General features: G+C 44.5%; 1 protein-coding gene across 1 annotated transcript; it reads right to left on the reverse strand.

Moving 5' to 3' along the window:
• Positions 1-28,227: 28,227 nt before the first annotated feature.
• LOC123180109 (nuclear pore complex protein NUP107) lies at positions 28,228-38,262 on the reverse strand. The gene is made up of 25 exons (XM_044592072.1): positions 37,902-38,262; positions 36,854-37,170; positions 36,281-36,350; positions 35,913-36,028; positions 35,773-35,804; positions 35,545-35,670; positions 34,535-34,693; positions 34,048-34,140; positions 33,804-33,971; positions 33,527-33,625; positions 33,207-33,409; positions 33,069-33,126; positions 32,569-32,657; positions 32,348-32,479; positions 31,894-32,016; positions 31,404-31,502; positions 31,105-31,296; positions 30,689-30,860; positions 30,414-30,570; positions 30,037-30,239; positions 29,709-29,850; positions 29,452-29,612; positions 29,215-29,331; positions 29,026-29,126; positions 28,228-28,603 (listed from the first exon to the last, which is right to left on the reverse strand). The coding sequence occupies exons 1-24, from the start codon at positions 38,009-38,011 to the stop codon at positions 29,049-29,051; spliced, it is 3,216 nt and encodes a 1,071-aa protein (XP_044448007.1). The 5' UTR covers positions 38,012-38,262; the 3' UTR covers positions 28,228-28,603; positions 29,026-29,048.
• Positions 38,263-72,089: the final 33,827 nt, after the last annotated feature.

The raw sequence follows: 72,089 nt of genomic DNA on the forward strand, positions 1-72,089 counted from the left end.
AGTATTACCATATCAAGAATTCTTAAGAGGTGGTGAAATTCTCACCACATCCCTGACATAAAAGATGGTAATGCTCCAAGGTAAAGAAGAACAAATGCTGGATAGCAAGGAACTCAAGGTAGAACACAAAACACGAACAAGTTTGTGTTGAACGAAAGGCAATAAAGTGGTCGATGATAACACAAATCATCGAGGGCAAGGATGGTATTTCTTATCATGAATTCAATTATATCCTGGAGGGTCAAATGTTGATGATGATCACAACAAATTTTATCGAGAGGCTCAACGACGAAGCAATCGAACAGCGACTGCATCAAGCAAAAGGAGTGTTGTAGCGAAAGATTATTGGAAACACGGATATGTCTCCAACTCAGAATCAAGCTTGCTGTTCGAGGTGAAACGATATGACGAGGAAGAGCGACGTAAGCTTAGCTCATCGTCAAAAATTTTGCTCCGGGAAGGAGGATCAGGTAGCACAGTTAAAATCTAGCATGATAAGGATATAGCCAATCTGGCTAGGAATAACATGATCGTGTACAAACTCATAAGTAAAGAAGATTACTAAGAGTTGTCTAATCGCGATGCGGACTCAATTTAGTTATCGGTGTACTCGAGTGACTAACCACTCAGAACCCAGGAAAAATTGAAATTGGTGAGAATGTAGTACTTGATGAAGAACTCATAAGAAGATATGATGTTCCGTGATAACCTCGAGATACCAGGGGGTAATACTCGACGATAGATCAAAGTAGAGGTTGGACAGGGGTATTGCTCTATAGAAGACAAGTGCTTACACTTGCACGAGAAATGGTATTTAAAGGAGAACATGGTCGGAACCATGATTGCAAAAGGCCAGATCCCAAATATAAGATGAACTTATACCAAGGGAATAATTAATTTAAGAGAAGCTTTAATGATAAGATCTACATCGTGTCCATGGGCATGAACACAAAGTTCAAGGTCGACTCCCACTTCTTCAATGCATAACCTTTCATTCACTGCTCTAGATAAAGATGATTTTAGTGTCAAAACCTACCTGGTGAATTACCAGAGGAGTATGACCCGTGAAAACTTTCGGGTTCACACATATTAAGGAAGGCATAGGTTCAACCCGTCAGGGTATCGTGGAAACATATACCACAAGCTTCAATAGTAAATATCACCAGCTCGAAAGTAGAGCATGGTTGGCCAAATCATAGAACGGGATTTACCAATGGTATTATGTATCCCAAAAAGAACTTCTCGAGGTTTTTGTATACGAAGGACACTGTCAGATGATAATTCAACAAAGGACTTGATGGTTCATAACGGAGCTGATGTGAGCATCGGCACACAACCAGAGGAAGAATCAAGGCAAGGGCCTTAGATTATAGAAACAACTGACTAACTCAAAGCTCAAAGGCAAAGAATCATAATTTCCAAATCAAGGGCTCAGAGGCAAAAACTCTGATTAAGGATGGATAAGTTGAGTAGGCTTAGGGTACAATCGACGGCAATTGGATTGCTTGAGAACCAGCTCACGTTTAAAATGATGTCTGAGCCGGAAGGAAATTTCCAGGGAATAACTAATGATTGTGTGCATTTACACACATGTTGAATCAACACGATCAGAATGTCAATCACAAGGATTTTAATGGTTATTGTTGTCAAATTGAATTGTCCAAACTGCAAGCAGACAAGTATTTGCAGAAGGACTATCGGAAGATCGGGTAGTATTTCGAAGACTTTTGTGAAACACCTGAACAACTTTGGACGAACGGATATGCGGCAAGCGCGAGTAATTATCCGTAGGGGTACTCATGCGGCAAGGAACTACAGGACAGTAAGCATAAAGAATTCTCGGAATATCGAAGAGTATTTCAGGACATCTTGTAATAACAAGAGCAACTGGGGATGACAATATGAACGATAGGTGTAAGTAGTTATCCATAGGGATTTATCGACGGAAGTGAATTTCAAAAGTGATGGCACATAGTCTCGAGAGCACATCGTAGAGTATCTTCGGAATCTCCTGGTGCAGCCGGCGATCATCTGGCCTGAAGGGGCTCTCCGGGAGGAAGTAGTAACGAGATCCTAAAGTTAGATTTTAGTAAATTCATTAAACCCGAATAGGAGAGAGATCAGAGTCCCAGAGTATAGGTCAAGGAATAAAAAGATCCTAATACCACCCAATGGCGACGTGGGCCCGTAAGCCGCACAACCATGTTAGTAAAAGTTTTGGAATGTCTAGACTCGACTTCGACCAAGGAGTGTGGAAGGGGGATTCCTACAGGCAGTCGGCTCTGATACCAACCTGTGACGCCCCCGATTCAATCGTACACTAATCATGCACGCAAAAGTGTACGATCAAGATCAGGGACTCACGGGAAGATATCACAACACAACTCTGCAACATAAATAAGTCATACAAGCATCATAATACAAGCCAGGGGGCTCGAGGGCTTGAATACAAGTCCTCGATCATAGACGAGTCAGCGGAAGCAACAATATCTGAGTACAGACATAAGTTAAACAAGTTTGCCTTAAGAAGGCTAGCACAAACTGGGATACAGATCGAAAGAGGCGCAGGCCTCCTGCCTGGGATCCTCCTAACTACTCCTGGTCGTCATCAGCGGGCTGCACGTAGTAGTAGGCACCTCCGGTGTAGTAGGAGTCGTCGTCGACGGTGGCGTCTGGCTCCTGGGCTCCGGCATCTGGTTGCGACAACCAGGTAGAAGGAAAAGGGGGGAAAAGAGGGAGAAAGCAACCGTGAGTACTCATCCAAAGTACTCGCAAGCAAGGAGCTACACTACATATGCATGGGTATATGTGTAAAGGGCCATATTGGTGGACTGAACTGCAGAATGCCAGAATAAGAGGGGGATAGCTAATCCTGCCGAAGACTACGCTTCAGGCCACCTCCATCGTGCAGCATGTAGAAGAGAGTAGATGGTAAGTTCACCAAGTAGCATCGCATAGCATAATCCTACCCGGCGATCCCCTCCTCGTCGCCCTGTTAGAGAGCGATCACCGGATTATATCTGGCACTTGGAAGGGTGTGTTTTATTAAATATCCAGTTCTAGTTGTCATAAGGTCAAGGTACAACTCCGGGTCATCCTTTTACCGAGGGACACGGCTATTCGAATAGATAAACTTCCCTGCAGGGGTGCACCACATAACCCAACACGCTCGATCCCATTTGGCCGGACACACTTTCCTGGGTCATGCCCGGCCTCGGAAGATCAACACCCTACCTAGGCACAATAGAGAGGTCAGCACGCCGGTCCAAATCCTACGGCGCAGGGGTCTGGGCCCATCGCCCATTGCACACCTGCACGTTGCGAGGGCGGCCGGAAGCAGACCTAGCAACCTCCATTACAAAGGAAGTCACGTTACGCGGTCCAATCTGGCGCGCGCCGCCCAGTCGCTGACGTCACGAAGGCTTCGGCTGATACCACGACGTCGAGTGCCCATAATTGTTCCCGTGCAGTTGGTTAGTGCGTATAGACCAAATGGCCAGACTCAGATCAAATACCAAGATCTCGTTAAGCGTGTTATTTTTAAGTATCCGCGGACGCCGACCAGGGCCAGGCCCACCTCTCTCCTAGGTGGTCTCAACCTGCCCTGTCGCTCCGCCACAAAGTAATAGTCGGTGGCTGTCAGGAACCCAGGCCCACCTCTACCGGGATGGAGCCACCTGTCCTTTCAGCCCCCTCATCAGAATCACTTGCGGGTACTCAACGAGCTGACCCAACTTTAGTCACCACATGTGTCATGTATATAAAGTATATAGTATATACCCATGATCACCTCCCTAGTGATCACGACCTGATAGTATAGCATGGCAGACGGACAAGAGTGTAAGGCCACTGATGGAACTCTAGCATCCTATACTAAGCAGTAGGATAGCAGGTAAGGGTAACAACTGTAGCAACAATGACAGGCTATGCAGCAGAATAGGATTAACCGAAAGCAGTAACATGCTACACTCTTCTAATGCTTGTAGTATAGAGAAGAATAGGCGATATCTGGTGATCAAAGGGGGGGGCTTGCCTGGTTGCTCTGGCAAGAAGGAAGGGTCGTCAACACCGTAGTCGAACTGGGGGTCGCCGGCAGTCTCGGGGTCTACCAGAAAGAAGTAACGGAGGGGGAACACAATAAATAACAGAGCAATCAAGCATCATAAAGTGTAACATGGCATTACGAGGTGCTAGAGGTGACCTAACGTAGTAGTAGGTGCTACTGGCGAAGGGGGGGGACATCCGGGAAAGTATTCCCGGTGTTTGACGTTTTCGGACAGATGAATCGGAGGGGAAAAGTTGCGTGTTTGCTATGTTAGGGATGTGTGGCGGATGAACGGGCTGTGTATTCGGATTCGTCTCGTCGTTCTGAGCAACTTTCATGTACAAAGTTTCTCCATCCGAGTTACGGATTAAAAGATATGATTTTCTAAATTTTTAAATCATTTTTAGAATTTATTTAATTAATTTAATTTAACATTATCCAGAATACTGCATGCTGACGTCGTCATGACGTCAGCAGTCAACAGAGGTGTTGACTGGTCAAACTAACGTGTAGGTCCCGCATGTCATTGACTGATTAACTAACTAACAGATTATTTAGATTAGTTAGCTAATTAGATTATCTAACACTGGTTAATTAAGTTAACTTAATTAAGTTAATTAATTAATCCTTTTAATCCTTTTCTTTTTTTTCGTTTTGGGGCTGGGCCCGTTCGGTCAGTGGCCTAGGGCTCTTGCGGGCGTGCGGGCACCAGCGGTGCGGTTACGGGCGCACCCGTGCGGGGCCGAGCCCGACCGGGAAGGCGAGGCGAGGCCACCGGGGAGCGGCGGCGCTTGGCCGGTGTGGGCGACAGCCAGCGGGAGCGACGAGCAGCGGGGGTGGACCCGGGCGGCGCCGCATGGGGGGAAGCGGAACGGCGGACGGCGGCGGCCACTGCAGGGAGTGTGCGGTCACGGGGAGCAAGGGGGCCGGGCGGCGCGCCGGTGTGGAGGAGGGCGCGGTCACCGTGGCGCTGGTTGTGGCGAGCGCGAGCGAGGTGCCAGTGCGGCCTGGAGCGGGCGGGCACGGCGTCGGGCGCGGCGGACGGCGTTCGACAGGGGGAGAGGGGAAGAGGAGGCTGAGGGCCTCACCATACGGTGTAGGGACAATGGCAGCGGGGCTCGGGGAGGAGGTCGAGGACGATGGCGACGACGGAGAGGACGGTGACGACGGAGAGGACGGCGACGAGGTTTCCGGGCGGCGGCGGTGCTCCAGCGACGACGGGGTCCAGCGGCGTCGGAGGCGGTGACGGTGAGCGCCGGCGACAGGGTTGGGGCGCCGTGCCCGAACCAGTTCGGGCAGAGGGGGGTGTGAGGAGCGAGGGGAGTGGGGTTTTTCGCCCCGATCTAGATTGGATTGGGAGGGGGGAGAGGGAGTGGCGATGTGGGGGGGGGGAGTGGGAGCGATAGTGGCTAGGGTTTCGGGGCAGGGGGTTATGGAGTGAGGGGGCCGGCCTGGGCCTGGCCTGGCTAGAAGCTGGGTCGGTTGGCCAAGTGGGGGGGTTTTGTTTTATTTTTATGTTATTATTTTTTTGTATTTTCTTTTTCTTTTATTTATTTCACTTTTCTGTTTTTGTATTTATTTTAGTTAGTAAATCCTTTTACAAAAATATAACGCCCGCTCCTAAATTAGCATTTTAACATAGGCCACTTCCTTAACAAACTTGGTGATCCAATGAACCAGTTTAATATTTGTTTAGTATTTAAAAGCATTTAAATAATTGTTTTGCCGCTGTTTTATCCACTATAGTGCATTGAAACATTTTATTTAAATATGGGTTCTTCACTATAATTACCTATGCAATATTTGTCATAACCCGAACATTTTGGTTTTAACATTTGAAAACTTTTGTTCTTTGCCTTTAAATGCTATTTGAATTTGGAACGATTTTGAACTAACGCGAATTTAATAACAGTAACCATGGTCACGTGGCACCGTTAATGTGGGATTACTGTAGCCTAATTATACGGGCATCACACACCTCTCCCACTCGCCTTTCTCTGGGCCGGGACGAGCGGAGGAGCTGGGAACACTGGCCATGCTGGAATGGTTTCTCCTAAGCAGTCTCTGGGGATTTCTTCTGCGTAGCGCCGAATGGATCTAGGATCCAATCTCTTTAAATAGGCGCTCTTCCTTGCGTAGACGGGGTGTTATTCGCAAAAATACCCTGACTTTCCACATTCGCTCGACACATGGAGGACGAAGATTATTTAAACGTGCAGAAGCCAAGGAGGCGACATTGGATCAATGGCCGAATACATTACTTGGAGATCATCGAAGGAGGAACCTGCCTTGCAATGCCAAAGACAATATGTGTGCCGAACACCTCGCTATTGAAGACTGGTTCGGTGGCTACTGAGGGAGTCCTGGACTAAGGGGTCCTCGGGCGTCCGGCCTGTTATCCATGGGCCGGCTGATGGGCTGTGAAGACATGAAGGCCGAAGACTACACCCGTGTCCGGATTGGACTCTACTTGGCGTGGAAGGCAAGCTTGGCGACTAATTATGAAGATTCCTTCTTATGTAACCGACTCCATGTAAACCCTAGATACCCCCGGTGTCTATATAAACCGGAGGGGTTAGTCCGGAATGGATATACATACACATTACCATAGTCAGACAGGCTAGACTTCTAGGGTTTAGCCATTACGATCTCATGGTAGATCCACTCTTGTAACACTCATATTCATCAAGATCAATCAAGCAGGAAGTAGGGTATTACCTCCATAGAGAGGGCCCGAACCTGGGTAAACATCGTGTCCCCCGTCTCCTGTTACCATCGATCCTAGACGCACAGTTCGGGACCCCCTACCCGAGATCCGCCGGTTTTGACACTGACATCGCCCACAACTCACTTGTGTTCTACTCGTGCATCTAACATCTATGCATAGACCTGGCTCGGATGCCACTGTTGGGGAACGTAGTAATTTCAAAAAAATTCCTACGCACACGCAAGATCATGGTGATGCATAGCAACGAGAGGGGAGAGTGTCGTCCATGTACCCTCGTCGACCGTTAAGCGGAAGCGTTATGACAACGCGGTTGATGTAGTCGTGCGTCTTCACGATCGACCGATCCTCAGTACCGAACGTACGGCACCTCCGCATTCAGCACACGTTCAGCTCGGTGACGTCCCGCGAACTCACGATCCAGTAGAGCTCGAGGGAGAGTTTCGTCAGCACGATGGCGTGGTGACGATGTTGATGAAACTACCGACGCAGGGCTTCGCCTAAGCACCGCTATGATATGACCGAGGTGGATTATGGTGGAGGGGGCACCGCACACGGCTAAAAGATCAATGATCAATTGTTGTCTCTATGGGTGCCCCCCTGCCCCCGTATATAAAGGAGCTAGGGGGAGGTGGCCTGCCAAGGGGGGAGTCCTACTCCCACCGGGAGTAGGACTCCTCTTTTCCTAGTAGGAGTAGGAGAAGGGAAGGAAGGGAGAGGGGAAGAGAAGGAAAAAGGGGGGCGCCGCCCCCCCTTCCTTGTCCAATTCGGACTAGAGGGGGAGGGGGCGCGCGGCTGCCCTGGCCGCCCCTCCTCTTCTCCCACTACAACCCATGAGGCCCAATTAACTCCCCGGGGGGTTCCGGTAACCCCTCGGTACTCCGGTATATGCCCGAAACCTCCCGGAACCCTTCTAGTGTCCGAACATGGTCGTCCAATATATCGATTTTTACGTCTTGACCATTTAGAGACTCCTCGTCATGTCCATGATCACATCCGGGACTCCAAACTACCTTCGGTACATCAAAACATAAAAACTCATAATACCGATCGTCACAGAACTTTAAGCGTGCGGACCCTACGGGTTCGAGAACTATGTAGACATGACCGAGACACGTCCCCGGTCAATAACCAATAGCGGAACCTGGATGCTCATATTGGTTCCTACATATTCTACGAAGATCTTTATCGGTCAAACCGCATATCAGCATACGTTGTTCCCTTTGTCATCGGTATGTTACTTGCCCGAGATTCGATCGTCGGTATCTCAATACCTAGCTCAATCTCGTTACCGGCAAGTCTCTTTACTCATTCTGTAGTGCATCATCTCGTAACTAACTCATTAGTCACATTGCTTGCAAGGCTTATAATGATGTGCATTACCGAGAGGGCCCAGAGATACCTCTCCGACAATCGGAGTGACAAATCATATTCTCGATCTATGCCAACTCAACAAGTATCATCGAAGACACCTGTAGAGCACCTTTATAATCACCCAGTTACGTTGTGACGTTTGGTAGCACACAAAGGCACCTACCTCGAAAGACGGGGACCTCCTTTTAAAAATGTGTTCCTCCGGTAATCGGGAGTTGCATAATCTCATAGTCATAGGAACATGTATAAGTCATGAAGAAAGCAATAGCAGTAAACTAAACGATCAAGTGCTAAGCTAACGGAATGGGTCAAGTCAATCACATCATTAGAGAATGATGTGATCCCGTTAATCAAATGACAACTCATGTCTATGGCTAGGAAACTTAACCATCTTTATTCAACGAGCTAGTCAAGTAGAGGCATACTAGTGACACTTAGTTTGTCTATATATTCACGCATGTATTATGTTTCCGGTTAATACAATTCTAGCATGAATAATAAACATTTATCATGCTATGAGAAAATAAATAATAACTTTATTATTGCCTCTAGGGCATATTTCCTTCAGTGTGGGGGTGGTGGTCAGGGACGAGGAGGGGGAAGTTATTGTTTCGTCGTGGGATTTCATTGATGCCTGTCAAAGCGTGGAGGAAGCGGAGCTTATGGCTTGCATTGCCGATCTCTATATAGGTATTTCTCTTCATAATCCTATAATTTTAGAGACTGGTTGCGTTTTTGTGGTAGCGTCTCTTGCATCGGGGGACTATGACAGGTCTGCTATGCGTGACCTGAAGATGAAAGCGTTGAGCATCTCGAAGTTGATCAACAATCTTCAATTGTCAAAGATTAGTCGTTCAGCCAATATGGTGGCACATTTAATCGCTAAGTATAGCTTTGACAATAGATTAGATGGTATTCTTGTAAATGATGTACCGCCCTGTGTGGTGAATATTGTATCGAATGAGTGTACTGGTGTGGCTAGTTAATTAATATAAGGTGGTGTTCAAAAAAAGTACCAGATAATAGTTCAACCTATTTTATCCTCCGTCTTTTCTTGTAACTTTTTCTATTCACATTGGCCAGTGAATGACTTGGACCTAAATCTCTCACACTCCAGAGATGAATCCAGGAGCTGGATCTGTTTGATTGAGAAAAAACCTCTTTACGCCAGACCGTGCTGAAGCTGCTGCCTCAACTCTGAACGTAGTTGTCAACATGGAAGAAAGAATATTTGCTTTGCACAAACATGTCTGCATTGTTGTTTATGGCCTACAATGACAGTTAGTGATCTAAAGTCCAAATGGTTTTAAAGTTTTCAGGAACGATGGCTGCATGGTGGGAATGTGATTGCATGCATTGGCACTACTGCAAGAATGCCTAGTAGTGACGGGCGCCAAATGGCCAGCAGTGGCGAGCTAGGCTCCCAAAGGCGCCCGTCACTAACCTTCTGCCACTGCTATGGTGCCATCAGTGACGAGCGGGCGCCCGCCACTGTTAGAGTCCACCAATGGCGGGCAGAGATAATTGCCCGCCATTGGTTTAAGTTATCAGTTGTGGCAGGCTATTCCTGTCGCCCGCCACAACTACGTCCCTCCAGCCATTCCAGCATCCAATTCTCGCTTCACGCTATAGTATACAAATAACCACATTACAACATACAACTAAAGTAAGCGATCATACACATTACATTTAACATAACAATAATCTAAACTTCATACAAATAGATGTACGCATTAGTGTACAACAACTCATGTCGCATCATTAGTACGAACACATACATACAAGACTTCATGATAACAACAATACCATAATGACAATGAGCTGGATAAAGATAATCAAATTCTTTACTTGTCCACTTGTCCATACGGTCTTGCATACTTCATAGTTGATTTTTATTCTTTGCAGACGTAATTGACATAATGATCCTCAACTTCTCTACGGACGTAGTTAGCATAATGATCCTCAACTTCTTTTTTAGTCTTATATCCTTTGTAGCAGCTGTTTTTGTAACTGTCCACTTGCTCCTTGCATAATTCCTATGAATTATAAATTTCAGGATTCTTCCCGATGTACACGACATATATACCAGTTCCACTTCATCTACATAAATAAATAAATAAGCCAACAAGTCAATTTCATAGTTATCCAATCACATAGAGCAAAGTCAGAGCATAATCTTCATAGCTTTATATACGATACAAATCACCACGTTGCGCAGTTCATTAGTAGTTCGAAAGCAAAAGTCTAGCTCCATCATTCGCATCATAATCGTCATAGCATTATAGGCGACACAAATCACCATGTTGCACAGTTCATTAGTAGTTCGAAAGCAAAAGTTTAGCTCCATCCTTCGCATCGATCATATAGATCACATGAAAGCATTGCGCTAGTTGTTCAGCTCCATCATGAGCTATCCTCGCCTTCCGTCATCTTCGCAGCTTTGACGGCTGCTCGCGCACTATCCGCAACTGCTTGCGCACTCTCATCGGCTGCTCTAGCGCTCGCAGCGGCTACTCTAGCGCTCTTGGAATATGCCTGAGCGCTCTCAGAATATGACTTAGCACTCTCGGTGGCTGCCCAAGCACTCTCGACATAGGCGAGCACGATCTCGGTGTACTGAGCCACCCTCGTGACGATGTCTACGGCAGTAGGAATCCTGTCTACAGGTGTAGGAGTCCTAACGAGGCGTCTTGGCTTCTCCATCTAAGTCGCATTAAACAATTTGTCATTTAGATATAACATTTAGAAAAAAAAAAACATGACCTTTGATAGAATTTGGACATATTGAGTGCCAGAAATTAAGCGAAACGGAACTTAATCCACGCTTCGCAAAAACATTGGCACTCACTATGAATACACCTGCATCCATATGTAGTACTTTTGATATAACACATGCAATCAATTTTAAGACATTCCCTTATGAAGAACAATGATATATCATACAATAAATTTTAGCTACACTAATAAAATGTTGTACTAGATTTATGTCCGTATGTTGTACATTTTAATTACACTAATAAAGAGAGAGAGAGAGAGAGAGAGAGAGAGAGAGAGAGAGAGAGAGAGAGAGAGAGAGAGAGAGAGAAGCCCAATACCAAAGGTAACCATTGACATTAACAGAGAGGAGGGAGGTGTGCTTACGGGGCCGGAGTCGGAAGGGTGGTTGTACGAGTCGGAGGGAGGTGGCAGAGGCGTCGGTGGACGGCGAGCTCGATGGAGACAAGGACGGCGTTGGATGCGGAGGAAGGCACGGGCGACGGGCACGGGGAAGTAGTTCGAGGTCGCTTTGCACGGCAACGCCGATGAACTTTGAGGCGGGGATGGACGGCGCGGGCGACGTGGAAAATTGGCTCCTCGCCGTCGTTCGAGGCGGCGGACCCCGACCTCGCCGGTGGCGACGAACGACGCCACGACGTTGGCGGCGGCAAGAGGGGAGGGGAGAAAGGGTTTGGGTGTAGAATGTGATTCAAGGGGGGAGGTAATGTGTCGTAGGGCAGTGACGGGCGCGAGGAGTTACCCGCCACCCAAGTACAAGTGTGTGAGGCGACAAAGTGACCAAATATAGCTGTGGCGGGCCGCTGCTGATACCCGCCACCCACGTTTTGAAAATATTTAAAAACGGTTGGCACGTGGCTGCCCAAATATAGTTGTGGCGGGTGTCAATGTCTGCCCGCCACATATGTGCAAGTGAACTGTGGCGGGCGCCGCACGCCACCCGTCACAGTAGCTTGCTAGTCGGGAAGAAATGAGAAAGCGCACAGCTGTGGCGGGTAATCTTAGCCGCCTGCCACAAGTACTTGCCAGGCAGTGGGGGGCCCGTTTTAATACTCACCACTGCTCTCTTTCAAAATTAACAGTGGCGGGTGCCACGCCACGCCCACCACTATTTGGGGTTCACCTATAAGCCCTTTTCTAATAATGTTTCTTTTTAGAAAAAGAGGATGCACTCCCAGCCTCTGCATCTGGGTGATGCATGCAGCCATTGTATTTATTATTCACAAAGACCTTACAAATTAATACATCAGTAAGCCCGAAGCCACCATCTAGATGACACCTATCGCTACTCATTCCTCTTGATGAAGGGGTGCCGAATGTCCGGGCCAAATACCAAACAGATATCGCACCAAAGCCTAACATCTAAAGCCGGATGCCCCATCGAAGCCTCATAGGCGAGATTAGGTAACACTCCGGTCCGGCGCACTCTCAGTAAGTACCACACACATACGCTGCAAGGGTCGTCACCTCTGTCTTCCATCGATCCATCCTCAAAGCAGATACTGACGCATCGACCTTGTCAGGCCTCTCTACCATCGACGCCAGACAACATCGTCCTCCTGTCCATCGCCACACATCTGACGTCGAGCCTTCACTACTCCACGCCACCGAGGACCGCCGCCATGAGTATGTAGAAAGAAACACCGCTCCACCGAAGAAGCCGTCCGCTGGTCCCTCGAGCCCGAGTGCACCTCCAAGAATGTCGCCCCCAAGGGGGTAACGATACATGATTGTCGCCATCATCCGATCAACTGATCTAGGGTTTCCCCCGAAGGTATTGGATGGGGTTGGGAGCTTCACCTCGATGATGCCTTCATGAAGGAAACGATGATAAGGGCATTGTCATCACCGGCTCCGGCCACCGACCGAAGACCAGGTTTTCACCCGGATCCATCCCAAGAAATACACCAAACAACCTGTGCACTGTCTCGACCGCCTTCAAAGCCCTGGATCTAGTCGCCTAGATCCAGCGACCAAACGCAACGGCAGTGCCACTGTAGGAGCACTGGCACACCGGCCACTGCCTGAGTGTGCTACCACTTGAGCCTGGGAGGAGGGCTCCCACCCCTCGCCAAACCGGGAGAGCCGCCGAGATGGATCCCGCGCGCTCGTCACCGTCTCTGATCTGAACCAATCCGTAGCAAAAACCACCAGATCGCCGACGCAGATCCGCCTTGGACATGGACTGCACCACGCCATGCCGCTGCGGGAAGCCCGAGCTTCACCCGCCGCCACCTTCCAGGGCCGCCGCCACCTTCCAGGGCCGCCGCCCTGGGATCCAGCAAAAACATCGCCGCTGCCACCGGCCATGTTCCGTCACCGTCGACAGGCCGAGCCGCCGGCCACCGTGACCAAGGCCGCCATGACCCCGCGAGCCCACCAAGCGGCCGACGCCACCAGATCTTCCACGAAGCCCAGCAGCTTCGCCGCCTCCGCCCAACACCACGCCGCCGCCTTGCACCGTCGCCAGAGGCGAACAGCTACGCCGCCGCGACGCAGATCGGGGAGGAAACGCCCCGGCGCCATGGATGACCCGCCTCACCCGATCCGACGCGGGAGGGAAGAGGGCCTCCGCCGCCGCCGTCAGCCGCCCGGGGCTTCGCCCGGCGACCTCCTCCAGCGGTGGCGGAGGGCAGGAGGAGGATGGATGTGCCCGGCGGCGGGGGTTAGGGTTTCCACCCGAGCCGCCCTAGCGGGGGGCGACGTGGAGGGAGTTTGAATGTCAGATAAATCAATCCTTTCCCAGTAGTGTGGGTAAGTGTTTATGCTTGGTTTTTGTTCTACATATTGGATTTGTTCTACATATGTTTATGGCCTACAGAGGATTTGATCATATGCCGTTCTAATTAATTGCATCATCATTTTGAATTTCCGAGCCTGATATTGGCATGTGAAATGGAGATCTTGCCATTTGGCAAACTTGCAATTTCTCCAAACTCTCCATATAGCTCACAGAACCAGCCAACACAGCCTTGTTCGTCCCGTTTGTACAGGAAGATGAACATGAATTTGGACATCAAGCTAGTGTAGTGGGACTCTTATGTTGATAAGAGTGGCAGGTAAGAAAGTGATTTCGCGTTGATTTAGTACTTTAGTCCAACTTCTCCGGAATGCAACACGCATGCCAATAAGCAACGTGCTGAATTACTAACATTTGCATTAGGAGGCAACATCCCATTGTAATCGAATGATCGACTCACGCTTAATTTGTGCTCTCTAAATGAAAATAGTATGCCCTCTAAATTAAAATAGTATGCCCAAAGAGAATGGCTACAAACTATATATATGCTGTGACTGCATGGCAGGAGATGGAGTAGCATAAGGTGCTTGGAATTATTATGATATGCATCTGCTGTTGGGAATCATTTTCTTAGAAGATTTAGATAAACAACTGTTTTACGACCTGAGGATTTATTTTGAGATATTGGAGTCCACCAAATCCAGTGAAATATCTTGTTGGCATGCACTTCTTATTCCGTAAAGCAATTCCTGGTTATAGTCTAGGTTCCTCGTCCACCTTCTTCACCAGTTGTGACCTCGAAAAAAATGTGTATAAAATATAGGAAAGTTTGTAAGTACCAAATTTGGTACCCCGAAATGAATATAAACCTTAGTTTCTTCTAGTCAAATGGTTGATCTCAACTAGTATTCCAACATGAGTAAAAAGGTGTACTACGGCTACCTCAAAAAAACTCTGAAGTAGCTCGACTTTACCATGCAGTCACTTCCTTTTGAACAGTTAACAAGATCAACAGACTATATATGCACGTATGTAATACTGTCGTGCCTCGTACCTGTGGCAATCTTTGCCGCCAAGCTCCTCCACTCAGTGGAAGAATGCAGCAATGAGGAAACATTTCATGCCGAGATTAAAATCCTGACAAAATCAAGCACCGATGCGTCATCAAGCTATATGGCTTCTGTTCCCTCTCCCGGTTCAAATTCCTGATGTAGGATCTTATCGAGAGGGGGAGTTTACGTCCATTCTGTGTGAGCAAGAGCTAGTGAAGGAGCTGGATTGGTCCAGGAGAGTTGTTGTCGTGAGGAATGTAGCTCGAGCTCTGCCCTACTTGCACCATGACTGTGATGATCCAATCGTGCATTGCGACATAAAAAGCAGCAACATTCTCCTGGACCATAAAGAATATATGAAGCTGCATAGCTAATCTCCTGTGTTAGCAATTATATATTTGGCATGTGTTTGTTTGTGAGATAACTAATCTATCGTGTCATGTTTCAACTTTGAAGTGTCCTCTAACAAGAGATTTATGTGGATTTTGTTGATAGATGAAGCGACATTTCGATTTGACAACGAGAGTGGTTTTTCTAACCCAGCTCGATTTTGTTGATAGATGAAGCGACATTATTAAATAGCTTGCTTATGTTTGCCTAAGTTCCAGTTTGCTAAAAAAACACTGATATTTGGTGGCATAGCTTGGATGATAATTATGTGGTTGCTGTTGTCTTGGAACTGGTTTTTATTGTTGAGAGAATGTGATCAATCTGTTTGTTGTTTATTTTGCCACTGAGCCTATGTTTGCCTAAAGCCATCTGGGAGAAAGACATAACTGTGACAAGTCAGCCTCCAGGAAAATTTGATCATACTATCCATATCAGCCGTTCATCATATGCCCTAATTTGATCAGGAAGGTGATCACAATTCATTGCACAGAAATTCTAATTTACTATCATCACTATCAACACTAGAAGAATGACGAAAATGAAATACGCTAAAGACGGAATTAATCTCTGCATTCTGGGCGGCCTCCATCTCACTAAGTCGTTCGTTCAATGCTGCAATCTCAACCCTAATGGCATCAAATTCAGCACTCCTGGCAGCCGTCCTGGCATCATGTTCAGCAATTATGGCATCAAGTTCAGCCCTCATGGCATCATTGCGTCGCTGCATTTGTCGCGACATGCTAAGAGCTGCCGCGTTTCTCATCCAAATTTCCGCGACCATGTCCAAGTACCTGTCCAACCACATGAAGAAACGCCAGCCTTTCACCTGTCCAGGTATGCATACAAAGTTCAGCAAGTTGCTTGAACCAAACATCAGAGAAACCATACGATGTACTGCTTGACTCTGAACATCATGGAACAGAGGAACAACCTGCTGCAAGATGTCACTCCTTGGGCATTTCACTGAAATTTTGCCTGGGTTCAGAGATGTCAACGACAGCTGCTGCAAGATCAAATTTTCGCGTCCACATTCTGCCCATTCAGTCGGAGGGAGCCTCATCATTCCTTGGTGCACACCGTCCAGGGCCGAGGGCTTAGCTTGTGAGACGGGCAGCAGGGCCGGTCCTATCCTTCCAGAGGCCCATGGGCAAACTGAAAAAAAAAAAGAGAAGACCCCATCTACTGTTAGTGGAGTTAAAAGAATTTGTTTGCTTGCATACATGGGTACTACTTCAAAACTACTACAGTTCGATTTAATCATGGAGCGAAAGATGAATAGATTCTTTTCCCCACAATTTAAGGGCTAATGATATCATTGAAATATAGGTGGTACGAGTCTCAGCTACAGACTCTTCAAGTCTTGATTCCAAATCAAGGAAAATAGGAGTTCTAATGACAACAACAAAAGGGGAACAAATAGCATGCTAACTAAGCCCTGAAAAGACGCGTCCTGATTGGTGTATCATTTTCCACATATATGATTAACCAGATTGCTGTTTTCCGTTATTGTAAACATCTAATTCCTCGGGATTCTAAGCAGTGAGCACCAACATTCCTAAACATGAAACCATCTACCTTTTCTGTTTCATCTCTCTTTTTTCTTCACAACCAAAAGACTCAGAGATGCAGAGGCCCGGGGTATTCCTCCTTTTTGAAGAAAAAAAGAAAATTCAGAGATACATATTATGTAATCTGTGAGAGGGATGGAAATCCAACCATGAAAGCATCCGGCTATGATCCTCACTCATCTACCATGGACTCATCGTCTCCTCAAAGCAGCACCTGCACAAGGACACATCGCACAAGCAGGAAAAAGACCAGTGATTCAGTGGAAAGACAAGGATAGACGACAGTACAATGGTCAAAAGAGAGAAGGGTTTGAAAATTACACAAATTCTTTGAGACATTGAGCCAGCAGCCTAGAATTCGCTTTGGGGTAAATCTGCAGCTCTTGCGCCGCTCATACTCGGGTGGTAAGTATTTATAGGAGGAAAGAAATCCATACGAAAATGAAGAAATTAGCAGAAAAAATGGTCAACGTGAATAGCCATTAATTAGCAAGCTGCTTTGGGAGTTGGATCCGGTGCTTTGGGAGTTGGAGTTAAAACGCCAGCCGCCGGCGTGCGTCGTGGTCGAAGCAGTGCCCGCATTGGTAGATGGACTAGGCTATACACTAAACCTCCAATTGAGTCCCAAATAGTTTCCTTTTTTATAGAGTATATATCGAGTTGATACAACCGCATTTAGGAAATGTCGGACCTCTGCATAACAGGATGCATACAAACAACATGTCCAACGCAGCCCAAAAAAGAAACAATCATTTTACAACGATAATAGAAAAGACAAGCCTAATGTGGGATAACTGCCACCCATGATGGACGTTGGAACCCCCATCCCCCGTCCCCCGTGCCGCTCCCGCGAGCGGCCCGGGCGGAACCCTAGATCGCCGCCGCCGCTCCCCTTTCTCGCCTTTCTCCTCCCTCGCCGCCGCCAGGGGACGCCGCCGGGCAAAGCCCGCGCGTGCGTCGGCGGCGGCGGGGCTCCCTCCCCCCTCGCGAGGCTCCTGGGCGGCGCGGGACGGCCGGCCCTCGCGGCGGCGCTCGACTCGGCGGCAGGTCGGGCCGCCGGCGGATCTGGGCGGGGCTCCCCTGCTTGGTGGCGCTGCGGCGCCGGCGGCGGCGTGGTCTGCGTGGGGCGGCGAGCGCGCGGGCTCCTCCTCATCCCGATCTGATGGCGCCGCGGTGGCGCCGGCGCTCGGGCGTGCGGCGGGGTCCGCGAGGGTGGTCGGCGCGCGTCTTCCTTCCTGATCTGATGGCTCCACGGTGGCGCCAGTGCTCGGGCGGTTGGCTTCGTCAAGTGGTGGCGGGCGCTGGGCTCTCGGCGGCGCTCCGGCGTGTGCAGGCGGCGGCGGTCCCTGTGCGCGGTCGGCGGCTCAGTCTCTGACCTGGACGGCGCGGGGGATGGCGGCGGCCCGGCGTGGCTGGTGATCTGGATGCGGTGGTGTCGGCGGCTCGCTGGTCTGTCGGTACTCCAGGATCTGCCTGGTGGTGCTGGTGGTGACGGCGGCCCGGGCACGAGAGTTGGATCCCTTCGAACTGATCTGGGTGAAAACTTGCCTTCAGCTCCTGCTAAGGCCGGCGCTGGCGGCGCTATCTGCGTCGTTCCCTTCTTGATGGCATCGTCGTGGAGAAGTTCAAGGACACTCTCTGCTACCTCTGGGGGAAACCCTAGATCGGATGATCGATGACGGCGGCACTCTGGTGTCGTTCCTTCCTTGGGGGCGTCATTCTTGGAGGTACACACGTGATCGGGGGACCAGAGGACGGATTCTTTGGTGGAGCGGTGCTTCATCCTACACACTGATGGCGACGGATCTTGATGGCGTGGCGCAGTGCAGATTCGGAGTTCGCTGTGGGAGGATGGACTCGCGCAGGAGGACGACGCTGTCGGGCGTCGTGGTGGCGTCGATGGCAGAGAGAGACCTGGCACGGTACATGCAACAGTACAGCTCTGAAGATGGATTGATGGCAGGTGGCTGCGGCGGCCTCATACCCGGCAGGCGTCCTGGTTAAGGAGTGCGCCGGACTGGTAGGTGCCCCATACCCGGCAGGCGTCCTGGTTGGGACCTCAGGTCTTAGATGTTTAGGTTTGGTTGCGATGTTTGTTTGGTATTAGGCCCAGACTATCTGCGCCCCTTCATCAATTGAATAGGTGTAGCGACAGTTGTTGCTTAGACGGTGGCTTTAATTTTGTTGTTGTATGGCTTTGTAAGGTCTTGTGAGAATAATTAATAAACTGGCCGTATACATCGCCCAGATGCAGAGGTCGGGAGTCATCCTCCTTTTCTAAAAAAAGTTGATGGATGTAAACCTCACTGGTTGTGTGCTCCAATTAGATCATAAAAAGATAACTGTCCTTCGACATCTACAGGATAGATCAAATATGAAGTCATCACGTAAATGCACATATAACTTGCACATCATTCTCGCAAAAGAAAAAACTTGGATGAAACTCATTTTCTTGGACGCCAATAATAAGCGAGCATACACTCTCCTGGTGCCCAGCGCGAAAGAATGTTCACTCGCCATGGTACATAAATGCGACCCATCGCCAATAAAAACATTCGCTCGCGCTTATGTTTTTAGAGCATCTATAACAGACCCTGTAATAACCGTGACCTTTAAACCATGGATAAGGGTCGACGACGTCGCGGTTTGAGGGGCAAAATCGGTTGCAGCTGAACAGAGCCATCATACAAAAAAAATACATTTGTCATGATACATATAATAGACAGTATTAGAAAATGTGGGGGGTGGGGGGCGGCGGGAATACACACAAATTGCCATGGTATATAGCATGAAACTGACAACTGTCTAAAAACACATAATAAAAATTCTTTAATTGCCAGGGTAGTATGAAAAGGAAATTCCTAAATTTGCCATCTGAGCAGTACAAAGATTCCCTGCATTTGCACGAAATTTTCAAAAAATATTTGCCAGGATATGTTCAATTGCCATGTTTTTTTACGAAAAACGAATTCTTAAACATGTGTCGTGTGACAAGTATAAAAAATTCTTAAACATGTGTCATGTGACAAGTACAAACAATGCTACAAAATACCATTTCCCATGATGTATGCAAATGAAAAGTGCAAAAAATAGAAACGTCATGAGAGGAAACACCCAGTAAATCATATATAAAAAAATTGAAAATTGCCATGATCGACGTAATCAAAATGGCAAGAAAAAAAGTATACACGTGGATTTCATTTGTCCAACGTGTTCTTTTTATATTTGCCATGATGTATACAAGTAAACTGCCGTGTAGTATCTAATGAAACTATCATGTTCTATTAAAAAAATTAGTGATCGAACCCCAGCTCGGTGCACCCACTCTACATCCACGAAGAAAACATAGGAAAACATTTCGGAAAAATCTAAAACTTTGCGGCAATGATTATGAACAAATGTTATAGATGCTTGCAAACTTTTGGTGGTCAAAAGACATCCAAGGAGCTCTGTAAAAAAATACAAATTCTGCTCAAACAGTGCCCATACATTTTGAGTAATTTTTTTGTACAGAGCTCCTCGAATATCATTTGACCACCAAACTTTGCAAGCACCTATAACTTTTGTTTATAATCATTCCCACAACATTTATATTTTTTTTCAAAATGTTTTGCTACGTTTTCTTGCGTGGGTGTATCGGGGATGCACCAAGCTGGGGTGCAGAAAAACCACTCTATAGGACACAAAAAAGGTTTGACATGAATCTACAGAATGAATCTGCCATGATCTATATCACAAAAGGACAAAACAATTGGCATGCACTAGTAGAAAAGGCCCATTTGTCCCAGTTCCAGAGGGCCTTTAGAGCAACTCCAGAAGACCCCGCATCCCGCCGGCCCGCAAAACGCGTTTGCAGTTCGCGCAAAACCGCTTTTGCGGGCCGGCGCGGACGGCCACAGATGCAGACCCCTCAAACAGACCCGCATAAAAGTATATTCATGGAATATGCTTTTTTACGGGTCGGCTTCTGCGGGTTCTGCTCAGGCATCACCGCGACGACCCGCAAACAGAAAAACTGCAAATCTTGCATTTGACATAGGGTTTCACAAACAAGTTCAAATTCAAACGACATAAACAGTTTTACGCCCAAATAAAAGCCAAGTTCATTACGGCAAACGTAAAAGAGGGCCCTGCAAAGGTTTGCGCCCATGTCCGGCATCATCTTGGGGGTCGATCTTCACTCCGCGCCATTGAGTCCATCTTGAAGTTCATCGGCGCCACCGAATCCACCTCCGGCGCTTGTTCCAACTCCCGCACCGAAATCATCCACATTGCCACCATATGGAGCAGAGAAAACATCACCGGAATTGTAACACGGACCGGCCGACGCGACCATTCTCCTCTTCAAGATTTCTCTCCTTGCCATATCATGCCATGTTTTGGTGAGGTCGTTCATGTCATTGCGGTTCATTGACATGATCTTGTTCTCTTCGGCGAGCAACATGGACATGGATTTGTTTTCAGTTGCGCGTGCTCTTCTCTCCTCAATGGCAGCTCTGCGCAGCCCCTCTTCCTTGAGCAATTGCCACTTTTCTTGCTTCTCATTTGCCTTCTTCGCGGCCAATTCTTTCTTGATCTCCAACGACTTCAACAACATCGACTCGTTGGATTGCACCATGGCATGAATCTTCTCCCTCAAGCTCGATGCTTCTTGCTCTCTCTTCATCTTCTCCTTAGTCTTCTTGTCGCCATTGGGCTTGTGCAAATTTCTTGGGCCATCATCATCCTCATCTTCATCCATGTTTGTAAGTGAGCCTCTCTTTGGTGGGGATTCTTTGTCGATCAACTTCCACTTCTCGCACTTTTGGAGCAACTCCCAACAATGCTCTGGTTTGAAGAATCTGCCTTCCGAAGCTTCCATGTCCTTGTATCTATGTTGAGCAATCTTGTCCTACACAATGTGAACAAAGTGATCCAATCATTTCCCATGATGCAATATGATGATGCACAACTTGAACAAAGGCAAAACAAACTCACATAGTCGGACTCCACGGTCCCACTTGGAGGTGGATTGCGTACTTGCTCCAAGCAAGCTGCCCAACGGCTGCACATAGGCTTGATATTCTCCCAACGCCCTTGAAGCGACCGAAATGTGCATGGAGTCCTATTGGGATGCTTTGCCATAATGCGGAAGTATTGATCTTCGATCCTTTGCCAATATCTCTTGGCGGTTTGAGAAGTACCCGTGCACGCATCAAGAGACACCGCATTCCATGCTTGGATCAAAGCTTGATCTTCCAAGATCGTGTAATTCTTCGATCTTTGGTTTTTCCCAGTTTTTTCTTGCAATTGCTCATACGCTTCCGCTTTGATCTCCTCCAATTCGACCGCACAACCATGATCATCCACGCCGCCCTCCGTTTCATTGTAGTCGAATGGTTTGAAAGGGGCTTGATCAATGTCAACCGCGTTCGTGTCCAACAAGCTCACGCACTCAGTTGTTGCATTGTTCGAACCACCGCTATAGCGAACGATAACAAGTCACGAGCTATCGAGAATAATGGCGGAAATGAAAGGAAATCGCCAAGACCGAAGACGCATACCTTCCGGCCATTTCGTCGAACACCTCGCTCATGGGGGGAGCGGCACCGTTGAACGGCATCACTGGAGCACCTCCTTGCGGGGGGATGGAGTGAGAGGATGAAGAAGGTGGCTTCTTTGTAGCCGGAATCTTCCTCCGCTTTACGCCCGCAGCCTTGCCGACCTTCTCCGCCGTCGGCCGGGATCGCGCTTCCGCGTTGGCGCCCGAAGCGCGGGCCATCGCGGTGGGGGCAGCCGGATTCCCGCCCTGCACGACCACGTTGCCCTGCCGCTTGCGGGCAGGCGCGGCGTGTGCTTGGGCGACGGCGGCGGGGCCAACATGGTCGTCGACGAGATCCTCCCAAGGGGAAGGAGCGTGCGCGACCTCGACGGTGACGGGCGACAGCATGGGGTCGTCCATGGCGGCGAGGGACGGCCGGGGAGGAGGAACCGGAGCTTGCGGAGGGGGGGCAATGGTGGCGGAGGGTGCGGGAAGCGGGAAAGGGCGCGTGGAAATGTCCCTCCCGCCAAATCTCAGGGCGGATAGGGGTTGAGCTCGGGTCGGCCTCCCAGCCCGTGAAGATAGAGGGTGGGGGAGAAGATTTGCCGCGCCCCGCAAAAATATTTGCGGGCCGGGGCGGGATGCGGGGTCCGATCGTGCAGATTTTCCGGCCCCGACCCGCAATTTGGCGGTTATTTTGCGGGCCGGGGCGGGATGCGGGGTCTGCTAGAGTTGCTCTTAGTCCCCGTTCTGGAACCGGGACTAAAGGGTCGGTACTAAAGCTCCCTCCCCCCTTGAGTCCCGGTTCTTATACGAACCGGGACTAAAGGCCCTCCATGTGGCCGCTGTCTGGAGCTCCACCTTTAGTCCCGGTTGGTAACACCAACCGAGACTAAAGGAAATTTTACGATTTTTTTTGAATTGTTTATTTTAATTTTTTTCCAATTTCAAATTTTTGAATTGTTTTATAATTTAATCTCTAATCACCACTCATCACTCATCACTGCACAATTTAACCTCTAATCTCTAATCACCCCTCATCATTCCAAATCATCTAACTTCCCGGCTGGTCACCCATCCTCTCACTACTCCAGCCTGAGCACGCTTAACTTCCGGGTTCTATTCCCTCTCGTTTCCAAGTATGCACTTGTTGTTTTCCTGACAATAGTAAGATGTCAATCCTATTAACCCTCAAGAGTTTAGCTTGAGCATGAAGTCACACGTTTCACTGTTTGAGTTTGAAACTATTATTTTAAAAAACAATAATTATTTAGTAAAACTAGTATTTCTTGAATAAGTAGTCTGACCATAGTTTGACCATAATTTGACCACAGTTTGACCATAGTTTGACCAGATTTGACCAAAATTCAAAAAAAAACTAAAATAATTATTTAGTAACACTAATATTCTTGAATAATTATTTAGTACAACTAATACTTCTTGAATAAGTAGTTTGACCAGATTTAACCAAAATTCAAAAAAAACTGAAATTTGAGCATAACTTTTTTTCCTTTTAGAATTTGAGGATTCAAAAAAAATTGCAAACAGGCCTACGGCGATATATAGTAATATAACTACATCTCGAAGGATTTTATTTTTTTGAAGTTTTTATCATTTTGTTTTGTTTTTTCAAAACTGAAATGGCGATACACCGGGGGGGAGGAGGGGTAGAGTTTGAGACACGAAGCCCTTTAGTCCTGGTTTGAGACACGAACCGGGACTATAGGTCTAATCTTTAGTCCCGATTTGAGATACGAACCGGGACTAAAGGACATCACACCCTTTAGTCCCGGTTCGTGTCTCAAACCGAGACTAAAGGGCTCATTTGAACCGGGACTAATGCATTTAGCCGCTCGAACCGGGACTAATTCTCACATTAGTCCCGGTTCGTAATGCAACCGGGACTAATGTGTATATTGAGTTGTGACCAAAGCCCTGTTTTCTACTAGTGATGGTTTATGCAATGCACAAAATGTCATGAAAAAAACAAGCAAGGCATTTTTTTAGATGTATGGTTGTGGAGTGCTGAAACATAGAGAAGGAAACTTTTCATGATATAAGAGAATAAATTTGCATGATATAGAGCAGGGCAAATTAAGTTGCCATCAGATATGTATATTATTTGACATATGGCATGGCAAAAGTGTTGCCATCTAGTAGTATGATTAAGTTATATGTCCAATCTTGTTATATGAAAACACAATAGGAAGTTTGCCATGTTCATGATAAAAATGCACCTGTACGTGTTTGGCCACTTTCATGATTTCTATATTGAAAAATTGTCATGTTACCTACAACAAATTTGCCATGGTACACATGTAAAAATTTACATTGATACGTTTTTCAAATAAGTAAAAACTTGCAAAGAGTAAATTTTCCATGATCTTTGCAAAAACTATATAAGTCCTATACAGATCATGGAAAAATTAGAAAAACTATTCTCTAGTTCATAGAAAAAAGAATAATAAAAAAGTGTACTAGTAACATGGCAAATTCAGGGGTGACGTGACTTTTTCTGCAAGCGTTTTCTCCCTTCTCTCGGCGGCTAGGGCAAACTCTTTCCTCCAGACTTCGTTGGCGAGACCGTGGATTCACCTCAACTCTGCCTGCTGCTTCGGATAGTGGCGGGAAGGGAAATCTTGGTGCCTTTGCTCCTGGCTAGTAGTTTATGTTAGGTTTGCAGGAGCGCTCGGGAGGGTGGCAGTGCTTCTTCTTCGAGTTTGTCTTTCGGGCTTCGATCCTCCTCGAGTTTGTTCATCTGGACATATTCAACGTAGATTACCGTTGTCTCCTTGGGATATCGAGGTTAGTGTTTCTCGTCGTGCATGCACGACAACAAAATTTGGTGCCAGTTGCTTCAGATCTGTTCAAGGGTTCAATGGTGACGACTATGGCTCTAAGGTGCTGGTCCTTAGGGGCACATGCATGCATGAAGATTCCGACTGCCATCGACAAGGTTAAGCTGGTTCTGATAAGGGAACGCCAACAATGATGCGTCGGCGGCTCGTTCTGGCAGCGTTGGTGGTCCTTGGATGGTTTAGAGACCTTGATGTAATTTTTATTGTGTTTGGGGTGTTTTATACTTCCGATGAACTTTTATAATATATTTGGATATTTTTCCAAAACAAACATGGAAAATTCAGAAAATTTTGATGTCTATATGTAGATAAAATGTAGGGATTTTTGTAATTGTGACTTGGTAAATTCGGAATAAAAATATGTCTATGTCTAGGGAAATGTAGGAAAATTTGTACCAGTGACATGGTAAATTCAGAAGAAAAAAATTGTGTCTATGTCTAGGGAAATGTAGGTAAATCCGCACCGTGAGCCCCTCCACCTGCGGCAACTGGTGATCGATCTCCAACATGAGTTGCTTGATGTCCGCCACGTCTCGTCGCTCACCTTGGTCAGATTTGCTTGGAATTTGTCGAGATACTCCTTGAGCACTGGATCCATGGTGGGGAACAGGGTGTTCGCGATCGCTCGCTTGCTTGTGCATCTCCATGGAGAGGAAGGGGGAGGACTGGTCTCTGTTGGCACGTGTGAGGACCTCACTAGTACTCCCTCCGTTTTAAAATAGATGACCCAACTTTATACTAATTTTGTAAAGTTAATATAAAGTTTGGTCATCTATTTTGAAACGGAGGAAGTATATCATATATCGATAGAGGAATCGTGTTTGGTGCCGAAAGCCTGGGGAGGAAGAAGTACGGTGGGATACAGATACACACTTCAATTACAACCGTTGTTCCTCTTGCAGGCCGAAACTTGTATGAAACTAGAAAATATCTGGTGCACCGGTGCTTGTGGTGCTACCGATGCACCGAACTTACGTTGCACATTGTGAGATGTTTAAAAAATTCTGAAAAATGTTAACACATTCACACAACATCAATGTAGCTTGTCATAAAAATTCAAGTCAACACCGAGTACTACATACTCCCTCCGTTCTCTTATACAAGGCCACTATGAAAAATACATTTTTGCATCTATACAAGGTCACTAACAGTAATCGAGGCAAAAATTAATGATATTCCTCGTACTAGCAACTTATTTAACACTTGCATGCATGTAGTCATAAGGTTGGTCATAGTGGGAGTAACTTAGAGCAAGTATAATAGAGCTGAGTCAGCGGGCTATAAGGAATAAACTAGTATATTTCTACTTAGTTGAAGGAAAGAGAAGAGGAGAGAGAAGGTAAGCGGGCTCTTCGTGAAGAGTCAGCTCTAGCACGTGCTCCTAGGCACTTTGTGAGAATGAAAGGTGGGCCACATAATAAAAAAGTAGTACACTCTTTTGATGTACTATTATACATGTTGGCTATAAGATGGACTGTAGATAACATGGCACTGGCTTATAGCCAGCAGCTGGCTATACTATTAACCATGCTCTTAGCGTGTAAAATAGCGCATTCCAAGACAAGTTTGCTTATGTGGCATATAGTTAATGAGGAGAGAGGTGTTTGGAGTAACATAATGTGTTACTATAATATAACGCAACTCAAAGCAAAATGAGTCTATAATGTAATAAATGATATCATCTATGATACTACTTGTATACTATGAAGATAGTAACAAAGACTAGTGTCATATGCATGACACTAGTCTAAGTTACTCCGCACTATGACTAGCCTAATGACACTGTGCTATTTCCTTCTCATTTCTTTCTTGCATGCATGCGGACGTATTAATGATCCCAGTTAACGAAAAAAAATTGGCTTGCAAATCACTCATTAGATTTTACCTTGGTACTTGTAATATGAGTTTGTGGCCTTGTATAAGGGAATGGAGGAAGTAACATAAATTGGGCCTTAACATTATCACATTAATGTCATTTTTATATCTTAAGAAATGTTTCAACTTTTGATACGAAATTCTTTGGCAACATACATTGATGTTATGTCAATGTGCTAGATTTTTTTCCAAATTTTTAAAAATGTTCTATGGCATCCGATGCACCGGATACATGCTCTCTGTATGAAACCCCCGCGGCTGAGATAACTTGTGGTTGGACCAACGCCCTCGATGCGGCCTTGTAACCTTGGCGTTCCCTCCTTCTGTGTGTGACGTGGCCCTGCTCTTTTGGTTGCTGACACCTACTCCCTCCTTTCAAAATACGTGTCGTAGTTTTAGAATTTGAACTAGAACCATGACAAATATTTTGGAATGGAGGGAGTATGTTGTAGGGGGTATCTTCTGGCCCCTCAAAACAGAACTTTGTTTTAGTTTTTTGTGTCATCTTAGCCCCATGTAATCTGAGTCTCCCCCTCTGCCAGGACTTGTTCGATGCATAACTCTCATATTTGGTCTCTTCTTCATTCCTGAATCTCCTCGATGGGGCTGGTAGTTTGCTGAATGACATCTTTGTAGTAGCATCTAGCATTCACTCTTTTAACAATTCAGCACCAAATATTTCGCCACAGGCAAAGGTTGTCCAGCAAAAGAGGCTTGAATGGCACTCCAACGCCTCCGTGGCAAAGGCACGGACGTGTCCCTTGAAGCTGCAGACATCCAGGTTTGGCACCGTTAGCTGCATACATCCGCGGTGCCATTATCCGCGTCCGTCTAATGGTTCTCCAGCAGTTTGCAGGGACAAACGGGGTCCTGTTCTATGCCAGTGTTAAAACTTTGGCGTTCTTTCTGCAGATTTCCAGATCTGACTCCCATCGGGGCACTCCAATGTTATGCTACCAGTACCATTCCATCTCCATTGCATTGCACTGCATGCGCTTTCACGGGATAATCCCGGAGCAAGTACCAATCGTCACACACAGCAGCATACCGGTACATCTAAAAAAGACTTTGCTTTGCTCAAAGCTGACTTAGACAGAACTTCTTGCCCATGCTAAATCCTTCTGTCTAACTGAAACAGGTCAAAAATTGCAGGGTTTTTTTTTTTTGCTAAACATTACACACACATATAGTCACCCCCTATTCCTACGAGACTGAGCCGGCATGTGATTGATGAAGTCATCACAGACGCATGAAAGAATAAAGCAGTTAAATCCTAAAATAAAGCAGAAAAGTGCAAGCACCCATGCCAAATCTAGGACTTGAACTCGGGTGAGACAGGTTCCACCACAAGAAACCTAACAATCCAATCACTCAAGATTTCTTACAACACCATATAAACTGAGAAATTGGTTGTTACATTGACATGGTCAATCGGATTGGACGCAGATATTTCCCCTGTTGCCAAATCTACATCAGACCCCTATGGTTTTTGTCTAATATATGAATCATCCAGGGACATCTGACTGATATGCAAATCTAGCAGGAACATTCTTCTCCCTCGCCTCGAAATCTTGCAGGAACATACTTGTTCGCCTCCGTTTGGGCCATAGCTATTCTGTTCATTGTGACGAACGTGCCAGAGACAAAGGCAAGACCTTGGAAGATTCAGGCTTCAATAAACTGCAGCAGATGAGTGATTTGGAGAAAGTTAGATGACACATTTTCTTTGCCTGTATAATTGTATGCAATGTGTACCAAATCTGGAACGAAGATGTGTATCAGGGCAGCTAAAAAGTGCAGAAGATTTCCATGTTGGTGACTTGGTGTATCCTTCAAGAGGATTTGCAACAGCCTCCTCGTCTAGTATTAGATTTACGAAAACCGTATGATATAGTCCACCTAAAGTGAGTTAATTTCCGTCTGCTGATGCTATCAGCTGAGAGCAAGCAATTACAAAGCAGTAAAGCCGCAGTGCTAAGCATCGCAGCAGGCAGAATATGAGGTATTGTGAAGTTGTGACCGATCAGATTAAAAATAACTGTTTCACAGTACCAGATATACAAAAAAATCAGGAACTCCCGAGTAAGTTTCAGATGACACACCTGATAATTTAAACATGAGTGGCTTAGCCATCAGCAGGCCTCTGCTCTTCCTCAAGCTCCATTTTACATATGAAGCACTCCCTCTCAAAAATCAGGAACTCCTGAGTAAGAAATTTAAGACATTTGCTGATATTAGGAAAGCTCTGCACTGCAGTTATTAGATGAACAAACTAAAGAACATGAAGTAACCTGTAACTGCTGCTGGCTGAACAAGTGCATCATCCCAGAATCTGATGAAGCAACTAACTCGATGAGTTTATCACAACGGTCTAGAGAATCGCCAGCTTCGGAAAGGGAGATGGATGCCTACAAAATATTAGCATCTGATATTAATATACCATATGTACTGAAACTGCAAAACAGCAACCATTTCGCCTATATTCAATGTAGCAGGCAGATACTTGTAGAATCTGTTTACAAGATCACCTGCATGGAGCGTAGAATTGTTTCCGGCAGGCAGCATCTTCGGCAAAGTCCTCGAATGATATAAGCAGCAGTACTTTCAACCGAACCATGACAATCAGAATACCAAGCATCAAGTCGTGAAATTTCCATCGAAACTCCAGGTTGAAACCGATTGAGTTCACCTGCAAAAATAAATTATCCATATAATTATTGCACAAAATATTATTTGCATTAAAAAAAAAGAACTGAAGCATACTATTGCTCTAAATTTTAGATACCTTTAAAGCCTGCGGCCATAATTGCAGCAAGAAGACCTCCATCATTGGCTTCATGAAGCCCAAACCCATCACCTTCTGTTGCTAAGCAACGGAGCGCAACTTCAATACAGCAAGGATCTTTAGACGAGACCTTAACTTCCACCTGTCCATGAATTATACAGTCAGAAGTTGCAGAAGCAACCGTGACAAGCAACAACTAGAAATTAAACTGTAAGATTTAACAATCCTTAGTAAACACCAAGATATGATCTGTAATGTACAACACTTCATATTATATCCTGAAGCATAATATGCATATGGCCTTCAGGAGAAGAGAGATGGACTCAACCTTCAGCTGGCGATGCAGCACATCCTCTTCGCTGATAGTTGAATAAAGTGCACTAGTCAGAGCCGTGCATGATGTTGCATCTGGTGTCATGCATTCCCCAGAAGGTAGACAGAGTATTGCCGTTGCATGCAACTCAAGGAAAACAAGCTCTGATGACTCAAATGGGCTTGTCTCGACAGCATTTAACCATGGTCTCTCTTCCCCTGATTACAGAAAACCAGAACATATAAAATAATGGCAACAAGTTCACCACCGTATACTTTCACAAGTTTAGCAGTTTAAAAAGCATATTTGTAGGCTAAAGGGCCATGTTGATAGAAACATTTATTTGTTTTCGAGAAAAGAGGTTTGTGTCTCGATGAAAGTTTATTACTTACTTTCTAATAACAAGAATGCTAACTCCAGTGTTTGTGTCGCTGCAGCAACAGCTTGATCCTTTTCTTCTGCCGAAAGCATTTCAGGGGGAACAGAAGAATTCTCCATCTCGCATCTAAGCCAACCCCGGTATGTTGCATCCAGGGAGTAATATTCGTGCTGTCTCACCACAAAAGCAATTACTTTGTCAAGAATACCAAGGTACTGACTAAACTCTAAGTGGAAATACCAGTACTGGAAGCATCGAGAGCAGAAGAAGCAAAAAATGAGATCTTACCCAATCTTCAAATTCTTCTAAGTTATCAGACACCTCTTGATCTTCAAGCGAAAATAAATTTTCCTTTTGTTTCAATGGTTCGGCAAGGATGGCAAGCAACTTATGTGGTCCTACTGGTAGTTCAGGGACTCTCCTCATTGATATTAAGGAAAATTCTCTGAATAGTGTGTTGCTGAAGATAAAGAAATTGATGGTGAGTTGCAATGCTACGATATAAAGGAGGATAAATATCTTGTTTCATCAACCAAAAATAAGTTCCACTCTCACAAAGTGAGAAAAACAAATGAGTACTGTTTTAGCAATCAAAGAGGAACTCAATGGTAACAAAGAAAAAAAAAAGACAAGACCATGCAGGAGGGCTGCATGTATGACTAGCAAAGTTTTCTCTAGCACAAGAACAAATTAGATATAGTTACCTATGCATCAACGCCCGTATCAGAAGTTTCCCTGTGATCATCTCAAAGTCTGGAATTGAGGATGGTGGTGTGAAGCAAAGCCACTGAATGATCATTGCCTTCTGAAGTGCTTGCAGGTGATGCTGTTCTGCGACATCAGAGAAATCTTCATTGTACTGATGGGGTTTTATTTCTCGAGACCTTGAAAGAACTCTGCACTAAATTAAAATCTTGTCAGAACATGTCCACAAATAAATACAAGTTAAATATGTGAAATTTGATGTATTCAATTGTTATATGTATCCCCACAATCACCGAACCTCTCAATTATCTCTTCAAAACAAGCCTTGGATACATCTCCAGATGAGAATGGCAGATACTCCACAGCAGAGAGGAAAAGCTTGTACATGGTATGCAAGCTGTGGCAGGAAAAAAAGGTGTGATGCCAGCTAATCGAAGTCTTGGAAGCAAAATAAACCATCAGCAATAACGCATTTGAGAAAATTTCTGTGTGAAAGAACAACAACATTACCAGCACAATTTTTATGGGTAAACATAAAAAGTTGAACATGCAAGTATTGTACCTATTATACTTTTCATGGAATTGTCATAAATCTAAGGCTAAAGGGAGCTGCACCGAAGACACATAGCTCACAGACTAAAATCTATTGGTAAATATTAGAACAAACATGAACAGCCATTAACAGGTACATCATGCACTAATATGTCACAAAAGATTGCAGAATACTAATATATGTAACATTTCCCAGATTGCAAAAACATAAAAGGTATAATCACATGAAGTAATACCTGCTATTTAACCTTAGTTCCATCATGTCCACAAACAAATCAATGCAAACATCACGTTCAAGCTGAGAGGCATATACTCCAACCAACTCTTCCTGCCCCTCTGAAAACAAGTATCTCACGTACCTGGAATTAATCATTAGCTTTTCCTGCTGTGAAGATTAAGAAACAGGCAATGTAGCAACATAATATGGAGAAAATAGGAATAAAAGATTCATCTTAAGATCAATGACAAAGCATAAACTTTAGTTAAGAGAACAGTAGAAGTACTGGAGTAAGCCCTTGACCCAACAAAATGAAAGAAAACTACTTATGCAACTGAATACTATTAATAAAAGTATATTAACCGCAACCAGAAAGACCTTTTTTTAACCAAACAGATGCCATTTTAACATGACATTACTCCAGAAGGCTAAAAAGGCATAAAGCCACACAAAGATTAGTAAACAATACTTACATGTTGATGATGAGATCACCGACAGTAACCAGCTTTTCCTCAAACTCGTCTTCCATTTCATTGCTGAGAAGGTATCTCAAAACAAGAACAATATGTGCCCCAAAACGTATCATGTCGGAATCATCACGGGACCTAATTGGGCCAAGAAGTTACTCAAAAGTTAAATAATAAAGCAAAATTAAATATTGGGGTTATCTAAACTAAAATCATAAAAGCAGTACCTCAAGACGTTTTGACCCTCTTCGATGGAAGACAACCATGACCATAGAAGGTCAAGAAGATGAGCTAAATTTCCACTCATGAGATTCATCTACCAAATAAGTAAACATGGAATGGTTAGGCAAGTGAACGATCGTAAATTCAATTGTACAGCTATTGGAGAACTCCATTTCCGTGGAAAGTGGTTCAAGTATTTGTGTTTATTCCAGTTAATACCATGAGTCACCAGAATGTTTTATTGAGTCACATTTTTTTGCAAAATACAGATTTAGTAGAACGTTAACTAAGATAATGTTTAAATACTTGGTTTTCAGAATAATCATCTACAAAATCAGAAAACATGTCTAAACTAGTCATCAAACTGGCAAATTGTACAGGAACTGTCAATTACTGCCTGTTTCCACTTATCTAATGCCAAGTAAATTATACAGCTATACTAGAAAACATTAAATGAACTTAGTAGAGAAATTGCATATTCTTCGCTCTTGGAAATGTATCTTACCTCAATTTGTCGATGCTGCTCCCGACATGCTCGAGAAACAGTTTCATGAACAAGGTCACTGCATCGCAAGTGACACATATAATAAGCAGGCAAATAGTGAATGTGTGGAAGTACTAAACAATGTTAGTACAGCAGTACCTTGAGTGGAGTTTCTGCAGAAGTGCAGCTATATCACGAGGTTGCTGATCAAGAACATGATATGGCCAATTTTCTGGGCCAAGCTGGGTTCCATTCATATCATCATCAAACTCTTTCTCTTCTGGTCTGCTGGTTTGATATTGAGATAATTCTATATCCACTTTAACATCTAGCCAGGATTTAGCCATTGCCCAGCAAGCTGACTAAGAGATGGAAGGAAAAAGATGCATCACATGGAGCCAAGAAACCAGCATCAGAGAGAATAACATTGGATCAGATTAGAAAGGCAGGCTTAGAAATGAATTGAATAATATACATACCTCCCAGTCAGTACAGATTGGCAAGGTACGCTTCAAGTTACTGCACTGTAAAGCATATACAGCCATCTCATACTGGCCACCATCGTGTTCAGCAATTTTCTGCAATAGTATTATTAATTTAGAGTTGAGTTTAACAAAGTATTAAGTATTGGCAACATATACACACATAACTATTTTGAAGACAAAACCATTGTAACATTTACAGAACCACATTAAATATAACAGCAAAGCGCAAAGCAGCATAGTTCAACAACATAAGTACAGCACGGGAGTTTACCTCTGAAGCACAATAGGATGCCCATTTCCAAAGACGCCACTGCCGTCCAATACCACTTTCCAGTTCAATTGCTTGTAGTGTTCTAGAATTTCCATTCTTGAGCATGGCCTCCAGGGAAGGAAACAGATCTATGCCACCAAAGGGGCAAAGAGTGGCTGCTCTCCATGACTGAATATACTCGAGGCGTTAGCATCAAGTGGAGATACATCATAAGAAATACATATGCCTATACAAGCTGACCAACCTGTCCAGCAGATCGGCACAATTCACATGCCTCTTCTAATCTTCCAGCTCTTAAGAGAGTCCAGATATCTTCTAAAAGCAATTCATCTTGCTTCTGCTTACACATAAAGGAAAGGTGAGTTCTGATTTTACTAGAGGCAAATTCTAGTTACTTCACCAGAGATGATTAATGAGAAGAGATCTTTAACAACTGAAAGAGATTTGTCTTCTTTGTAGTGCTGTTAGTCCAGTAATTACTGCTTTAACTTAGTAAATAATTAAATTTGAAGGTTAAGTACTAGACAGTTATCCAAGGCATCCTCTTAAAGTGAGATTATGAGGTGAAAGATGGCCTATTATCACATTAAAGAGTATAAAAACATTCTGGAAAGGTCAAGTAGAACCAATTATAATCCATACTTGCAGCATTTTAAATATCATAATAAATTATTAGCAGCTTTATGAAAGGATCTTTACACTGTATTCGAAATAGATACCAAATAGCCTACCTTGTCATCAGGAAGAAGTTGGGCTACTTCACGAGTTGGAGCATCAAAATCCACATGCTTCACTATATTAGAATCATTATTCTTTCTCTTTAGGTACCTCTGTGTACGATGCCAAACACCAGAACTTGGTAGATATGAACCAACATGAGATCCTCTCACCTGCAGAACAGAAATATAACACCACAAGAAATGTGTGTACCTCTATCATCAATTTGCTCATGAATAGTAAGTCAAATACTCTGTTACTCCATAGCTTATTGTGTGATTAAAACAAAAGCAAGGTCATTTAAGGAAGAAAAATAACTACTGAAATTTAGATGATCAGGATAGATCTTTATGAAAGAGCAATGTACACATGAGATTTACTCCCTCCATCCAGTTTTATTAAGTGTCTTCCATTTTGGCTTTTGTCCACAATTACAAGGCCCACACTTTCTTCCATATACTTTTGTTCAATTTTCCTCTGTTATGCACCGGTTGCATGCCATTAATGTTTGTTTGGATGAAAAAGTCGGAATGACACTTGTATGCACTTACTGCCCCTGCTCTGGCTGCCTGCGCTCTGATTTCAGTGCCCCAAATGCAGCGCCTGGAGGCAGAGTGACATTTCACATGCATGCATGCATTTCCTTTCACAGATTATTTGATGATGCTGGTGTTATTAGGTGATGGAACAGAGAGCAGTTGCATTGAATGTATTAACAAATATTAATTAGGGGTAATTTAGACAATTCTAGTACCATGTTGATTATTGTCCTTCTATATTCCTGTTCAGTGGGAGTACATTGTAGCTTAATACCTTTCAACTCAAATATTTAAGTTAACATATCGTGGAGAGATGCATCTGTTTACTTTGCTAATTCTTTTATTGATGGAACTTCTAGAATCTATATTACCTAAGGCGGGTTGTTCCATTCAATCAATCATGTTCCACTACAGGGCTCCCACGTACCAAACAGGAAATAGAAACGACTAAAGTCTTAGTAAAAAACATAGCATGGTTATCTTACCTTTTTCTCCAAATCAAGACTTTCAGAAGCAAGTCCTTCAAGCCAAAGTACAATCCGCAGACACAATTGTGCTGTAAGATCTGTTGCAACATAGCGGCAAGCCTCCTGATGGGATGTAGTTGGTGACTGTCAACAACAAAAAAATACCCTTTAGATAAATCCACAGATACAAGCACATGAACAGAAAGAAAAGACTTTAACACATTCACAATTAGAAATGTAGCTTACCATGAATAGTCCTTCAGGAAGCTCTTCATTTGCTGCAATGTAGCACATGGAATTTCATGCAGTGTAGCAAACAGTTTACTTAGAAGAACGTTGATTTATAGCCACTGCTACTTCAACTGACTTATCATAGAAGTTATTACCTTTCCCATAGAGGTACCAAAGAAGTGACCAAGAAGCAGCTTCATCCAGTAATAGTTGTGCTTTTTGCTGCATAAGTTTATCCTCCACCATCCGAACCTTTCCTATGGCAGCATACCTGAAAATTAAAAAGCATCCCCACATTAGCATCCACAAGCTACAGCACAGGCATCTATTACCTTGGAAAATAAAGTACTTGGAGCATAATAATTATTCATCTTCACGTGATGTAAAAATAATGATTGTAGTGTATATCAGTAAAGTGTAATGTGGCAAAGAGTTGCATCCAAGAATTGGTCAGCAGTAGAATATGCCAATCATACAAAGTCATACAATGGAGCATTATTACTAGTGTAAGGCAATATAAAACCTTAGTGACTCTGAAGCGTTTCTACATGTCCTCTCAAATTGTAAAATCACGTCTGGGAAGGGCATCAATCCTGCAACAGAAGAACACATCAGTAAACACAAATAACCGCAAGGATATAGCTAGATAATATGCGTTCACAGATTTCTGGTAAGCAAACAAAAGTACAGGTTTCTCCATGCTATTAATCTAGTACTCCCTCCGTTCCATAATTCTTGTCGTGGTTTTGGTAATAGATATGTGTGCGCCGAATCCTCTGCTCTCGGGAAAAAAAGAAGGAGAAGGCACATTTCCCTAAAGTTGAGAGCATGACTCAAGCACCTTTTATTTCACTATTCACTGCTACTTGAAGATTTGTGCAGCTTAGTTTGTGGGAAGCCTTTTTCATTAACTTATTGGTTAGTGAAAATTATAGAAAACAAAAGGGAACGCAATGACATGGATCATATACAAACAACGGCTGATAATAATAATGACTACAATGTGAAAATACAATATTCAAATTAAGAACTGTCAGCAATGGCAGAGCATGCTAGATTATAAGCATCACTACCCATATGGCATTGCCAAACTGACCTTGTATTGCTGAATCAAGAAGGGATGCAAACGCTGTAAAAGTTGTTTCTCCTTCTCGTGGCATATCGTCCTCCAGCTTGACTAGATTCAACGTTGATCTTGCCGCCTTCCTACCTGAACCACCATCCAGCAGTTTCGGTCCATTCAAGCCATCAATGTCGGAATAATCAGCAGCCTCCTGCTTGACTTCTTCAAGTAGTAGACCAGCATTGGGCCGCCTAGGTATGCTGCTTCCATCATGCAATGCCCTTGCTTCCGAGAATCTGGAGAATGAGGTCCCCAACATTGGGGAGTCGTTTGAAGAAGATAGTCTCTTTCTGAGTAAACCACAAGGGAAAACAACAAAATCAGCTAGTGTAGCAAACTAGTGCCAGTAGAAATACTGAAGTGGCATGTTCTCACATTTCACACGAGTAGGCTACATTAACCCTTCCATGAATGTTTTAGCTACACTAAGTACCGGCACTAAATTGCAGATATCTTTAATAGGACAACCTGCTCGGGGATCGAGCAAGCACCGAGGTGGGTGTTCCATGTGGTCACAAATACTACAGACTTAGTGTGCATTGCCAATATGGCAATATCAACCCACCAATTGGATTGTCCACTTGTCAGTTGTGTTCCTGGCCACCAAATAACCGAGCCTGACCCAGGCACGCTCCACAGATCCATCGAATTATATGATCGCATCAAGACAGGGCTACTAAAATACTTGAGAAAATTACTAACACGCCGCAATTATCCAATCACAGCGGGTATTCTAAAAATGCTGCCAGGGTGGGATGAGCAGTGGGTAGCATATGGCCTGATTCAGCGACGAATAAACCATTAGTACCAAACATCTGAGCGCCAACCACTGAATTCTATCGATTTCCCCGCTCAATCTGACTCCATTTCGCCACTCGATTAGCGGCCAGCCGCCACGCTCGCCTCCACTGCCCTACCGAACCACCCGGGCCAGCCAACGCCAGCATTCGAGCTCGAGAGGCGGAAAGAGGAACCATTCAAAAAAAACAGTGGAAGAGGAAGAGGGGCGCGCGTCTCTCACCTGTAGCGGCGGTACTCCTCCCGGAGGCGGGAGGACTCCGGGTCGAAGTAGCCCGGCGTCGACATTGGCGGCGGCGGCGGGGACGGGGACGGCGACGGGTCCACCTCCATGGACCGGCGCGGCGTGGATCCGAAGGGGGTTAGGGTTTTAGAGCCCTCCGCTCCCCAGAATCCTCGACTCCACTGCACGGTTTGCAGTTTTGTTCGGCAGCAGACTCCACTCCGGCGACCACGATTTCTGTCGTTTCTTCTGTTTTAGATGGAGTGGAGCGATGGCGGCCGGAGGCGGTGAGGATGGCCGGTGTTGGTGCGGGAGGTTGGGCGGCGCCGTTCGGGCAGGGGCGGGGAGGGGAGGGAAGGGGAGGAGAGGAGGGGATTGCGGGCCGAGCGAGGAGACTGTTATGACACGGGCCACTCCTGGACGTCGGCCCAAGTCCACTAGATGGAACAGAACTGAATTCCAGGCCCAGAAGGGCGACCCAAGACAGAATCGCTGCGGACAAAAGGACCCGAATCATTTTTTTTTCTGTGTCTCAAAAAAAAATCTGGCCGGTTCTTTTTCCTGTTTTGTTTCTCTCCGGTTTTTGATCATTTTGTTTGTACTGTACTATATATTTGTTTTTGTTTTTCGTTTAGTTTTCCCAAATTCCTGACCTTTTTTATTCAAACTCGTGAACATTTTTTCTAAAATTCGTGAACTTTTTCAAATTCTCTTTTTTTCTTAAATTCATGATCTTTTTTAAAATTCCTTTTCCCCCAAATTCGTGAACTCTTCCAAATTCTTGAACTTTTCAATTTCACGAGTTTTTTTTTTGAATTCTGTGAAGTTTTTTCAAACTCCTGAGCCTTTTTTCAAAGTCCATAAACATTATTCAAATTTGTGATTTTTTTCAATACACGTACTTTTTTCAAATTTCACAAACATTTTTTCCCATATCCAAGAACTTTCTTCAAACTCATGAAACTTTTTTGAATCTGTGAACATTTTTTTCTAATTCATTAATTTTTTCCAAATTTGTGTACATTGTTATGGAATTTCCTTTTTAAAATTTTCAAACAAAAATTCTGTCAAAATCAACTGCCAACAACCCATGGCCAGTGGTTAGCACTCAGTGGTCAACGGTGAACAAGGAACCATCTCTCGCATCAACGAATTCTCTGGCATGAGCGTCGGTTGCATTATCCGGCAGGTGCAACGAGTGCTAAGGAGGAGGACTATAACAGGGCGTTAGTATGAAGGCCTGATAACTGATACGTCTCCAACGTATCTACTTTTTCAAACACTTTTGCCCTTGTTTTGGACTCTAACTTGCATGATTTGATGGAACTAACCCGGAGTAACGCTGTTTTCCGCAGAACTGTTATGGTGTTATTTTTGTGCAAAAATAAAAGTTCTCGGAATGACCTGAAAATCCACGGAGACACATTTTGAAATTAATGAAAAATATTGGCGAAAGAATCAGCATCAGGGGGCCCACACCCTGTCCACGAGGGTGCAGGGCGCGCCCCCCTGCCTCGTGGGCCCCCTGGGACTCCACCGACCTCAACCCCAACTCCATATATTCACTTTCGAGGAGAAAAAATTAGAAAGAAGGATTCATTGCCTTTTACAATACGGAGCCGCCGCCAAGCCCTAATCTTCCTCGGGAGGGCTGATCTGGAGTCCGTTCGGGTCTCCGGAGAGGGGAATCCGTCGCCATCGTCATCATCAACCATCCTCCATCACCAATTTCATGATGCTCACCGCCGTGCGTGAGTAATCTCATTGTAGGCTTGCTGGACGTTGATGGGTTGGATGAGATTTACCATGTAAGCGAGTTAGTTTTGTTAGGGTTTGATCCCTGGTATCCATTATGTTCTAAGATTGATGTTGCTATGACTTTGCTATGCTTAATGCTTGTCACTAGGGCCCGAGTGCCATGATTTCAGATCTGAACCTATTATGTTTTCATGAATATATGTGAGTTCTTGATCCTATCTTGCAAGTCAATAGTCACCTACTATGTGTTATGATCCGGCAACCCCGAAGTGACAATAATCGGGACCACTCCCGGTGATGACCGTAGTTTGAGGAGTTCATGTATTCACTAAGTGTTAATGCTTTGGTCCGGTACTCTATTAAAAGGAGGCCTTAATATCCCTTAGTTTCCAATAGGACCCCGCTGCCACGGGAGGGTAGGACAAAAGATGTCATGCAAGTTCTTTTCCATAAGCACGTATGACTATATTCGGAATACATGCCTACATTACATTGATGAACTGGAGCTAGTTCTGTGTCACCCTATGTTATAACAGTTGCATGAGGAATCGCATCCGACATAATTATCCATCATTGATCCATTGCCTACGAGCTTTTCACATATTGACCTTTGCTTAGTTACTTTTCCGTTGCCACTGTTACGATTGCTACAAAAACTGCTACTGCTACTTTTGCCACCGTTACCGTTACTTCCATAGTACTTTGCTACTAAATACTTTGCTGCAGATATTAAGTCTTTCAGGTGTGGTTGAATTGACAACTCTACTGCTAATACTTGAGAATATTCTTTGGCTCCCCTTGTGTCGAATCAATAAATTTGGGTTGAATACTCTACCCTCGAAAACTGTTGCGATCCCCTATACTTGTGGGTTATCAAGACTATTTTCTAGCGCCGTTGCCGGGGAGCATAACTCTATTCTTTGAGTCACTTGGGATTTATATCTGTTGATCATTATGAGGAACTTGAAAGATGAAAGAACCAAGATTTTCCCTCAACTACGAGGGGAGGTAAGGAACTGCCATCTAGCTCTGCACTTGATTCACCTTCTGTTATGAGTAAATTTGCGACACCCACCTGTTATTGATTCTGATATGTCGCATGTTATTGATGATGCCACTTCTGCTATGCATGATGCTTATGATGAAACTACTTCTATGCTTGATAATACTGTGCCATTAGGTGAATTTCTTGATGAACAACTTGCTAGGGTTAGAGAGAATGAAATTATTGAAACAGATAATATTGATGAAAGTGATGATGAAGATTCTCCCCCCTAGATATGAATTGCCTGATGTGCCTGAGGGTTATGTTATGGATGAAGAAACTGCTGGAGACCTTTTTGCTTGCAAAGATAGATATGATATTAAGAAACTGTTAGCTAAGCGGAAAGAAAAGTCTTTGAATGCTAGAATGAAATATGACCCTGCTTTTGCTACTTCACCTATCTGTATTTCTGATAAGGATTATGATTTCTCTGTCGATCCTGAGTTAATTACTTTGGTTGAATCTGATCCTTTTTATGGCTATGAATCTGAAACTGTTGTGGCACATCTTACTAAATTGAATGATATAGCCACCCTATTCACTCATGAGGAAAAAAATCGTTACTACTATATCCTTAAGTTATTTCCGTTCTCATTAAAGGGTGATGCTAAAACATGGTTTAATTCTCTTGCTCCTGGTTGTGTGCGTAGTCCCCAAGATATGATTTATTACTTCTCTGCTAAATATTTCCCCCGCTCATAAGAAACAAGCTGCCTTAAGGGAAATATATAATTTTGTGCAAATTGAAGAAGAGAGTCTCCCACAAGTTTGGGGGAGGCTTCTCCGATTACTTAATGCTTTGCCTGATCATCCTCTCAAGAAAAATGAAATACTTGATATCTTTTATAATGGACTAACAGATGCTTCCAGAGACCACCTGGATAGTTGTGCTGGTTGTGTTTTCAGGGAAAGAACTGTTGAGCAAGCTGAATTGCTATTGAATAATATATTGAGTAATGATAATGATTGGACACTTCCTGAACCAACTCCTAAGCCAACTCCGAAGAAAAGGGGTATTCTATTTCTCAGTCCCGAAGATATGCCAGAGGCAAAGAAATCTATGAAAGAAAAGGGTATTAAAGCTGAAGATGTTAAGAATTTACCACCTATTGAAGAAATACATGGTCTTACTAACCCGACACAGGTAGTAAAGGTAAATTCTCTCTATGGATTTAATGAAGGTGATATTCCTCGTAATAAGTCTGTTAGCCAATGCTTGGATGAGTTTGATAATTTTATTGTTAAACAAGAAAACTTCAATGCTTATGTTGGTAGACAATTGAAACGTAATGCTTATATGGTTGAACACTTGAGTGATTATATGTCTAGAGTCAAAGGTGACTTTAAACTTATTAGTAAACATGCTTCTATGGTTACCACTCAGGTAGAACAAGTGATTAAAGCACAAGATGATTTGCTCAATGAATTAAATAATAAGAAAAATGATAATGTTGTTAGAGTTATCACTAGAGGGGCTAGAATCACTCAGGAACCTTTGTATCCTGAGGGCCACCCTAAGAGAGTTGAGCAAGATTCTCAGAGAACTAATGTTGATGCACCAAGTCCTTCTAAGAAGAAGAAAAAGAAAAATGATAGGACTTTGCATGCTTCTAGTGAACCTGTTGTTGACACACCTGAGAATCCCAATGATATTTCTATTTCTGATGCTGAAACACAATCTGGTAATGAACATGAACCTAGTGATAATGATGGTGTTCATGTTGATGCTCAACCTAGCAATAACAATGATGTAGAGATTGAACCTACTGTTGATCTTGATAACCCACAATCAAAGAATCAACGTTATGATAAGAGAGACTTCGTTGCTAGGAAGCACGGTAAAGAAAGAGAACCATGGGTTCAGAAACCCATACCTTTTCCTCCTAAACCATCCAAGAAAAAGGATGATGAGGATTTTGAGCGCTTTGCTAAAATGATTAGACCTATCTTTTTTGCGTATGCGTTTGACTGATATGCTTAAAATGAATCCTTATGCTAAGTATATGAAAGATATTGTTACAAATAAAAGAAAGATACCGGGAGCTGAAATTTCCACCATGCTTGCCAATTGTACTTTTAAAGGTGGAATACCAAAGAAACTAGGAGATCCAGGAGTACCAACTATACCATGCTCCATTAAAAGAAACTATGTTAAAACTGCTTTATGTGATCTTGGAGCCGGTGTTAGTGTTATGCCTCTCTCTTTATATCGTAGACTTGATTTGAATAAGTTGACACCTACTGAAATATCTTTGCAAATGGCCGATAAATCAACCGCTATACCTGTCGGTATTTGTGAGGATGTGCCTGTTGTGGTTGCAAACGTTACTATTTTAACGGACTTTGTTATTCTTGATATTCCCGAGGACGATAGTATGTCGATTATCCTTGGTAGACCCTTTTTGAATACTGCAGGGGCTGTTATTGATTGCAACAAAGGCAATGTCACTTTTCATGTTAATGGTAATGAGCATACGGTACACTTTCCGAGGAAACAACCTCAAGTCCACAGTATCAATTCTATTGGAGGTTTTGAATTCCCTCTTCCTACTGTCAAGAAGAAATATGATATTCTTATTGTTGGGGACATGCATATCCCCGTTGAGGTAACCTAGTGTTATTCGAAAATTCTCCAGTTTCATGTTATTCGGAAAGAGTTTGTTAACAAGACTTGATCAACCTTGTTAGTGAATTCCTTTTGATGAGCACGAGATGGATGAAGTTAGAAAGCACAACTCTCTGTACCGTCCTTTTATTTTCTGTTATTTAGATTAAATAAAGCAAAAATAGTATTTTCTGTCTGTTTTCTGAATTATCCTTGCAATAAAAATACCCCAAAAATAAAAGTTCTCCAAATGTCCTGAAAATGAAATATGATTTTTTTTGTAGAATATTTAAGAATTTCTGGCACTGAGAACACACCAGGGGGGCCACCATTTGGCCACGAGGGCATAGGGCGCGCCCACCCCCTGGGGCATGCCCCCTGCCTCGTGGGCCCCATGTGGACCCCTCCACTTATTCCAGCACGCACTCACTTCGTCTTCCTCCAGAAAAAATCCTCCCATAGCTCAAACCCGTGTTCTAGCTCATCTTGCTGCCATTTTCGATCTCTTTGCTCAAAGCTCCATTCACAAAATTGTTTTGGGGGATTGTTCTTCGGTATGTGACTCCTCCAATGGTACAATTAGTTTTTGTTCTAGTGCTTTATTTATTGCAAAATTTTGCTGCTAAGGTGACCCTGTTCTTGAGCTTGCATTTCAAATTTATATGGTCCAAGGTAGTTTTAATGCATGATATAGACTCTAGGCACCTGTGGGAGTAGTTGCTATCAATCTTGTTGAGTTTGGTTCACTTTTATTTTTAGTCACTAAAATTTCAGAAATTTCTAAGAGAAAGAAAAATGCATAGGAAAAATGTACCAAGGTGGTTCCTCAAGGAAGCAAGGACCAATGCTCGCAATACGTGAGCCGGACGATGAACCACCGAGGGAAGCTCAAGTGCGGCCTTGTGAATGGACGTCAGAGGAGTTTATAGTCCAGGCAGGCATCAAGGATGAATTTGACGTGTATGTGCGTAATGCTGATCTTGAGGACTTCGTGTCAGATAAGTGCCTACAGTACCACTACCTAACTGATTCCTTTGTGAGGAGGTTTAAATTTACATCCTTGCGCAATTCTCACACTGTTTTATTTTATCTTTATGATAAATCATATACCATGGACCTAGAAGATTTTAATATTGCTTGTAAACTCCCGCTGTGGGGCAATGTTAGTGAACCTCGCAAATCTGAATATAAAGACTTTCTTGCTAGTATCACTGTGGGGAAATCTAGAGAAATCACACAAGCTACCATAGGGAGCATTCATTTCCCTTCCATACATTATTTTGCTCTCTTTATAGGTAGATGCATTAACAGTAAAGATGAGGCTTGTCACATGTGCGTTCCAGATCTTAGTGTCCTCAAGAGTGCGGTATTAGGTGATAAACAATATAACTTGGGGGCCATTGTTGCACGAAGGTTGCATCTTAACGGTACAAGTCGAGATTTGTTTGGTGGAATTTATGCAACTCGTGTAGCTAATTATCTTGGTGTACCCATACATGAAAATGATATGGAGTTGCCTCCTGCTTATCTAGATTATAGGGCTATGGTTCGCCATCAGTTTCTTGAGAGGAATGAACAGTTCCTCCAGTACCGACTAATCTTTGACAGATAGCGCACTGTCCATGTTGCCCTCCCTGCTCCTACTTTCTTTAACTTTCAGGCAAAAAGGAGATATATGTATAACCAGGGAGGAGGCGAACGAGTATGAGAGGAGGACGGAGGCAGCTCGCCTCCAAGCTGCAGCTCTTCAGGCAGTAGCTGCTGCATCTCAGTACAACCCCAGCTACGACTTTGGATATCCTTGTGACGCCCCCGATTTGACCGTAGACTAATCATGCACGCAAATGTGTACGATCAAGATCAGGGACTCACGGGAAGATATCACAACACAACTCTAAAACATAAATAAGTCATACAAGCATCATAATACAAGCCAGGGGCCTCGAGGGCTCGAATACAAGTGCTCGATCATAGACGAGTCAGCGGAAGCAACAATATCTGAGCACAGACATAAGTTAAACAAGTTTGCCTTAAGAAGGCTAGCACAAACTGGGATACAGATCGAACGAGGCGCAGGCCTCCTGCCTGGGATCCTCCTAACTACTCCTGGTCGTCGTCAGCGGGCTGCACGTAGTAGTAGGCACCTCCAGTGTCGTAGGTGTCATCGTCGACGGTGGCGTCTGGCTCCTGGACTCCAGCATCTGGTTGCGACAACCAGATAGAAAGGAAAGGGGAAAAGAGGGGGAGAAGCAACCGTGAGTACTCATCCAAAGTACTCGCAAGCAAGGATCTACACTACATATGCATGGGTATATGTGTAAAGGGGCATATCAGTGGACTGAACTGCAGAATGCCAGAATAGGAGGGGGATAGCTAATCCTGTCGAAGACTACGCTTCTGGCCACCTCCATCTTGCAGCATGTAGAAGAGAGTAGATGGTAAGTTCACCAAGTAGCATCGTATAGCATAATCCTACCCGGCGATCCCCTACTCGTCGCCCTATTAGAGAGTGTTCACCGGGTTGTATCTGGCACTTGGAAGGGTGTATTTTATTCAGTATCCGGTTCTATTTGTCATAAGGTCAAGGTACAACTCTGGGTCGTCCTTTTACTGAGGGACACGGCTATTCGAATAGATAAACTTCCCTGCAGGGGTGCACCACATAACCCAACACGCTCGATCCCATTTGGCCGGACACACTTTTCTGGGTCATGCCCGGCCTCGGAAGATCAACATGTCGCAGCCCCACCTAGGTTCAACAGAGAGGTCAACACGCCGGTCTAAATCCTATGCACGCAGGGGTCTGGGCCCATCGCCCATTGCACACCTGCACGTTGCGAGGGCGGCCGGAAGCAGACCTAGCCTAGCAGGCGTTCCAGTCCAATCCGGCGCGCGCTGCTCCGTCGCTGACGTCAAGAAGAGCTTCGGCTGATTCCACGGCGTCGAGTGCCCATAACTGTTCCCGCGTAGCTGGTTAGTGCGTATAGACCAAATGGCCAGACTCAGATCAAATACCAAGAACTCGTTAAGCGTGTTATGTATCCGCGAACGCCGACCAGGGCCAGGCCCACCTCTTTCCTAGGTGGTCTCAACCTGCCCTGTCGCTTCGCCACAAAGTAACAGTCGGGGGCCGTCAGGAACCCAGGCCCACCTCTACCGGGGTGGAGCCACCTGTCCTTTCAGCCCCCTCATCAGAATCACTTGCGGGTACTCAAGGAGCCGACCCGACTTTAGTCACCACATGTGTCGTCTATATAAAGTATACAATATATACCCGTGATCACCTCCCGAAGTGATCACGGCCCAGTAGTATAGCATGGCAGACGGACAAGAGTGTAGGGCCACTGATGGAACACTAGCATCCTATACTATGCAGTAGGATAGCAGGTAAGGGTAACAACTGTAGCAACAATGACAGGCTATGCATCAGGATAGGATTAACGGAAAGCAGTAACATGCTACACTACTCTAATGCAAGCAGTATAGAGAAGAATAGGCGATATCTGGTGATCAAGGGGGGGGGGCTTGCCTGGTTGCTCAGACAAGGAGGAGGGGTCGTCAACTCCGTAGTCGAACTGGGCAGCAGCAGTGTCGGTCTCGTAGTCTACCGGAGAGAAGAGGGGGGAAGAAACAGTAAATACAATGCAAACATAAGCATGACGATGTGTGACATGACAATGAGCGGTGCTAGGTGTGTCCTAACGCGACAGTAGGTGGTACCGGCGAAGGGGGAAAACATCCGGGAAAGTATCCCCGGTGTTTCGCGTTTTCGGACAGATGAACCGGAGGTGAAAAGTTGCAGGTTCGGTAGGTTAGGGATGTGTGGTGGACGAACGGGCTGCGTATCCGGATTCGTCTCATCGTTCTGAGCAACTTTCATGTTGAAAATATTTTAATCCGAGTTACGGATTAAAAGATATGATTTTCTAAAGATTTTATTAATTTCTGGAATTTAATTAAATATTTAATTTAATTCGAAAATGGATTTATGACATCAGCATGATGTCATGCTGACGTCAGCAGTCAACGTTGACCGTTGACCTGGTCAACCTGACAGGTGGGTCCCACCTGTCAGTGACTGTTAGTTAATTATCAGTAGTTAATTAGTTATTAGTTTAATTAATCTTAATTAATTAATATTAACATGATTAAATAAGTTAATTAATTATCTTAATTAATTAATTATTATTATTATTATTATTATTATTTTTTTACGTTCTGGGGGCGGGGCCCCCGTGTCATTGGCTTAGGGGGGGGGGCAGCGGGCGCTACTGGGCGTCGAGCGCAGCCCGATCTGGCGCAGCGGACGCCCGCCTGAACGGGCAAAATCGGGGCGCGGGCGGGTGGCTCGCCGGAGCCCGGCCACGGACGGCACCGGCGGACGGCGGCGATGCTGGGTAGTGCACGGTGGGCGCGCACGGGAAGGAGGCCGCGGATGTGCCCGCAGGCGAGGCGCAGGGCGCGGCCACGCTCCGGGCGCGGACACGGCGAACAGGGGCAGGCCCGTGGCGCGAGGCTTCGCGATGAGCAGGGGAAAGGGGCGGGGGAAGACGGGCACGGCCGGTCGGTGTAGCGCGTGGCCAGGGCGCGGCCGGCCGCGGTGAGCGCGGGGACGGAACGCGCGAGGCGCGGCGACAGTCGCGGGGGGGGGGGGGGAGGGAGTGCGAGGAGAGGGGGCGGGAGCCCGGGGCCTCACCGCGGGTCCGTAGGGAAAAGGGCAGTGGGCGCGGGGAGGACGACGGGGACGAGGCGACGAGCTCGGAGGCGGTTCGGTGACGGAGAGGACGGCGGCGGTGGTGGTGGCGACGTAGCTCGAGGGGAGGCCAGCGGGGAAGAAGCGATGGGGCGGCGCCGGCGAGGTCCAGCGAGCGCCTGGCGTCGCCGGGGCGGCGGGGTAGGTAGCGTGGCGCCGCGGTCGTTGCCCCGATCCAGATGGGATCGGGGAGTGGGGGAGCGAGGGAGTGGGAAGGTGGGGGTTAGGGTTTCTGTCGGGGTGGGGATAAGGGGAGTGGGGTGGCCGGTTGGGCCTGGTGGGCCGGTCGGGTGGCCGTGCGGCCTGGAGGCCTGCTGGGCCGGTTGGTCCAGCGTGGTGGGGGGGTTTGTTTCCTTTTTCTTTTTTTATTTATCTTTTCTTTTTTTGGGTTCTATTTAATTTTGTTTTATAAATTATAAATATTGACTATAATTAGTGGTTTAAAATATGTCACTACCACAAAAGTTTGGCAACTTTAATTAAATTAGTTAGAATATTTTTCTATTAAAAAGGTATTTAAATAATAGTTTAAGCCTCTGATTTAATTGCTTTAGTGTATTCAAATTCTTTATAAAAAATGATTTCTCCAACAATATTACTTATGAATTATTTGTCATAGTTTGTAGTTTTTAGTTTTGATTTTTGAAAACTTTAAATTTTGACTTTGATTTAAATTTGAATATGAACCGGCTTTGACTCGAGTGAGATTAGCAACAGTAATGATGGTGACCTGGCATCATTAGCAGGGGATTACTGTAGCTTAATTATCCGGGCGTCACAATTCTCCTCCACTACAAGAAATCTCGTCCCGAGATTTAAGAGGGGAGTACGGGGGAAAGTTCTGGTTACGGAATTCTAACGAATCTTCTCGGTCTTGGTTGCTCTTCTCGAAGAAGTTGATCCGTTATGTTGATGTCTTCATTCTGCTGTTTCGGGTCATCATGATAAAGTTGTCGTCCTTTCTTCGGGAACTCCATCGTACTTACGACAGAGTAAGGGGGGTATTCTGGAAGAACGGACCTCTGCAAGGTTTACTATCTGGTCAATATCATCGGGGAAGGTGGCGGAAAGTAACTCTCGAACTAAATCTTAAGAAAAGCCAAGAGCAAGTAAGAAAGTACCATGAGAAGTTTCAAACGGGTAGGCAATCGTCCGAAGCCTGAAACAAAGTGTGAAAGGGGTTCAAAGCAATCGGAATAAGTATTATGTCTGACGCCAGTATAGATCAGTAGGACGGTGGTCCGTGAATTACATACGAGGCCACGCGCGATGAATAAATTTGGGAACAGGGGGTGCACAGGAGAGTCAGGTTTCGATCCTGTGGAACTGTGGGTTATGGGCCCACCATGTGGGTTAAAAGTAGGAAGGGCGGTGACATCTTGCATGATCATGATAGCAAGGCATGTCAGAGGGTAGCCTGTCAGTTATATGTCAGCAACATCGTCGGTACCAAGGGCGAGGGACGAAGAGAACCATTTTCCTGCTCGTTGAAACGAGGCGGACCATTAGGCAAAGTTCTCGTCCATCGGTGGTTACCGAAATGTCACCAACAATAGTAACAGGGTCTTACTGACAAAGTTGTACACCGAGGTGTTTACATAAGCAGGAGAATATTACTGCTTAAATCATATAGATCACCAGAAAGGTTAAACCAAACAATGGAAAGGAAAATATGATTATCAGATTAAACAGAAGAATGGAAAGGAAAATGTGTTTAAACACATATTTCAAGGGTATATCCTTCCCAAGGACAAGCTGAGCATGATATTCATGACAGGATATAATGTAGAAAACTCTTTAGGTAGGGGAGAGAAATTTCATGACATTACCCATACAACGGTGTTTGGATAATTGACCAGGAAACATTTAGCATTGGGCTTCAAATGTTCCTGTTGAAAATCGGAGTACCATAGACATGCTTCGAGATAGCATTGACATGGTCAACAGGTGAAGATCAGACTTTGGAAACAAAAAGGATCCATCAGGAACAACTTATAGAATAAGTCTTACAATTTCCTCATGGAAGAATAGCTAACCTTGCTAAAAGGGAAAACTTATAACAATAGGTCCTCCCGCCAGGTGTGCTGGGTATCATCACCTTACCTCAAGGAGAGGTGAGGAGGTGACTGATTGACTCAGCGACAATCCATTGAGGTTTCCAAAAGATGGATTTCCACAACTATGTGAACAAGGAGATAACATTTGTCAGATCAAATGGTATAATGATGTATGCTCGAGGAAAACATACACAATTAAACATTGGTTGAAAGGGGCACCCGAAATATGGGCTGGGTTGCATGATCAATGTTAGAATGGTGATTCGATAACCAATACACAAGGAATGAAACTATCGTTCATTAACTTACAAGCAATAGGGTTGCTGGAAGTTTTGAATTTACACATCATAGACCATTTGTCGGTATTTCGTTTAGAAACAACACGGGGACCAAGAAAGAATGGTGATGGCGAGAAGTATTACTATATCAGGAATTCTTAAGAGGTGGAGTAATGCTCACTACATTCTTGACAACGAAGATGGTAATACTCCACGGTAGAACATAACATAGGTTGGATAGCAGGGAAATTAAGATACAACACAAAATATGAACAAGTTTGTGTTGAGGGGAGGCAAGAATGTTGTCGATGATAACACAATTCATCGAGGGGCAAGGATGGTATTTCTCATCCTGAATTTCGACACACAACTTGGAAGAAATCAAATTGTTGATAATGATCACGACAAATTTGTCGAGAGGTTTTCAAGAAGATGTCATTGATCGACGATGACATCAAGTCAAAGGAATGATGAAAGCGAAAGGTTATTGGAACCACGGGTAGGGCACAAACTCGAAATCAAGTTTGCTATTCAAGGAGAAGTGATATGACGAGGGAGATCGACGCAAGATTAGCTCACTATCGAAATTTGTGCGCTGGGAAGGTCCAGGTAACACAGTTAAAATCATCGAGATAATAATATAGCCAAACAGGCTAGGAATGGCGTGATCGGGTACAAACTCGTACTTAAAGAAGATTACTAAGAGTTGTTAAACCGTAGTGCGGACTCGGTTCAGTTATCGGTGTCTTTGCGTGATTAATAACTCAGAGCCCGTGGAAAATTGGAATCAATGAGAATGTAGCACTTGATGGAGAACTCATAATAAGTTATGCAGTTCCGTGATAATCTCGAGATACCAGGGGGGTAATGCTCGACGACAGATCAAAATAGAGGTTGGACTAGGGTATTGCTCTGCAGAAGACAAGTGCTTAAACTTGCACGAGAAATGGTATTTAAAGGAGAACATGGTCGGAACCACGATTGAAACAGGCCAGATCCCAGATATAAGATGAACTTATACCAATGGAATAATTAATTTAAGAAAAGCTTTAATGATAAGATCTACATCGTGTCCATGGGCATGAACGCAAAGTTCAAGGTCGACTCCCACTTCTCCAATGCATAACCTTTCATTTACTTCTCGCGTTCGATGAAGTTGTATGGTAGAAAATTATCTGGTAAAATACCAGAAGGGTATGGCTTGTGAAAACCTTCGAGTTCACACATACTATGAAAGGCATAGGTTCAACCCATCGGGGCATCGTGGAAACATATACCACAAGCTTCAGGGGTAAATAACTCAAGCTCGATAGTAGAGCATGGGTGACAAAATGAGAGGATACAATTTACTAAAGGCATTATGTATCAGGGAAATAACTTCCAAAGTGATTGAATATGAAGGACGTTGTCGGATAAAATCCAACAAGGTTAAAGGATCTGATGTGAGTATCGGCACACAACCAGAGGTAGAATCAATGCAAAGACCTTGGATTATAGAAACAACTAAGTAACTTAGAGCTCAATTGCAAAGGAATTATGATTTACAAAGCGAAGGATCAGAAACAGACGCTCTGATCAAGGATGGATAAGTTCAATAGACATAGGGGAAAAATCGACGACAATTTGATTGGCGAGAACCAGCTCACATTTCAAATGACGTCTGAGCCGGAAGGATGAATTCTAGGCTCTATTGAGGATTGCGAGCATTCGCAACAGATTGAATCAATTGACTCAAAATGATAATGACAAGAGATGCCAATAAGATTACGAGACTTAAGATTAATCATAATGCAAGTAAGCAAGAATTTCAAGAGCAAAAGGCTCCTGAGGATTTTCGGAAGATCGAATGGTATTTTGAACACTTTTGTGAAATACTTGAATCAACTGGGGATGAGCGGATACTCGGTAAGTGCGAGAATTATCCGTAGGGGTATTCAGGTGACAAAGAACAGCAAGGCAGTAAGCTCAAAGGATTCTCGAAACAACAGAGAGAATTTTGGGGTATCTTGTAATAACAAGATCAACTGGGAAACATTGTATGAATGGCGAGTATACGTGGTTATCTATAGGAGTTTATCGCTAAAAGGGAATTGCAAAAGCGATGAACACAAGTTCTCGGGTTAACAGCGGAGAGTATCTTCAGGGTCTTAACGTGAAGCAGACGATCATCAGTAATAAGGGGCTCTCCGGGTGAAAGTGATAACGAGATCCTAATGTTGGATTTAGCAAAATTCATTTAACCCGAATAGAAGAGAGATCAGAGTCCCAGAGTATAGACAAGGAGTAAAAGATCCTAATACCACCCAATGGCGACGTGGGCCCGTAAGCCACACAGCCATGTTAGTAAAAGTTTTTCAATGACTAGACTCGACTTCGGCCAAGGAGTTGGAAAGGGGGATTCCTACAGGCAGTCGGCTCTGATACCAACTTGTGACGCCCCCGATTTGACCGTAGACTAATCATGCACGCAAATGTGTACGATCAAGATCAGGGACTCACGGGAAGATATCACAACACAACTCTAAAACATAAATAAGTCATACAAGCATCATAATACAAGCCAGGGGCCTCGAGGGCTCGAATACAAGTGCTCGATCATAGACGAGTCAGCGGAAGCAACAATATCTGAGCACAGACATAAGTTAAACAAGTTTGCCTTAAGAAGGCTAGCACAAACTGGGATACAGATCGAACGAGGCGCAGGCCTCCTGCCTGGGATCCTCCTAACTACTCCTGGTCGTCGTCAGCGGGCTGCACGTAGTAGTAGGCACCTCCAGTGTCGTAGGTGTCGTCGTCGACGGTGGCGTCTGGCTCCTGGACTCCAGCATCTGGTTGCGACAACCAGATAGAAAGGAAAGGGGAAAAGAGGGGCAGAAGCAACCGTGAGTACTCATCCAAAGTACTCGCAAGCAAGGAGCTACACTACATATGCATGGGTATATGTGTAAAGGGGCATATCAGTGGACTGAACTGCAGAATGCCAGAATAGGAGGGGGATAGCTAATCCTGTCGAAGACTACGCTTCTGGCCACCTCCATCTTGCAGCATGTAGAAGAGAGTAGATGGTAAGTTCACCAAGTAGCATCGTATAGCATAATCCTACCCGGCGATCCCCTCCTCGTCGCCCTGTTAGAGAGCGATCACCGGGTTGTATCTGGCACTTGGAAGGGTGTATTTTATTCAGTATCTGGTTCTATTTGTCATAAGGTCAAGGTACAACTCCGGGTCGTCCTTTTACCGAGGGACACGGCTATTCGAATAGATAAACTTCCCTGCAGGGGTGCACCACATAACCCAACACGCTCGATCCCATTTGGCCGGACACACTTTTCTGGGTCATGCCCGGCCTCGGAAGATCAACACGTCGCAGCCCCACCTAGGCTCAACAGAGAGGTCAACATGCCGGTCTAAATCCTATGCGCGCAGGGGTCTGGGCCCATCGCCCATTGCACACCTGCACGTTGTGAGGGCGGCCGGAAGCAGACCTAGCCTAGCAGGCGTTCCAGTCCAATCCGGCGCGCGCCGCTCCGTCGCTGACGTCAAGAAGAGCTTCGGCTGATACCACGACGTCGAGTGCCCATAACTGTTCCCGCGTAGCTGGTTAGTGCGTATAGACCAATGGCCAGACTCAGATCAAATACCAAGAATTGTTAAGTGTGTTATGTATCCGCGAACGCCGACCAGGGCCAGGCCCACCTCTCTCCTAGGTGGTCTCAACCTGCCCTGTCGCTTCGCCACAAAGTAACAGTCGGGGGCCGTCAGGAACCCAGGCCCACCTCTACCGGGGTGGAGCTACCTGTCCTTTCAGCCCCCTCATCAGAATCACTTGCGGGTACTCAAGGAGCCGACCCGACTTTAGTCACCACATGTGTCGTGTATATAAAGTATACAATATATACCCGTGATCACCTCCCGAAGTGATCACGGCCCAGTAGTATAGCATGGCAGACGGACAAGAGTGTAGGGCCACTGATGGAACACTAGCATCCTATACTAAGTAGTAGGATAGCAGGTAAGGGTAACAACTTTAGCAACAATGACAGGCTATGCATCAGGATAGGATTAACGGAAAGCAGTAACATGCTACACTACTCTAATGCAAGCAGTATAGAGAAGAATAGGCGATATCTGGTGATCAAGGGGGGGGCTTGCCTGGTTGCTCAGACAAGGAGGAGGGGTCGTCAACTCCGTAGTCGAACTGGGCAGCAGCAGTGTCGGTCTCGTAGTCTACCGGAGAGAAGAGGGGGGAAGAAACAGTAAATACAATGCAAACATAAGCATGACGATGCGTGACATGACAATGAGCGGTGCTAGGTGTGTCCTAACGCGACAGTAGGTGGTACCGGCGAAGGGGGAAAACATCCGGGAAAGTATCCCCGGTGTTTCGCGTTTTCGGACAGATGAGCCGAAGGTGAAAAGTTGCAGGTTCGGTAGGTTAGGGATGTGTGGTGGACAAACGGGCTGCGTATCCGGATTTGTCTCGTCGTTCTGAGCAACTTTCATGTTGAAAATATTTTAATCCGAGTTACGGATTAAAAGATATGATTTTGTAAAGATTTTATTAATTTCTGGAATTTAATTAAATATTTAATTTAATTCGAAAATGGATTTATGACATCAGCATGATGTCATGCTGACGTCAGCAGTCAACGTTCACCGTTGACTTGGTCAACCTGACAGGTGGGTCCCACATGTCAGTGACTGTTAGTTAATTATCAGTAGTTAATTAGGTTAATTAGTTATTAGTTTAATTAATCTTAATTAATTAATATTAACATGATTAAATAAGTTAATTAATTATCTTAATTAATTAATATTTATTATTATTATTAATTTTTTTATTTTTTTACGTTCTGGGGGCGGGGCCCCCGTGTCAGTGGCTCACGGGGGGGGGGGGGCAGCGGGCGCTCCTGGGCGTCGAGCGCAGCCCGATCTGGCGCAGCGGACGCCCGCCTGAACGGGCAAATTCGGGGTGCGGGCGGGTGGCTCGCCGGAGCCCGGCCACGGACGGCACCGGCGGACGGCGGCGATGCTGGGTAGCGCACAGTGGGCGCGCACGGGAAGGAGGCCGCGGGCGTGCCCGCAGGCGAGGCGCAGGGCGCGGCCACGCTCCGGGCGCGGACACGGCAAACAGGGGCAGGCCCGTGGCGCGAGGCTTCGCGATGAGCAGGGGGGAGACGGGCACGGCCGGTCGGTGTAGCGCGTGGCCAGGGCGCGGTCGGCCGCGGTGAGCGCGGGGACGGAACGCGCGAGGCGCGGCGACAGTCGCGGGGGGGGGGGGAGGGAGTGCGAGGAGAGGGGGCGGGAGCCCGGGGCCTCACCGCGGGTCCGTAGGGAAAAGGGCAGTGGGCGCGGGGAGGACGACGGGGACGAGGCGACGAGCTCGGAGGCGGTTCGGTGACGGAGAGGACGGCGGCGGTGGTGGTGGCGACGTAGCTCGAGGGGGGCCAGCGGGGAAGAAGCGATGGGGTGGCGCCGACGAGGTCCAGCGAGCGCCTGGCGTCGCCGGGGCGGCGGGGTAGGTAGTGGGGCGCCGCGGTCGTTGCCCCGATCCAGATGGGATCGGGGAGTGGGGGGAGCGAGGGAGTGGGGAGGTGGGGGTTAGGGTTTCTGTCGGGGTGGGGATAAGGGGAGTGGGGTGGCCGGTTGGGCCTGGTGGGCCGGTCGGGTGGCCGTGCGGCCTGGAGGCCTGCTGGGCCGGTTGGTCCAGCGTGGTGGGGGGGTTTGTTTCCTTTTTCTTTTTTATTTATCTTTTCTTTTTTGGTTCTATTTAATTTTGTTTTATAAATTATAAATATTGCACTATAATTAGTGGTTTAAAATATGTCACTACCACAAAAGTTTGGCAACTTTAATTAAATTAGTTAGAATATTTTTCTATTAAAAAGATATTTAAATAATAGTTTAAGCCTCTGATTTAATTGCTTTAGTGTATTCAAATTCTTTATAAAAAAATGATTTCTCCAACAATATTACTTATGAATTATTTGTCATAGTTTGTACTTTTTAGTTTTGATTTTTGAAACTTTAAATTTTGAGTTTGATTTAAATTTGAATATGAACCGGCTTTGACTCGAGTGAGATTAGCAACAGTAATGATGGTGACCTGGCATCATTAGCAGGGGATTACTGTAGCTTAATTATCCGGGCGTCACAATCCTCCAGGCCAGCAGTGGCCATAGACCAACTTAGGCCAAAAGCCTAAGCTTGGGGGAGTACGTATTTCTCACCGACATTACATTCATGTTCACACACTCATGCCAGTTGTCGGTGCTCATACTTTTTCATTGTACTATCCATGCTAGTTTATTTTCTTTTCTAAGCCTTCTTCTTGTGTGTTTGAAAAACCTTAAGAAAAACAACAACAAAATTAGTTGTAGCTTTTAGCTAGTTTACTTTCCATGCCTGTAGTAGTAGTAATTAAAAGAAACCCAAAAAGATTTCTCGTTCTTCTTTTGTTTGTTGGGAGCTTTCCCGTGTAAATAGTTTTATTTCTTTTCTTATTCTTTGGGGGTCGAGAGGAGAAGACCATGATGAAAATGTTGAGTGGCTCTCATATGCATTATTGTTGATTTAACCAAGAGCCCATATTACCTTGTCTTCTCCCTTGTATTAAATGCTTGCAGATTCTAGCTTAGTCCAATGCACGTGCACTATTATTATTATTATTATTATTATCCACACCGTTCGGTCGTGCGAGTGAAAGGCAATAATGACGATATATGATGGACTGAGTGAGATGAGAGAAGCTGGTATGAACTCGACCTATCTTGTTTTTGTAAATATGATTAGTTCATCGTTCCTATTCAGCCTATTATGAATGAAACATGTTTGCAATGACAATTAGAGATTATAGTTGCTCATGCCATGCTTAATTAGCTAGGAGTTTATAATGGTTTACCTTGCGTGCCAACATGCTATTAAAATGGTTGTGATGTGGTATGATAGGGTGGTATCCTCCTTTGAACGATTCGATTGGCTTGATTTGGCACATGTTTACGCATGTAGTTGAAACAAAATCAACATAGCCTCCACGATATTTATGTTCACGGTGATTTATATCCTACTCATGCTTGCACTCATTGTTGATTAATCTTAATGCATGTTCATGACTGTTGTCGCTCTCTAGTTGGTCGCTTCCCAGTCTCTTTCTAGCCTTCACTTGTACTAAGCGGGAATACTGCTTGTGCATCCACTTCCATAAACCCCAAAGTTATTCCATATGAGTCCACCATACCTTCCTATATGCAGTATTTACCTGCCGTTCCAAGTAAATTTGTATATGCCAAACTCTAAACCTTCAAATGAAATTCTGTTTTGTATGCTTCAATAGCTCATGTATCAACTAGGGTTGTCTATATCTTCCATGCTAGGTGGGTTATTTTCACGATGAGTGGACTCCGCTCATCACTCACGAGAAAATGGCCGGTAACCGGGATGCCCAATCCCATGCTCAAATCAAATCAAAATAATTGCAAACAAAACTCCCCCAGGATTGTTGTTAGTTGGACGGCACCGGTTGTTTCGGACAAGCCATGCATTGATGTTTGTTGGTGGTGGGGGAGTATAAACTTTACCGTTCTGTTTGGGAGCCGCCTATAATGTGTGTAGCATGGAAGATATCAAGATCTCTTGGTTGTTATGTTGATAATGAAAGTATGCCACTCAAAATATTATTTATCTCTGTTTGAAAACTCGAGCTCTGGCACCTCTGCAAATCCCTGCTTCCCTCTGCGAAGGGCCTATCTATTTACTTTTATGTTGAGTCATCATCCTCTTATTAAAAAGCACCAGTTGGAGAGCACTACTGTCATTCGCATGCATTGCTATTAATTTACATCGAGTATGACTGTGACTGGATCTCTTTTACCATGAATTACAATGTCTAGTCAGTCCTTAATCTTCAGGGGTGCTCTGCATTTATGCTTTGCGGTCTCAGAAAGGGCTAGCGAGATACCATCTTGTTATATCATGTTATGATTGTTTTGAGAAAGTGTTTTCATCCGAGATTTATTATTATTGCTCGCTAGTTGACTATGCCATTGATATGAGTAACATGAGACCTAAATGTTATTGTGAATATGGTTAGTTCATAATCTTTGCTGAAAACTTGAATGATGGCTTTACATATTTGCAACAACAAGATCAAATGGAGTTTGTAAAAGTTTTTCTTTATCACTTTCAGTTTGTCAACTGAATTGTTTGAGGACAGGCAAAGGTTTAAGCTTGGGGGAGTTGATACGTCTCCAACGTATCTACTTTTCCAAACACTTTTGCCCTTGTTTTGGACTCTAACTTGCATGATTTGAATGGAACTAACCCGGACTGACGTTGTTTTCAGCAGAACTGCCATGGTGTTATTTTTGTGCAGAAATAAAAGTTCTCGGAATGACCTGATAATCCACGGAGACACGTTTTGGAATTAATGAAAAATATTGGCGAAAGAATCAACATCATTGGGCTGTTGGGGAACGCAGTAATTTCAAAAAAATCCTACGATCACGCAAGATCTATCTATGTGATGCATAGCAACGAGAGGGGAGAGTGTTATCTACGTACCCTCGTAGACCGAAAGCGGAAGCGTTATGACAACGTGGTTGATGTAGTCGTACGTCTTCACGATCCGACCGATCCTAGTGTAGAAATTATAGGATGGATGAATATTGTTGTTGTTGTATTGATCTGACCCTCGTAGGGGTATATATAGAAGTACAATAGGGACATAGACTTGGAGTACAATGCAAGACATTGTTTAAAGCTATCTTATTGTTGGGGAACGTAGTAATTTCAAAAATTTCCTACACACACGCAAGATCATGGTGATGCATAGCAATGAGAGGGGAGAGTGTTGTCCACGTACCCTCGTAGACCGAAAGCGGAAGCGTTAACACAATGCGGTTGATGTAGTCGTACGTCTTCACGATCCGACCGATCAAGTACCGAACGCACGGCACCTCCGAGTTCAGCACACGTTTAGCTCGATGACGTCCCTCAAACTCCGATCCAGCCGAGTGTTGAGGGAGAGTTTCGTCAGCACGACGGCGTGGTGACGATGATGATGTTCTACCGACGCAGGGCTTCGCCTAAGCACCGCTACGATATTATCGAGGTGTAATATGGTGGAGGGGGGCACCGCACACGGCTAAGAGATTAATAGATCAATTGTTGTGTCTATGGGGTGCCCCCTTGCCCCCGTATATAAAGGAGCAAGGGGGAAGGCGGCCGGCCTAGGAGGAGGGCGCGCCAAGGGGGGAGTCCTACTCCCACCGGGAGTAGGACTCCTCCTTTCCTTGTTGGAGTAGGAAAAGGGAAGGGAGAAGGAGAAAGAAGGAAGGGGGCGCCCCCCTCCCTAGTCCAATTCGGACTAGTCCATGGGGAGGGGTGCGGCCACCCTTTGGGGCCTTTCTCTCCTTTCCCGTATGGCCCATTAAGGCCCAATACGAATTCCCGTAACTCTCCGGTACTCCGAAAAATATCCGAATCATTCGGAACCTTTCCGATGTCCGAATATAGTCGTCCAATATATCGATCTTTATGTCTCGACCATTTCGAAACTCCTCGTCATGTCCCTGATCTCATCCGGGACTCCGAACTCCTTCGGTACATCAAAACTCATAAACTCATAATAAAACTATCATCGTAACGTTAAGCGTGCGGACCCTACGGGTTCGAGAACTATGTAGACATGACCGAGACACGTCTCCGGTCAATAACCAATAGCGGGACCTGGATGCCCATATTGGCTCCCACATATTCTACGAAGATCTTTATCGGTCAAACCGCATAACAACATACGTTGTTCCCTTTGTCATCGGTATGTTACTTGCCCGAGATTCGATCGTCGGTATCTTAATACCTAGTTCAATCTCGTTACCGGCAAGTCTCTTTACTCGTTCCGTAATACGTCATCTCGCAACAAACCCATTAGTTGCAATGCTTGCAAGGCTTAAGTGATGTGCATTACCGAGAGGGCCCAGAGATACCTCTCCGACAATCGGAGTGACAAATCCTAATCTCGAAATACGCCAACCCAACAAGTACCTTCGGAGACACCTGTAGAGCACCTTTATAATCACCCAGTTACGTTGTGACGTTTGGTAGCACACAAAGTGTTCCTCCGGTAAACGGGAGTTGCATAATCTCATAGTCATAGGAACATGTATAAGTCATGAAGAAAGCAATAAAAACATACTAAACGATCGAGTGCTAATCTAACGGAATGGGTCAAGTCAATCACATCATTCTCCTAATGATGTGATCCCGTTAATCAAATGACAACTCATGTCTATGGCTAGGAAACATAACCATCTTTGATCAACGAGCTAGTCAAGTAGAGGCATACTAGTGACACTCTGTTTGTCTATGTATTCACACATGTATCAAGTTTCCGGTTGATACAGTTCTAGCATGAATAATAAACATTTATCATGATATAAGGAAATAAATAATAACTTTATTATTGCCTCTAGGGCATATTTCCTTCAGTCTCCCACTTGCACTAGAGTCAATAATCTAGTTCACATCGCCATGTGATTTAACATCAATAGTTCACATCACCATGTGATTAACACCCATAGTTCACATCGTCATGTGACCAACACCCAAAGGGTTTACTAGAGTCAGTAATCTAGTTCACATAGCTATGTGATTAACACCCAAAGAGTACTAAGGTGTGATCATGTTTTGCTCTTGAGATTATTTTAGTCAACGGGTCTGTCACATTCAGATCCGTAAGTATTTTGCAAATTTCTATGTCTACAATGCTCTACATGGAGCTACTCTAGCTAATTGCTCCCACTTTCAATATGTATCTAGACTGAGACTTAGAGTCAAGTAGATTAGTGTCAAAACTTGCATTGACGTAACCCTTTACGACGAGCCTTTTGTCACTTCCATAATCGAGAAACATATCCTTATTCCAGTAAGGATAATTTTGACTGCTGTCCAGTGATCTACTCCTAGATCACTATTGTACTCCCTTGCCAAAATCAGTGTAGGGTATACAATAGATCTGGTACACAGCATGGCATACTTTATAGAACCTATGGCCGAGGCATAGGGAATGACTTTCATTCTTTTTCTATCTTCTGTCGTGGTTGGGCTTTGAGTCTTACTCAATTTCACACCTTGTAACACAGGCAAGAACTCTTTCTTTGACTGTTCCATTTTGAACCACTTCAAAATCTTGTTAAGGTATGTACTCATTGAAAAAACTTATCAAGCGTCTTGATCTATCTCTATAGATCTTGACGCTCAATATGTAAGCAGCTTCACCGAGGTCTTTCTTTGAAAAACTCCTTTCAAGCACTCCTTTATGCTTTGCAGAATAATTCTACATTATTTCCGATCAACAATATGTCATTCACATATACTTATCAGAAATGCTATAGTGCCCCCACTCACTTTCTTGTAAATACAGGCTTCACCGAAAGTCTGTATAAAACTATATCCTTTGATCAACTTATCAAAGCGTATATTCCAACTCCGAGATGCTTGCACCAGTCCATAGATGGATCGCTGGAGCTTGCATATTTTGTTAGCTCCCTTTGGATCAACAAAACCTTCTGGTTGCATCATATACAATTCTTCTTCCAGAAATCCATTCAGGAATGCAGTTTTGACGTCCATTTGCCAAATTTCATAATCATAAAATGCGGCAATTGCTAACATGATTCGGACAGACTTAAGCATCGCTACGGGTGAGAAGGTCTCATCGTAGTCAATCCCTTGAACTTGTCGAAAACCTTTCGCAACAAGTCGAGCTTTATAGACAGTAACATTACCGTCAGCGTCAGTCTTCTTCTTGAAGATCCATTTATTTTCAATGGCTTGCCGATCATCGGGCAAGTCAACCAAAGTCCATACTTTGTTCTCATACATGGATCCCATCTCGTATTTCATGGCCTCAAGCCATTTTGCGGAATCTGGGCTGACCATCGCTTCTTCATAGTTTGTAGGTTCGTCATGGTCTAGTAACATAACCTCCAGAACAGGATTACCGTACCACTCTGGCGCGGATCTTACTCTGGTTGACCTACGAGGTTCCGTAATAAATTGATCTAAAGTTTCATGATCATCATCATTAACTTCCTCACTAATTGGTGTAGGCGTCGTAGAAACCGGTTTCTGTGATGAACTACTTTCCAATACGGGAGCAGGTACAGTTACCTCATCAAGTTCTACTTTCCTCCCACTCACTTCTTTCGAGAGAAACTCCTTCTCCAGAAAGGATCCATTCTTAGCAACGAATGTCTTGCCTTCGGATCTGTGATAGAAGGTGTACCCAACTGTCTCCTTTGGGTATCCTATGAAGACACATTTCTCCGATTTGGGTTTGAGCTTATCAAGATGAAACTTTTTCACATAAGCATCGCAATCCCAAACTTTAAGAAACGACAACTTTTATTTCTTGCCAAACCACAGTTCATACGGTGTCGTCTCAAACGGATTTAGATGGTGCCCTTTTTTACGTGAATGCAGTTGTCTCTAATGCATAACCCCAAAACTATAGTGGTAAATCGGTAAGAAACATCATAGATTGCACTATATCCAATAAAGTACAGTTATGACGTTTGGACACACCATTATGCTGTGGTGTTCCAGGTGGCACGAATTTGTGAAACTATTCCACATTGTTTTAATTGAAGACCAAACTCGTAACTCAAATATTTGTCTCTGTGATCAGATTGTAGAAACCTTATTTTCTTGTCACGATGATTTTCCACTTCACTCTGAAATTCTTTGAACTTTTCAAATGCTTCAGACTTATGTTTCATCAAGTAGATATACCCATATCTGCTCAAATCATCTGTGAAGGTCAGAAAATAATGATACCCGCCGCGAGCCTCAACACTCATCGGATCGCATACATCAGTATGTATTATTTCCAGTAAGTCAGTTGCTCGCTCCATTGTTCCGGAGAACGGAGTCTTAGTCATCTTGCCCATAAGGCATGGTTCACAAGCATCAAGTGATTCATAATCAAGTGATTCCAAAGCCCATCAGCATGGAGTTTCTTCATGCTTTTACACCAATATGACCTAAACGGCAGTGCCACAAATAAGTTGCACTATCATTATTAACTTTGCATCTTTTGGCTTCAATAGTTTGAATATGTGTATCACTACGATCGAGATCCAACGAACCATTTTCATTTGGTGTGTAACCATATAAGGTTTTATTCATGTAAACAGAACAACAATTATTCTCTAACTTAAATGAATAACCGTATTGCAATAAACATGATCAAATCATATTCATGCTCAACGTAAACACCAAATAACACTTATTTAGGTTTAACACTAATCCCGAAAGTATAGGGAGTGTGCGATGATGATCATATCAATCTTGGAACCACTTCCAATACACATCATCACTTCATCCTTAACTACTTTCTGTTCATTATGCAACTCCCGTTTCGAGATACTACTCTTTAGCAACTGAACCAGTATCAAATACTGAGGGGTTGCTACGAACACTAGTAAAATACACATCAATAATCTGTATATCAAATATACCTTTGTTCACTTTGCCATCCTTCTTATCCACCAAATACTTGGGGCAGTTCCGCTTCCAGTGACCAGTCCCTTTGCAGTAGAAGCACTTAGTCTCAGGCTTAGGTCCAGACTTGGGCTTCTTCACTTGAGCAGCAACTTGCTTGCCGTTCTTCTTGAAGTTCCCCTTCTATCCCTTTGCCCTTTTCTTGAAACTAGTGGTCTTGTTAACCATCAACACTTGATGCTCTTTCTTGATTTCTACCTTCGTCGATTTCAGCATCGCGAAGAGCTCGGGAATTACTTTCGTCATCCCTTGCATACTATAGTTCATCACGAAGTTCTACTAACTTGGTGATGGTGACTAGAGAATTCTGTCAATCACTATTTTATCTTGAAGATTAACTCCCACTTGATTCAAGCGATTGTAGTACCCAGACAATCTGAGCACATGCTCACTGCTTGAGCTATTCTCCTCCATCTTTTAGCTATAGAACTTGTTGGAGACTTCATATCTCTCAACTCGGGTATTTGCTTGAAATATTAACTTCAACTCCTGGAACATCTCATATGGTCCATGAAGTTCAAAACGTCTTTGAAGTCCCGATTCTAAGACGTTAAGCATGGTGCACTAAACTATCAAGTAGTCATCATTTTGAGCTAGCCAAACGTTCATAACGTCTGCATCTGCTCCTGCAATAGGTCTGTCACCTAGCGGTGCATCAAGGACATAATTCTTCTGTGCAGCAATGAGGATAATCCTCAGATCACGGATCCAATCCGCATCTTTGCTACTAACATCTTTCAACATAATTTTCTCTAGGAACATATAAAAATAAACACAGGGAAGCAACAACGCGAGCTATTGATCTACAACATAATTTGCAAAATACTATCAGGACTAAGTTCATGATAAATTTAAGTTCAATTAATCATATTACTTAAGAACTCCCACTTAGATAGACATCCCTCTAATCCTCTAAGTGATCACGTGATCCATATCAACTAAACCATGTCCGATCATCACGTGAGATGGAGTAGTTTCAACGGTGAACATCACTATGTTGATCATATCTACTATATGATTCACGCTCAACCTTTCGGTCTCCGTGTTCCGAGGCCATATCTGTTATATGCTAGGCTCGTCAAGCTTAACCTGAGTATTCCGCATGTGCAACTGTTTTGCACCCGTTGTATTTGAACGTAGAGCCTATCACACCCGATCATCACGTGGTGTCTCAGCACGAAGAACTTTCGCAACGGTGCATACTCAGGGAGAACACTTATACTTTGATAATTTAGTGAGGGATCATCTTATAATGCTACCGTCAATCAAAGCAAGATAAGATGCATAAAAAGATAAACATCACATGCAATCAATATAAGTGATATGATATGGCCATCATCATCTTGTGCATGTGATCTCCATCTCCGAAGCACCGTCATGATCCCCATAGTCACCGGCGCGACACCTTGATCTCCATCGTAGCATCGTTGTCATCTCGCCAACTATTGCTTCTACGACTATCGCTACCGCTTAGTGATAAAGTAAAGCAATTACATGGCGATTGCATTGCATACAATAAAGCGACAACCATATGGCTCCTGCCAGTTGCCGATAACTCGGTTACAAAACATGATCATCTCATACAATAAAATATAGCATCATGTCTTGACCATATCACATCACAACATGCCCTGCAAAAACAAGTTAGACGTCCTCTACTTTGTTGTTGCAAGTTTTACGTGGCTGCTACTCGGCTTAGCAAGAACCGTTCTTACCTACACATCAAAACCACAACGATAGTTTGTCAAGTTGGTGCTGTTTTGACCTTCGCAAGGACCGGGCGTAGCCACACTCGGTTCAACTAAAGTTGGAGAAACTGTCACCCGCCAGCCACCTGTGTGCAAAGCACGTCGGTAGAAACCAGTCTCGCGTAAGCGTACGCGTAATGTCGGTCCGGGCCGCTTCATCCAACAATACCGCCGAACCAAAGTATGACATGCTGGTAAGCAGTATGACTTATATCGCCCACAACTCACTTGTGTTCTACTCGTGCATGTAACATCAACGCATAAAACCAGGCTCGGATGCCACTGTTGGGGAACGTAGTAATTTCAAAAATTTCCTACGCACACGCAAGATCATGGTGATGCATAGCAACGAGAGGGGAGAGTGTTGTCCACGTACCCTCGTATACTGAAAGTGGAAGCGTTAACACAACGCGGTTGATGTAGTCGTACGTCTTCACGATCCGACCGATCAAGTACCGAACGCACGACACCTCCGAGTTCAGCACACGTTCAGCTCGATGACGTCCCTCGAACTCCGATCCAGCCGAGTGTTGAGGGAGAGTTTCGTCAGCACGACGGCGTGGTGACGATGATGATGTTCTACCAACGCAGGGCTTCGCCTAAGCACTGCTACGATATTATCGAGGTGTAATATGGTGGAGGGGGGCACCGCACACGGCTAAGAGATCAATAGATCAATTGTTGTGTCTATGGGGTGCCCCCTTGCCCCCGTATATAAAGGAGCAAGGGGGAAGGCGGTCGGCCTAGGAGGAGGGCGCGCCAAGTAGGACTCCTCCTTTCCTTGTTGGAGTAGGAAAAGGGAAGGGAGAAGGAGAAAGAAGGAAGGGGGCACCCCCCCTCCCTAGTCCAATTCGGACTAGTCCATGGGGAGGGGTGCGGCCACCCTTTGGGGCCTTTCTTTCCTTTCCCGTATGGCCCATTAAGGCCCAATACGAATTCCCGTAACTCTCCGGTACTCCGAAAAATATCCGAATCACTCGGAACCTTTCCGATGTCCGAATATAGTCATCCAATGTATCGATCTTTACGTCTCGACCATTTCGAGACTCCTCGTCATGTCCCTGATCTCATCCGGGACTCCGAACTCCTTCGGTACATCAAAACTCATAAACTCACAATAAAACTATCATCGTAACGTTAAGCGTGCGGACCCTACGGGTTCGAGAACTATGTAGACATGACCGAGACACGTCTCCGGTCAATAACCAATAGCGGGACCTGGATGCCCATATTGGCTCCCACATATTCTACGAAGATCTTTATCGGTCAAACCGCATAACAACATACGTTGTTCCCTTTGTCATCGGTATGTTACTTGCCCGAGATTCGATCGTCGGTATCTTAATACCTAGTTCAATCTCGTTACCGGCAAGTCTCTTTACTCGTTCCGTAATATGTCATCTCGCAACAAACTCATTAGTTGCAATGCTTGCAAGGCTTAAGTGATGTGCATTACCGAGAGGGCCCAGAGATACCTCTCCGACAATCGGAGTGACAAATCCTAATCTCGAAATACGCCAACCCAACAAGTACCTTCGGAGACACCTGTAGAGCACCTTTATAATCACCCAGTTACGTTGTGATGTTTGGTAGCACACAAAGTGTTCCTCCGGTAAATGGGAGTTGCATAATCTCATAGTCATAGGAACATGTATAAGTCATGAAGAAAGCAATAAAAACATACTAAACGATCGAGTGCTAATCTAACGGAATGGGTCAAGTCAATCACATCATTCTCCTAATGATGTGATCCCGTTAATCAAATGACAACTCATGTCTATGGCTAGGAAACATAACCATCTTTGATCAACGAGCTAGTCAAGTAGAGGCATACTAGTGACACTCTGTTTGTCTATGTATTCACACATGTATCAAGTTTCCGGTTGATACAGTTCTAGCATGAATAATAAACATTTATCATGATATAAGGAAATAAATAATAACTTTATTATTGCCTCTAGGGCATATTTCCTTCACTTATCTCTATTTACGCTTATCTCTACACAATTATATTTCTAACATTCCCCCTCAGTCGTAGCGGGAGTGAAGCGGACGATTGCGACTGAATTTGAAGTCTTGCGCTTCTGTCTTCTTCTCCGCTGCACCATCATAACTGCGTCTCTGATGGCTGATGGGTCGGCACCTAGGGCGGTGACTGCGTCCCCTTATGGTGCCTTCCCTATCTTCTCCTCTATTCCCTCCGGCAGTCACAGTGGGAGTATCGTGGACGCATGTGACGAGGCGGACGCTGTTGACTGGAGTTGTTGCCGATGAGTTGCTGCAGACGTAGCCATTAATGTCGAGGTAGCCGATCATGGTGATGTAGCCATGGTCGAGGTAGTCATGGTCGATGGTGTGGTCATCGTGGATAATGAAGCCGCACAAAGCCGGAGGCGCAAAAAAATGCGCTATGACGGGGCTGTAGACGTGGACGATGCACCTTGCGGATGCCAGAGGGTGCCGTCGGCGATGAGTCCAGCGGTTTTGCCAAGACCGGAGGAAGCCCATCGAGCACACATCAGTTTTGCCAGAACCGTATGGCCGTGTAGGGCTCGTCACCATAGTGACCCTGTGTCGATGCAGTCGTGCCGTCGTGGATGACGCGGTCGATGTCGTTGTCGTGACGCGGTCATGGCCGTCGTCGAGGTCGCATCTTGCAGAAAAGTCTGTCGGAGGACGCTAAGTGTCCATCTTGTGGACGAGGCGGCGGCGGCGGTGCTTGATGAAGTTGTTGGTGAAGACCATGTTAATGAAGACCTTGGCGATGAAGTGTCGGCAATGACGTTGCAGCGGCATGTCGACGATGATGTCGCTTGAAGGCGTCCCTCGCGACGATGATGTGTCGATGTCGTGTCGCGTCGGAGAAGTCGATGAAGACTTGCATTTCTCTCCACACCGGCCTGGCGTGTGGACGGCCCGAAGGTTTCATTCCGTTTGGACTCCGTTTGATATTCCTTTTCTGCGAAACTCTAAAATAGGCAAAAAACAACAATTCTGGGCTGGGCCTCCGGTTAATAGGTTAGTCCCAAAAATAATATAAAAGTGAATAATAAAGCCCAATAATGTCCAAAACAGTAGATAATATAGCATGGAGCAATCAAAAATTATAGATACGTTGGAGACGTATCAAGCATCCCCAAGCTTAATTCCTGCTCATCCTCGAGTAGGTAAATGATAAAAACAGAATTTTTGATGTGGAGTGCTACTTGGCATAATTTCAATGTAATTCTTCTTAATTGTGGTATGAATATTCAGATCCGAAAGATTCAAGACAAAAGTTTAATATTGACATAAAAATAATAATACTTCAAGCATACTAACAAAGCAATTATGTCTTCTCAAAATAACATGGCCAAAGAAAGTTATCCCTACGAAATCATATAGTCTGGCTATGCTCTATCTTCACCACACAAAGTATTTAAATCATGCACAACCCCGATGAGAAGCCAAGCAATTGTTTCATACTTTTGACGTTCTCAAACTTTTTCAATCTTCACGCAATACATGAGCGTGAGCCATGGACATAGCACTATATGTGGAATAGAATGGTGGATGTGGAGAAGACAAAAAGGGAGAAGATAGTCTCACATCAACTAGGCGTATCAACGGGCTATGGAGATGCCCATCAATAGATATCAATGTGAGTGAGTAGGGATTGCCATGCAACGGATGCACTAGAGTTATAAGTATATGAAAGCTCAACAAAAGAAACTAAGTGGGTGTGCATCTAACTCGCTTGCTCACGAAGACCTAGGCATTTTGAGGAAGCCCATCATTGGAATATACAAGCCAAGTTCTATAATGAAAAATTCCAACTAGTATATGAACGTGACAAAATGAGAGACTCTCTATCATGAAGATCATGGTGCTACTTTGAAGCACAAGTGTGGTAAAAGGATAGTAACATTGTCCCTTCTCTCTTTTTCTCTTCACTTTTTTTATTTTTTATTTGGGCCTTTTCCTCTTTTTTTATGGCCTCTTTTTTTTCGTCCGGAGTCTCATCCCGACTTGTGGGGGAATCATAGTCTCCATCATCCTTTTCCTCACTTGGGACAATGCTCTAAAAATGAAGATCATCACACTTTTATTTTCTTACAACTCATCAATTACAACTCGATACTTAGAACAAAATATGACTCTATATGAATGCCTCCGGCGGTGTACCGGGGTATGCAATGAATCAAGAGTGACATGTATGAAAGAATTATGAACGGTGGCTTTGCCACAAATACGATGTCAACTACATGATCATGCAAAGCAATATGACAATGATGGAGCGTGTCATAATAAATGGAACGGTGGAAAGTTGCATGGCAATATATCTCGGAATGGCTATGGAAATGCCATGATAGGTAGGTATGGTGGCTGTTTTGAGGAAGGTTTATGGTGGGTGTATGATACCGGCAAAAAGTGCGCGGTATTAGAGAGGCTAGCAATGGTGGAAGGAAGAAAGTGCGTATAATCCATGGACTCAAAATTACTCATAAAGAACTCATATACTTATTGCAAAAATCTACAAGTTATCAAAGCAAAGTATTATGCGCATGCTCCTAGGGGGATAGATTGGTAGGAAAAGACCATCGCTCGTCCCTGACCGCCACTCATAAGGAAGACAATCAATAAATAAATTATGCTCCGACTTCATCACATAACGGTTCACCATACGTGCATGCTACGGGAATCAAAAACTTTAACACAAGTATCTCTCAAATTCACAACTACTCAACTAGCATGACTCTAATATCACCATCTTTATATCTCAAAACAATTATCAAGCATCAAACTTTTCTTAGTATTCAACACACTCATAAGAAAGTTTTTACTAATCTTGAATACCAAGCATATTAGGATTATTTAAAAAAATTACCATGCTATTTAAGACTCTCAAGATAATCTAAGTGAAGCATGAGAGATCAATAGTTTCTATAAAACAAATCCACCACCGTGCTCTACAAGATATAAGTGAAGCACTAGAGCAAAACTATATAACTCAAAAAATATAAGCGAAGCACATAGAGTATTCTAACAAATTCCAAATCATATATGGCTCTCTCAAAAGGTGTGTACAGCAAGGATGATTGTGGTAAACTAAAAAGCAAAGACTCAAATCATACAAGACGCTCCAAGCAAAACACATATCATGTAGTGAATAAAAATATAGCTCCAAGTAAGTTACCGATGGAAGTAGACGAAAGAGGGGATGCCTTCCCGGGCATCCCCAAGCTTTGGCTTTTTGGTGTCCTTAGATTATCTTGGGGGTGCCATGGACATCCCCAAGCTTAGGCTCTTGCCACTCCTTGTTCCATAATCCATCTAATCTTTCACCCAAAACTTGAAAACTTCACAACACAAAACTCAACAGAAAATCTCGTGAGCTCCGTTAGCGAAAGAAAACAAAAGACCACTTCAAGGTACTGTAATGAACTCATTCTTTATTTATATTGGTGTTAAACCTACTGTATTCTAACTTCTCTATGGTTTATAAACTATTTTACTAGCCATAGATTCATCAAAATAAGCAAACAACACACGAAAAACAGAATCTGTCAAAAACAGAACAGTCTGTAGTAATCTGTAACTAACGCAAACTTCTGGAACTCCAAAAAATCAGCCAAAATAGGAAGACCTAGACAATTTGTTTATTGATCAGAAGCAATTGGAATCAGTATTTTATCACGTTCTGGTGATTTTTAACAATTATTTTTGTGAACAGAAAGTTTCTGGAAATTACAGCAAGATCAAATAACTATCATCCAAGAAGATCCTATAGGTTTAACTTGGCACAAACACTAATTAAAACATAAAAAAACATCTAACCAGAGGCTAGAACAAATATTTATTCCTAAACAGAAGCAAAAAGCAAAAAACTAAAAATAAAATTGGGTTGCCTCCCAACAAGCGCTATCGTCTAACGCCCCTAGCTAGGCATAAAAGCAAGGATAGATCTAGGTATTGCCATCTTTGGTAGGCAATCCATAAGTGGCTCTCTTGATAGATTCATATGGTAATATTATTTTCTTCCTAGGGAAGTGTTCCATGCCTTTCTTTAATGGAAATTGGAATCTAATATTCCCTTCCTTCATATCAATAATTGCACCAATCTTTCTAAGGAAAGGTCTACCAAGAATAATAGGACATGAAGGATTGCAATCTATATCGAGAACAATAAAATATACGGGCACATAGTTCCTATTTGCAACAATAAGAACATCATTAATTCTTCCCATAGGTTTCTTAATAGTGGAATCGGCAAGGTGCAAGTTTAGAGAGCAATCATCAAAATCACGGAAATCTAGCAAATCACACAAAGTTTTGGGGATAGTGGAAACACTAGCACCCAAATCACATAAAGCATAGAACTCATGATCCTTAATCTTAATTTTA

The sequence above is a fragment of the Triticum aestivum genome, chromosome 1D (genome assembly GCF_018294505.1).
Source record: "Triticum aestivum cultivar Chinese Spring chromosome 1D, IWGSC CS RefSeq v2.1, whole genome shotgun sequence".
Classification (NCBI taxonomy): domain Eukaryota; kingdom Viridiplantae; phylum Streptophyta; class Magnoliopsida; order Poales; family Poaceae; genus Triticum; species Triticum aestivum.

Coding starts and splice junctions, on each gene's coding strand:
- LOC123180109 (XM_044592072.1), bottom strand. CDS start 38,011: ATGGAGGTGGACCCGTCGCCGTCCCCGTCCCCGCCGCCGCCGCCAATG. Junction 33,626..33,803: donor CATCCTATTGTGCTTCAGAG/GTAAACTCCCGT, acceptor ATACTATTGCAG/AAAATTGCTGAACACGATGG. Junction 29,127..29,214: donor TCAGCCAGCAGCAGTTACAG/GTTACTTCATGT, acceptor TTTCTTACTCAG/GAGTTCCTGATTTTTGAGAG.